This window comes from Pogona vitticeps, chromosome 6 (assembly GCF_051106095.1).
Source record: "Pogona vitticeps strain Pit_001003342236 chromosome 6, PviZW2.1, whole genome shotgun sequence".
Lineage (NCBI taxonomy): Eukaryota > Metazoa > Chordata > Lepidosauria > Squamata > Agamidae > Pogona > Pogona vitticeps.
In genome coordinates, this window is record NC_135788.1 from 117,230,467 (window position 1) to 117,302,555 (window position 72,089).

Below are 72,089 nucleotides of genomic sequence, written 5' to 3' on the forward strand. Positions count from 1 at the left end.
TATGTTGAGCAAGACCATCCATTTAAAACATGTTTTTCCAAAAAATAAAGGTTGTTAATTGGAAAGCTAAGCTCTGTGTGGTCTCCCCTCACATATTTAGTACATGGGAGTTCAACCCTTGTGAACATATATTTCTGATTTACATCCCTTAATATTCCACTAGGATAATGGAGCCCATGACCTTGTGTGGTAATGAGCATTCCAATGAAATGAAAAAGCTGGACAATCACCTGCCAGATATTGTTTGATTTGGATTCCTGCCTTGAGCAGGGTCTTGGACTTGATGGCCTTACAGGCTCCTTCCAACTACATTATTCTATGGTTCTATATCATTTATTTATTAACTAATCTGTCCATGAGGGCTGATTGCCATATACTTTTAGCATTTTCCAGTGATAAGCAATGTCTAGTCTTGGTCTTCTGAGCAAAAGGGTAGTCAAATTTTAATTCAGTGTTTATTTAACTGACTTTTTTAGCTTCTCATCTAATTGTCAGGCCACTAATCTGGGCAGCTTGCAATGGGAGCATCAGCGACATAAGCAAAAATTCAATAATAATGACAAATTCAATAATAATGACAAAAGAAAAAAACTTTTTCCCAGTGAACATTGACAATAATACGAAAGTCCTACACCCACGTTTGTATTTTTTTAAAAATCAGATGCCATGTTTATAACTTCATTCAAGAGACTGGAATTAATGGCTGTTGTGGGTTTTTCGGGCTCTTTGGCCGTGTTCTGAAGGTTGTTCTTCCAAACGTTTCTCCAGCCAATGTAGACGTCGCTGTTTCAGTAATGTATACATGCTTAAAAATACCAGCTCTTTTCAAGGAACATTTGGAACATTGTCCTGCCAGGTGATACCAAGAATGCATCAGAGAAAGTTGGAAAAGATGCAGGCATCACTGGAGTTGTGATTCTAGAGATACACCAGAGGAAGGATGTCGATTGGATATCACGCCCCAGTTGTTCAAAAAAAGAAGCTCTGACACCATGACGACACCTTGCCGATTGGCCATCACGTGAGAACATTGGTGGAAACCTGATGGTTAGCCCTCATCCATGAAATCTAACAGACTGTATGATTTCATTAGTGGTCTATAAAGATATCACCTACTCCTACATTTCTATTGTGTAATTATGACATAGATCTATTTTATTTCAATGGTTACTTTTTAAAATTATTTCTCCTTATGAGGTGATCCTTGCTATTTAACTCTGGTCTCAGGAGGAGGATGTAGCACTTTGGGAAGAAGATGCAGCCCAGCAGACCAGCAGTGGAGGCTAAGATGGAGAAGATCTCCACAGCTACCATGTATTTCCCTTTGGTGCTCAGGTAGGTGGGGACAAACGAAACCCAAACACTGCAGAACACCAGCAAGCTGAAGGTGATGAACTTGGCTTCATTAAAACTATTGGGGAGCTTCCTGGCAAGGAAAGCCACCGTAAAGCTGACGGCAGAAAGAAGTCCCAGGTAGCCCAAGACCAAATAAAACATGATGGCGGACCCTTCATTGCATTCCACTATGATCTCCCCAGTTGTGCTATGCATATCCAAATCTGAGAATGGGGGAGAGAATGCTAACCACAACATGCATATCAATACCTGAACAGAGGAGCAGGAAAAGATAATTGAGTTGGCCAGCCTTTTCCCCACCCACTTTCTCACATTGGAGCCTGGTTTGGTAGCCATGAAAGCAACTACCACAGTGACAGTTTTGGCCAAGACAGAAGAAAGAGCTATGGAGAAGATGACTCCAAAAGCCATTTGTCGTAAAAGGCAGGTCAGAGAGTTAGGCTGGCCAAGGAAGAGGAAAGAACAGAGGGAACAGAGCAGGAGGGAGACCAGGAGAGAATAGGTGAGGTCCCGATTGTTGGCTTTGACAATGGGGGTGTCTCTGTGCTTGATAGAAATTCCAAGAACCAGCATTGTAATCAAGGAAACAGAAATAGCAATGATGGCTAAAGTGATCCCTAAAGGCTCTTCATAAGACAAGAAGTTTATTGTTTTGAAGACACAATGATCTTTGTTTTCACTTGGAAACTGATCATCTGGGCAATCGGAGCATGCTTCTGCATCTGGGAAAAAAAGAAAGGTGTTTCCTTATCATTACTTGTGTCGTAACAGGCATAGTAAAGCACTTGTGTAATTAAAAATATCATAACTTCAAGACTATTTTACCCAATATCACCAAATGTGGCACAAAACAAAATTCGGTTTCCTATTCATTCTGCAGCAAATTTTATGCAGATTCAAGGCGCAAATGAAATGTAATGATTTTGGGTCTAGCTTTGGGTGTGCAGGCCATCTCCATTTCTACTACTGGCTTTCAGAAGGTTCATTGACTCAGCCATGAAAATGTCACACTCATGCAGGTAGAATTAGCTTTATTAACCCTGCTTGCTAGATGCTTGGATGCCCTTAAACACACCTGGGCTATAAAGTGGGACCAAAATCATTGTAGGGCTGAACATCTTATCAGAAAATACATATTTCTGCGTAGGTTGCCTTCTGCCTCCTAGAAAACCATTTTTGAGTTTTGGGGACCTCTACTTGTAATCTCAGGACACAGCAGGCAGACATTGATTTCAATAGAAAAACTTTGGATTTCTGAAGCTTTTAAAAATGCTAACAAAAGTAATATACTTCTCTTTTTGTTTTTGTTCTTTAGTTCTTAGACAAGGCAAAGACTGACAGACTTACTGTAACTGCTACAAACAAATGCTCACCAATAAAGAATCATTTTTAGCTATAGATCCTAGTGATCATCTAACCATAATAATAAGCAATTTGCTTTATTAACCCTGCTTGATGGAAGGTCGGACACCAACTGACACACCTATTTCATTGGAAATCTTCCCTTCTGGGCATGGATTGCAACTGTAGCAGCAAAATTTCTTGTCTTCAATCTTTGTTTTCCAGTAGCCAGGATCACAAGGGTCACAGCAGGCAGAGATTGGAAGTGTCTGTCCATAAAGTTGAAGAGTTTGGGATGAGAAAAGTTAGGATCAGGAAAATGTTTCTTAACAGATGTACACAAAGCAACAGTCTTCAAAGGAGTAGCCATGTCATCTGTACGAGCATAGGAACACAAAACCTAAACTTAAAGCAAATAAACAGACATTTGCCACTCCACCCCAGAAGAATGATGCAAGATACAAAGTGTTAGGGTAAACCAGGGCCACGCTTTATTAATTCCAACAACAAAAAGGGCTTGCCGTAGTGCAGAACGAACATAACTGGGTCTCACTAGACCCTTTTCAGCACTGGGAGGTTGGATAAGCTATAACCTTACCTGTCCTCCCACTGGGACTCACCGATCCATCTTCATTCTGCAATATTTGCTAGCAAGACCAGTCCAATAAACACCATTCAGCAGCCCCACGTATTGACCAGTGTGAGACAGGTTAAAAATTCCTCACGGCTATAAGCCAATCAAAAAAGGGACGTGGCAGTGCTGCAGGTCAAACCACAGAAGCCTTTGTGTGCTGCAGGGTCAGAAGACCAAGCAGTCATCAGATCGAATCCACACAATGGAGTGAGCTCGTGTCGCTTTGTCCCAGCTCCTTGCCAACCTAGCAGTTCGAAAGCATGCAAATGAGAGTAGATAAATAGGTACCACCTCGGTGGAAAAGTAAAACGGTGTTCCCTAGTCACGCTGGCCATGTGACAATGGAAACTGTCTTCGGACAAGCGCTGGCTCTACGGCCTGAAAATGGGATGAGCACCGCCCCCTAGAGTCAGACATGACTGGACTAAATGTCAAGGGGAACCTTTACCTATAAGCCAATCAAGCAGCGAGTCAAAAATTCCTATCCGGCTCCTGAAGGCAATCAGAGGAACTCACACTGGTTACATTTGCAAGCCTCGAAAGAGGCCAAAATGGGGGGGAGAGCACTCCTTTAAATGAGTGCTCACTCCCTCTCCCTTCTGGTCAATTTGCAAGACCTAGCTGTCTCCCGTTATTCTAGAGGGTGAGGCAAAGAGTCTCTGCCTGAAGAAACGTGCTGTCTGGCAGAGCGGCCATTTGATCGTTAGGATGCGCAACTCCCGTAACGACTACTAATTTAATTTTGCTTGTGTTTTGTCTGCCTTGAAAGAAACACCAACCACCTTGTAGATATGTACATGCTGAGCCTGGTGCATGCAGAAAACCTACTGTAGCATCCCATTGTATAGCTGACACATTCCTGAAGATCGCAGACAGCCCTTGTGCCATCCATTTTGTCTTTCATAGACTTTGTCACTGTACAAAAAGTGTGAGAACAACAAGGAAAAAAGATGTGCAAAGTGGTGCCTCTGTCACTCAAAAAAAGAACCATTCCCAAACAGATAACACAGGTGGCTTTTTCTTCTGTATCTGAAGAAGACCTGGTCCTTTTTCACCACATTGCACTTTGACCGAAACTATCAAATGGATTGAAACACCAAAACGGACAAAGATATTTGCTCATTAACATTACATTAGCTTTAACATTACATTACGTTACATTAGCTCTAACACCATGTTAGAGAATGCAATCAGGACATTAAGAATGATTTTGCAAAGAAATAGGTTTGACCCCAGAATCAGCTAGCCTGACAGTGGAGCGTCCAAACACTGAAGAATCCACACCTGGTTAAAGGTTGTGCTCCATTCAATTCCATCCTCTTGAAGGAACACTTTCCCCCCATCGGCAGCACTGGGATCCACTCTTCCAATTTTTACTTTCTTCATAGAATTGTTCGGGAATAACATTATGCTCATGATATCGAATCCACCGACCAATTCCCCATGACTATCGAAAGACACTGTTTCTCCCACGGAATTGTTAATGGAAGTGGCTCGAAGAAAAGGATGAAGCTAGTGCGGTGAAGAAAAAGTAAAATAATATGAATAATAACCCAGAGGGCTTTTAGAGAACTGATTTTTTAAAACATAAGAAACTTTATTGAAAGACTTGGAAATCAAGCATTTCTCAAGCAAGCACCTGTTGAAATAAGATTTTGTGCCATCTTAGGGGAGAATGGAATTAATCTTCAGTTTTGCTCATAAAGGAACTGTGATACTGCTTTATACTTCCTCTCTGGATTGTGTTGAAGTATATGGTGCTCTTCTTATTACTAATCTTAATATGAAGATTATGTATCCAAATGTGAACAATGATGTCATTGTGGACCCTGATATGTTTGATTTTGGAAGCAAACCGGAACATAGCATGGTTAATACTTAAATAGGAATTCATCAGGGAATATGATGGATTGACCAATAAGTCTATGGAAGAATCTTCCCTAAACACTGGATGGCTGCTGCCAAGGACTGTGGACAACACTACATTAAATATAGCAATGGTATGACTCTGGAGATGTGGTGGTGCTGTGGGTTAAAATGCAGATTCCTCTGTGCTGCAAGGTCAGAAGACCAGCAGTCGTAAGATCAAATCCACATGACAGAGTGAGCTCCCGTTGGTTGTCCCAGCTCCTGCCAAGGTAGAAGTTTGAAAACATGCAAGTACAAGTAGATAAATAGGTACTACCTTGTTACCTGTGAAGGTAACGGCATTCCGTGTCTAGTCGCACTGGCCACGTGACCACGGAAACTGTCTTAGGACAAATGCTGGCTCTACGGCTTGGAAATGGGAATGAGCACTGCACCTGAGAGTCGTAGATGACTGGACTTAATGTTAAGGGGAACCTTTACCTTACCTTGACTCAGCATGAGACAACTTCCCGTTTTCCTATATTGTATCTCCACTTTAAATTTTCTCACTACTGTCTTTCATTGTTTCATATACAGGTAGGACTGTGACAATACAATCATGTTATGCCACAGAAGTTACCTGCCAAGGTTGAAGATTTTGACATTCACGTTTTTTAACACCCAATATTGTATTGCATTTGGCCCTAGACAAGTGCAGGGCGTGTGCCACAGTGTAGACAGCATTGTAGATGCTATAGCTGAGGCCACTCATGCTCATTTCAAAAACAGTTGTAGGGAGATTGTCTAGCTTCTCCTCTCCGGTGCACCATTTATTAGCTTCTGTTGGTTCATGGAGACCTAGAAATGAACACTCAAATGCTTGTTCCCAGAAGTCTCTGAGGAAAGCATCATTTTCTATATGGGTAGGTTTTATACTCTGAAGATGCTCCTGGAAACCTGAAGGTTCATGTGGGTGAATTGCAAAGGCGATGCTGTTTTTGAAAATTTCATAGCTTACTCTCCTTGTAAGTCCTGTAGCTATAAGGTCGATCTGGGCAATCATAACCCACAACTTTCCAAGATACACACTCTGCATCTCCAGAGGAACCATTAAATTCTGAAATGCAATTATCCACATAATGGCCATTGCATCCCCATATATAACAAATACTTTGGTTCTGTCATCCACGGGAGGCACATAAAAGTTATCATTCTTGCTATCAATTAAACGACCATGGTGTGGGAGTCTTTGTGTGAAGGATGAACACAATCCCTTGTCAGACAGCAATGGCTCCAGGACCTTCAAGAAATTATCTCCACTGTAATCATCAGGAGCGAAAAGGCCAATCCAGGTCCATCCAAAATGCTTCAGCAAATGGATTATGCCCATATACTGTTGGGATTCATTGGGGACCATGCGGTAGAAGGAAAGCATCTGTATTTTGTCATACTCCTCTGGTGAAAATGATCCATATGCAAGCTGTAGGAAAACATACACCAATTTTAGATTAGAATTGTGTGGAAACCAGCTCATCATCTCTACCTCTCCCCTATCAGTTTTACTCCAAACATTCTGTGTCCATTTTTCATTTCTTTTGGTACAATGAATATCAGTCAAAGCTTAGGCATCAATCAATGACATTCTCACCTCTGTTAGAACAACCAGATGACTTGGTATCTGAGAAAGAGGCAGTTTGACTCTAACATCAAGCTTGACCCCGTGGCAAAAAGCCTCCTCCCCACTGCTCACTTCTTACCTGTGGAATCTTGTAAGATTGTAGAAGTTCTGCAATGTGGACGGAGATATCAGAGCTCAGTCCCCCAATAACGGCCTTCAGGTTTTTTTCTGTGCCACATTCGTAGTTGGGGAGGAATTGGTGTGATTTGGAAAGCAAATCTAGAACAGTCCGATAGGCCATCAACTCTAAGTAGTAGGTATCATAGATGCGAAATCCAAGGGTGATGTTGGGCAAGAGCTGAGGGTCCTCATTGACTTTCTTTATAGCATATGCCAGTGTCAGGACGCGCTGGTAGAACTTGGTCACCATGCTGCAAAAAGAATTTTTTGAGCTTTCACAGATAGAATCTACAAGGCAGATTTCTCGTAACGCTGGTTTACTCTGTCTTTGTACATAAACAAAGCTACATTTTCAAATGACCCTTTATAAAATAAATACACAACAACCATCATCATTATTATACTTTGCTTGGATTCCTGCCTTAATCAGAAGGTTGGACTCCACTGCCTACAGACCCCTTTCACCCTCGCTGTTCTACAATTCTGATCACTGTCATCTCATCACTTCTTTTTGCATTGTTCTTCTAAATGAGACACATCTCATTAATTTTAATAATAAGGAAAAGCTTCAAAAGTGGGAAGAGACAGAGAAGGACTAGAAAGCAAAGCAGTGTGTAAGAGAAAAGCAGCATTATAAAATAAAAGAAGTGACACACATTGAATATCCAGTAAAAAAAATTGTTTCATAATCTGAACAGTCTCTGCTGAATACAACACACTGCTGCTTGTTTTCTCACGTATGACTTTTGATGCCCAAACAGTTCTCAAATCTGAACCTGAAATCTTGTTAAACCAAAACACTTGTTTTGTAACAATCAGACTTTTTTTGTGATGCAGACAGAAAATGGATATTATGAAGTCGGGATTAATTGACAGCTTGATATACAAAATCTGGGAAATAATTCATCTAAAGAGAAAGAATTTATTAGTGATGTTTTAGTGGATCTTCCTTCCTTCCTTCCTTCCTTCCTTCCTTCCTATTCTAGTTGTATGTTTTTTCCTGCTTTGATCTAATCTTCTCCCTCATCTTTATTCTCAAAGTATATGTATTGTGTACCCTCTTAGTGAGGCAACTTTATTTTTTTTCCTCACTCAAAAAGTCAGATATCCCTTCAATTATATTTCATGTCAAGAAAATATGCTATATTTATTATAAATAAGGAGAGGCAAAGACAGCTTCCCTTTCTAAGACAAAATGAAGAGAATGTTACCTCTCTTACTATAAAAAGAAGATGCACAGCCATACTGTAAACAAAAGAAAGAAAATTTTCAAAAGACTATGAAATAAATATTTTGATTTGGGTATACAGGACACTTCCTTGTCTCTTGGAAATTCTATTCCATGCATTTTAAATTTCTTTGATTTTTCAACTGCAAATGCTCTACAATGATGAGTTCCTTACATTGGAAAATCAAGGCCCAAATCTTCAGCGGAAGGCTGATTTTTGAAGGAGGGTTCGTTGAACATACAAATAATATGAGAGACAATCCCACCAATGAGGAGGGACCCTGGCTGATACCACTCATGTGGGACAGGAATGGGGAGAGATGGATATGTAGGACATTTTGGGTGAAGTCTTTTGAGGGTTAGCAGCAGAAAGAAAGCATGGAGCCAAATGAGTCTCATCACTATAATGCTCTTCAGATCAGTTTCTTCAGCATACACCTGGCTGGCAACACTCAAAATCACAAAAATAAGTCTTGGATATTACTCTCCTTTGGACAAACCTATCAGCCCAAATTTTTAGACCACGTGGACAAAGTTAAGGAAGCATTCTTCGAGGAATAACAAACACACTTGGATTTAAAATCTATGTCACAGAGCAAAATTGGGGGTGAGGGGCTTCCAGATGCAAACGGGCAGAGCCCTGCCTCACTTTTACCCCCTCCCCGGCTCTGAATGGCAGAAGATGAGGTTTTTATAATGGCTTTCTGACTTCACTGCTGATTGTTTTCTGGAAGATCTGCAAAACTGCTGGAGCTTTGGCCTACTGAACTAATTATACGGTGATATGATAATTATAGGGAGAGAGAATTATCTCTGCAGAGTTGTGGTTAGAGATGGAGACCAGGTGTGTTGTTGTGTACTCATTGGTGTATAAGCAGGTGGGAGACATGTTCCAAGATGACCAGACTTTAAAAACATTTTGCGAATTTGGTCCCTTGGGAATAGTTAAAGGTAAAGGTTCCCCTTGACAATTTTTGTCCAGTCGTGTTTGACTCTAGGGAGCGGTGCTCATCCCCGTTTCCAAGCCATAGAGCCAGCGTTTTGTCCAAAGACATTCTTCCGTGGTCACATGGCCAGTGTGACTTAGACACGGAATGCCGTTACCTTCCCACTGAGGTGGTCCCTATTTATCTAGTTGCATTTGCATGCTTTTGAACTGCTAGGTTGGTGGGAGCTGCGACAAGCGACGGGCGCTCACTCCGTCACGTGGATTCGATCTTACAGCTGAAGATCTACAGACTTCCACCACAGAGGCTTCTGCGGTTTAACCCGCAGCGCCACCACATCCCGTGGGAATAGTTAGGCGTACGGAAAACACAGAGAGCTTGGAAAGAAACAGTCCTGAGAATTAGTTTGTGTTTCACTCATGAAAAAAGAAGCCAAGTTCTGGAATTACCCACATTTTGTGTCTCTTTCTGAATAGTCATGAAGAGAGATGAACACAAAATACAAGTTCAGAGGGCACCCACTCAGAGGTGGCGCTTGGAGAAGACATGGTTGGGAACCACCAAAGACTTTTTTTGTCCAAAGGACAAACTGGCTTGAACCACCCAATAATAATTAAAAATATATTTTGTCCAAACTTTCCCAAACTTGGCACAGTGCAAAAGAACTGTTTGCTACAACTGTGCCAAATTTAGTGCTGATCTGAGTTTCAGACTTAAAATTTTTTTGTTTGGACTCCTCTCATTGTTAGAATTGCCCTGTAGAATGTTGATTTGGTCTGCTGCACAATACCATACAATACCATAGATGCACTCTTGTGCAACTGTAATATACCTACCTTGCATAGCACATTATCTAGTGTTGACTGTTGTCCTTCTCTACTAGCAGGTGAATAAACACTGTGATCAAAGACCTAGCCATGAAACTTTTAAAAACTTATGTGGACTTCACATGCTTATCTTTTTAGCAAACTAAGTTGATTTAAATACCAAAAAAATAAAAATAAAAAATACAAGCCATGTACATACAAAAAATATAAATCACTGTCATCTAAAGGAGAATTGGAATCTTTTGCTTCCCAGAAGTAACTGTAACCTTAATATATCAAGAGTTTTTCTTCCAAAGAAAAGTTTTTTATGCTCTTTTTACTAGCCAAATTTTTTAACCAAGGATAAATCAAACATGAGCAGTACAATCTTCTTATGTCAAAATCCACATGCCCCAAAGCAGAAGTAATATAAATTTATCTTTTATTTTATTTGGTGTACACTTTAATGGACTTCCCTTTCAGGGACTAAGGCCTTATTTCAATCGATGTCAGTGGGAGCTTCATGTTCAATTTCCACAGTGCCTCCAACATAGCTTTGTTCTGAGGAAATGTGCAAAATTTAAAAGGTCTGTCTGAGCTGCAGATATTTGGACCCCACTTACCTCTCACTCAAGGCCTATTGTGGTGTAGTGAACAAAGGGTCACAGTAAAAACCAGGAAAGACATGGGTGCAAATCCCTGCACATCCATGGAAACTCACTGAAGGAAGTGGGTGGACAAAATATAAACCACTCCTTGAACAACTGAATCACCTTGAAAATTCTATGATGGAAGCTAGAAACTGGAAGTGACTTAATTGACTGCAAGGTAGCTAATGGGGCAGAATGGCACTCCATCACATAATATATGACAATAGTTTTTCTTTGCAAGAGACAGGCATATGAAAACAGGCCTAGAGTTCAACGCTGCCAGAACACCAATGATGCAAAGTAACGCAAGTTACAAATCTTGGGGACTGTGAATGTTTCATGTGCTGTCAATGGAGATATCTCATGTTAAACAGGTCATATGTTAAAAAATGTATTTATTTTTCCTCCAGCCTTGAATTAAGAACCATCTTTCCAATTTCACTACCTACCCAAGATGGACAGGCCATAGTAGAGATTTCAGACTAAACTCGATCTACCTGGAGCATGAACCGGCAAGCCACTCCAGTACCTTTGCCAAAAAAAACCACACCTCCATGGACAGAAACAAAAGGCTAAAAGATATGACGCTGGAAGATGAGCCCCTCAGATCAGAAGGCATCCAACATGCTACTGAGGAAGAGCAGAGGACAAGTACAAGCCGAAAGGATTTTATTGTCCTTATTGTTGGGCACCTAATTATGATGAAGATCACACAGAACAAGTAACAACATGGTTACATATTTTCATTCTTTCTTCTTATGAGATAATCCTTGCTATTTAACTCTGGTCTCAGCAGGATAATGTAGCACTTCGGGGAAAAGATGCAGCCCAGCAGCCCAGCAGTGGAGGCTAAGATGGAGAAGATCTCCACAGCTACCATGTATTTCCCTTTGGTGCTCAGGTAGGTGGGGACAAATGAAACCCAAACACTGCAGAACACCAGCATGCTGAAGGTGATGAACTTGGCTTCATTAAAACTATCGGGGAGCTTCCTGGCAAGGAAAGCCACAGTAAAGCTGACGGCAGAAAGAAGTCCCAGGTAGCCCAAGACCAAATAAAACATGATGGCGGACCCTTCGTTGCATTTCACTACGATCTCCCCAGTTGTGCTATGCATATCCAAATCTGAGAATGGGGGAGAGAATGCTAACCATAAGATGCATATTAGTACCTGAACAGAGGAGCAGGAAAAGACAATGGAGTTGGCCAGCCTTTTCCCCACCCACTTTCTCACATTGGAGCCTGGTTTGGTAGCTATGAAAGCAACAATCACAGTGACAGTTTTGGCCAAGACAGAAGAAACAGCTACGGAGAAGACAACTCCAAAAGTCGTTTGTCGTAAAAAGCAGGTCAGAGTGCTAGGTTGGCCAAGGAAGAGGAAAGAACAAAGGAAACAGAGCAGGAGGGAGACCAGGAGAGAATAGGTGAGGTCCCGATTGTTGGCTTTGACGATGGGGGTGTCTCGGTGTTTGATAAAAATTCCAAGAACACAAGCTGTGACCAGGAAAAAAGAAATAGCAATGCTGGCTAAAGTGATCCCTAAAGGCTCTTCGTAAGACAAGAAGGTTATTGTTTTGAAGACACAGTGGTCTTTGTTTTCACTTGGAAACTGATCATCTGGGCAATCGAAGCATGAATCTTTGTCTGAAAAAAAGAGGAAAAAAAACAATGTCTTGCAGCAGTTGAAATTGTTTCTAAATTTCTGAGTTTATATATGCAAAAGGAACCTATTTTCTAAATGTATGTTTGAAGTGGCACTTGTTGATATTATTCATTTTTTCCTATTGAACCTGTCCATTGAATTCCTCTTGAGAAGATTAATGTTTCATTCATTACCTGTATTGCTATTTGTATTCATCATCACATGTCATTCACAGAAATTGATGCATAATCACAAATGCAAGCGGCAGCTCATTGTGAAGCAACAGCAACCATTTTTTTCAGCCAGTTTGATACGGTGGTATTTATACTATTGCAAATCGGTCTATGCTGTCTGAATAGGATTCAGGATGCTTTCATTAATGCAATCAAGGTATCTACAAATGACCAAGTGCAGGCCTCAGACTCCATTGTATGTGTTCTCCAGGGATGTTAGTTGGCTTGTTGCGATTTATTCCTTCCCTTTTCTGACAATTCAACAAATTCCCAGAGCAAACCAGCCCATCCTTGAAGTATTACTACCCATATCTTTCCGGGTCCCTCTGAGGGATTATAAGGATTTTTAGTGCAAATAGGATTGATCCACTTTGGTTGGTTTCCAGCACATACGACTGCTGGGATCAGACCAAAGCACAGCTTGTCCCTTTATGTTTACCTTCAACTTTCAGAATTTCCCAATACCATGATGTGATTTACAAAAGATAGGCTAGTTACTTCAAGCTATGGAATTAACCTCTTCCTCTGATCCTCCATAGTGGGGCAGTGGAAGAAAAACTGTTTTTTAAAAAGTCTGTTTCCACAGCCCTGATGCACTCACTGTGCTACTTAGAAAAAAATGTGGGTTTATTTTTCTAAAAACTTCCTCCTAGAAGGAAGAGGAGAGAGAATTGGGCAAGTAGGTGGATTATTTACATTTCCTCATTCTAAATTTACCCAAATAGTAAATAAGACCAAATAGGTCTGCGGGGTACATATGCTATTTGGAATAGAGAGGGACACGAATCAGAAAAAATGGTGAATTGTTTTGATTTGTGATTCATCATGCTCAATGAATCGTGAAAGACAAATTTATGACTTTTTGCCGACAAATTGACGAATCAATTCATTGGTTCATTTTTGCCTTTAGAATCCTATAAAATGGCCTCCCAAGCACCTAGATGCTCCAAAATTGCAGGGAATCTTCCCCTGATTCTCTTTTACAATCCCTCCAAGTCTGGCAAAATTGCGGAAGTTTGAGTTTCAGACATCTGAGTTATATACCCACAAGGAGGACACACACAGGAAAGTTTCCTCAGGGAAACTAGAGGGAGCAGAATCACAGAAAAGCTTCTGCTGACTCTCCCCTACAATCCCTCCAATTCCGGTGAAGACTGGGTTTCAGACATCCATGTTATACACCCCAAAAGTGCCTCCCCTGGAAAGTGCCCTTTATCAACAGGCTTGGGGAAATCCACCAAACTTGTAGAGGAAAATCAGGGGAATTTTTGTGATTTTGATGTCTCTAGGTGTCTGGGAGGAACCTTCCTTGGGGGCCCTCTTATTGGGTGTATAATTCAGATATCTGAAACCCAATCTTAACCAAACTTGGAAAGATTGTAGGGGAATGTTAGGGGAAGAATCTCTGCAATTGTGGCGTCTAAAGGGGCCATATGATTACCCAACAAGTTCAAAAATAAAAAACACTAAAAATTCATTGATTTGTATTCGTTGGGACATTGATTTGTACGAATACAAATAGATGAATCAGCGATTTTTAAATAAATTTGGTGATTCATTTTTAAAATCTGTTTCCATCTCTAATTTGGACACAAGATTTTCACCAAATGGATTTCCAGACTATACCTGACCTTAAGGAATCCTATTTAGCCCACTGCAACTAAGGCTGCATGTTGTTGTTGTGTAGTCATTAAATCATGTCAGACTCTTCATGACCCCATGGACCACAGCATGCTAGGCTGTCCTGTCTTCCACCACCTCCCGGAGTTCAGTCAACTTCATGTTGGTTGCTTTGATGACACTGTCCATCCATCTCGTCTTCTGTCGTCCCCTTCTCCTCTTGCGTCCACACCTTGCCAACATCAGGGTCTTTTCCAGAGAGTTTTCTCTTCTCATGAGATGGCCAAAGTATTGCAGCCTCACCTTCAAGATCTGTCCTTCCAGTTAGCAGGGTTGATTTCCTTTAGAATTCATAGGTTTGTTCTCCTTCAAGTCCAGGGGAATCTCAAGAGTGTCCTCCAGCACCACAGTTCAAAAGCATCCATTCTTCAGGGGTCAGCCTTCTTTATGGTCCAGCTCTCACTTCCATACATCGCTACTGGAAAAACCAGAGTACTCTAGATGAGATCTAATCATAGCTTTGACTATGCGGACCTTGGTCGGCAAGGTGGTCAACACAGTCAAAGGCTTTTGCATAGTCAATGAAGCAGAAGTAGATGTTTTTCTGGAACTCTCTGGCTTTCTCCATAATCCAGTGCATGTTAGCAATTTGGTCTCTGTCTCCTTTGCCCCTTCAAAATCCAGCTTGTACTTCTGGCAGTTCTTGATCCACATACTGCTGAAGCCTACCTTGGAGGATTTTGAGCATAACCTTGCTAGCGTGTGAAATGAGTGCAGTTGTACGGTAGTAGGAGCATTCTTTGGCACTGCCCTTCTTTGGGATTGGATGCCCCTTAACATACCTGTTTCATTGGAGATCTTCCCTTCTGGGCATGGCTCACAGGTATAGCAGCAAAACTTCTTCCCTTCTATCTTTCTTTTATGGTAACCAGGATCACAGTGCTCACAGCAGGCAGAGATGGGTCGCGTCTGTCCATAAAAAATCGGAAAAGTTTTGGATGAGACAGGATAGGGCACACACACACACACACACACACACACACACACACACACACACACACACACACACACACACACACACACACACACACACACACACACACACACACACACACACACACACACACAAAGCTTAGTCTATATGAGCATTGGCAGCAAAACCCAAAAAAATTATTATTAAGATGTACGAACATGGTCAAACCATCGAAATGATTGCTAGTTTTATTTTGTTCCGGTGTTGTCTACCTATAAAGAAACAGCAATCACTTTATAGATAAGCACTGATCCTGGTGCATGCATAAAACATAACACCCCCTCTTAGAGCTGGAACCTTTCTAAATATAGCAGAAAGTACTTCTGACATCCATTTTCATGACATCCACTTCATCACCAAACAGAAAGTGATAAAACAACTGCAACAGAGAGTGATAAAATAACAATTCTTCTCAAACAGATGAAATGAAAGTCCTGTTGGGTGTCAGTAAGGAAGTTTTGTCTGGCACACAGTTATCTTTATCTGAAGAAAACCTGCTCCTTGTTCAAGAAGAGCTTGAAACCAACCTGCATGCTTCAGCTGCTTCGGTCTAAGAGCCTTACCTGGCCTCTACACCAGTGGTCCTCAAGCTTGGGCCTCCATATGTTCTTGGACTACAACTCCCAGAAGCCTTCACCACCACCTCTGCTGGCCAGGATTTCTGGGAGTTGAAGTCCAAGAACATGTGGAGGCCCAAGGTTGGGGACCACTGCTCTACACCATCCGCCATGTGACTTTGAGACACTAAAAACAGCACATACGTTTGGAATTGCCCACAAGAACCTGATGCACAGCTTCGAATGAGATGATTTCTCATCAAAAGCTCACTGTTTCTTTTGTTTGTTTGCTTATATATTCTTAATGGCCGATTAAAGGTATCACCTATTTCCTGCATTTGTATTATTTCCACAACCATGCGGCTTTATCCGAATTTTTCCTTGTCCTTGTTTGCCACATTGTATTTTGACAGAATTAACAAATTAATTCAGACACCGTGATGACCAAAGGTATCCACTCAATGTAACACCTGCTTTTAATTTTGAACACAATAGCTAGCAGATGCCATGTGATATGAAACCATCAAAACACTTGCTTTCTTGCTTGCAAGAAAATAAGTTTGGCCCCGGAATCAGCTAGCTTGGCAGTGGCATTTCCTCCTCAAATACCAAAAAACTCACACCTGGTTAAAGGTTGCGCTCCATTGAATTAAATCCTCTTGAATGATCACTTTTTCCCCATCAGCAGCATTGGGGTCCACCTTCCCAAATTTTATTTTACTCATAGAATTGTTTGGGAATACCATCATGTTCACGATATCAAATCCGCCGACCAATTCCCTATGGCTATCAAAAGACACTGTTTCTCCCACGGAATTGTTAAAGGAAGTGGCTCGAAGAAAGGGATGAAGCTAGTGGGGGTGAGAAAAGAAAAAGAGAATAAAAATGGAAAACGTATCTGGATTGAAGTCTTGATGTGAAAGCTTTCAGGAGCATACCACTCTATGAAGTCAGTGGGGACTTCAACCCACCAAAAGTTAACCTGAAATATTTGTGAATATTTTAAGTATTTTCTTTCTGCGTCTTCAAGACATTGTCACACATGGAAAACAATGACAATTGACCATCCTGTCACTTAAACATGGAACACAGACGAAACCTCATAAGCATCCATACCACTCTCTTAAGCTCCCAACACAAATTGTTCACACGCCATTTACAAGATGGGCATTTGAATCACACTAGTAGATGGTATATAAGATGGATGGATGGATGGATGGATGGATGGATGGATGGATGGATGGATGGATGGATGGATGGATGGATGGATGGATGGATGGATGGATGGATGGATGGATGGATGGATGGATGGATGGAATTACTTTTTGCAACCAGACTTCTGATAGTGGAACTACAGTTGCATGATCACTTTTCCAGCCCACATTTAGATAACAAGATACCGGCCATTTTATTGTACAGGAATGGCATTTACCTTCATTTCTTCAATTCCCGGTTAGCTTTCTTGCCTTCTGTGGCAATATTATGACTACATTTTGGGCTTCCTTTTGTAGCTCAGGAATTGTGGTATGGGAGCAGAAATGCCATGTTTTGAATAAAATAAGAGCTTTTAATTTTTAATAATGACAACTGGGGAACTTGATAGATGGGCATAACATTACAGCTGGTGTGAAAAATGTAGGGTTGGAAAAATGCACTAGCTTGGCTTTGGCCTCTCTACATTTTATACACTTCAGGTTCACTCCAAATCAAATACACAGTTGATCAATTCTGAGAAAGTCTTTAAAACATGAGACTGAACAAACTGAAAACCTGGTGAAACTGAAACCGACAGTTTCATCTACTGAGGGCTTGTTAGTCTTCTACACGTAACACTTGTAGTTGTGAAGCACTGTGTGCCCCACCATGTATGAGCTGAATTAGTGCTGCTACTTCTTTTGGAAAAGGCTCCTGGTGTTTAAGATGCCTATCACAGGTGGGTGAAACATGATTTAATGAATTTTAGTAGAATGGAAGACCTGCATTGGAGGACAATGGTTAAACATTCTTCAAGCAAGCAACCTATTGAAATAAGATTGCCTTCCTTCGAAGGAAAGACTAAATTAGATCTTCAGTTTTGCCTATAAAAGGACTGTGATGATACTTTAAACTTCCACTCTGTTCCCTTCTACATTACACAGTCTTGATGATGCTACTAATTTCAATGTTAATTTTGTTTCCAGTACTACACAGTTTCTCAACACCCATGTCCCATTGTTTTATAGGAACATTTGAATATAACCATATCATGCCACAAATATAATCATATCCTATACCTCCTGAACACTCATACAGCCCTAAAATCCAATTTTTGTTTGGTTTTGGAAGTGAAGTTCAGTGTGGCATGGGGAAAACTCAGAAAGGAATCCACCAGGCAAAAAGAAGAATTGTCAAACAAGGTTAGGAAACAACCCTCTCTAAGGCACTGAATAGCATGGACCATACTAGGTCAATTAGAGGAATCATCTTACAACTGCAGGAGGCACAGTGGGGAATAGAACTCCCAACCTCTGGCCCTACAGATACCTAAACCACAGAGCTATCCAGCTTGTAAGAATGGCTTCTTACAAGACAGATTCATGTCTTTCTGAAGGTTTACCCAGCTTAAATCTCTCCGACTTTGTGTTGAATATACAGACAGGATTCTGGACATAAAATCATATCAGTCTACAAATGGTACCTGCCAAGGTAGGGGGTTCTGACATCCATATCTTCTGACATTCATCGTTGTCCTACATTTAGCCCTAGACAAGTGCAGGGCGTGTGCCACAGTGTAGACAGCATTGTAGATGCTATAGCTGTGGCCACTCATGCTCTTTTCAAAAACAGTTGCAGGGAGATTGTCTACCTTCTCCTTCCCAGTGCATCGTTCATCAGCCTCCATTAAATCCTGGAGATCCGGAAGGGAACACTCAAAGACCTGCTCCCAGAAGCCTCTGAGGAAATCACCCCTTTGTATAGGGTCAGGTGTTATACTATCCACGTATTCCTGGAACTCTGGAGGTTCATGTGAGTGAACTGCAAATACTATGGTATCTTTCAATATTTCATGACTCAACCTCCTTGTAACACCTGTAGTTATTATGTCAAACTGGGCAGTCACCACCCACAGCTTTCCAAGATAAGCCGCTTCCTCCTCCTGAGGAACCATTAAATTGTGAAATGTGATTATCCACATGACAGCCATAGCGTCGCCAGACATCACGAACACTTTGGTTTTATCCATTGTGGCAGGAAGATTAAATTTATCACTCTGTCTATCAATGAGACGGCCATGGCGAGGGAGTCTTTGCGTGAAGGATGAACACAGTCCATTCTCAGACAGCATTGGCTCCAGGGCCTTCAAGAAATTATCTCCGCTGTCATCATCGGGAGCAAAAAGACCCACCCAGGTCCATCCAAAGTGCTTCAGCAAATGGATTATTCCCATATACTGTTGCGATTCATTGGGAACCATGTGGTAGAAAGGAAGCACCTGTATTTTGCCATCCTTCTCCGATGAAAACGAACCATATGCAAGCTAGAAGAACACAGATAATTTAGATTAGAATAGCATGTTCATCGAAGCTACCAGAATGAATTTGACACAACTCTGAGAGGCAGTGGAAGAGAGGAGGTCCTGGCGTGCTCTGGTCCATGGGGTCACGAAGAGTCGGACAGGACTAAACGACTAAACGAAACAAGCATGTTCTTGTACAATGACTATATAACAAAATCCTTCTGCTCTTTAAACATAGTTCAAAGACTTGTTTGTAAGCTTGAAAGGAAAACATTTACTGGAAACAAGAATGATAGGGGACTGGAAACCAAGCACTATGAGGAAAGGCTGAAAGTCCTGGACATATTTAGCCTTGAGAAAAGAAGACCAAGGAGAGATAGGATAGCACTTTTCAAATCCTTGAAAGGCAATCATACAGAGAAGGGGCAGGTTCTGTTCTTGATCATCCCGCAGTATCCAGAGATTTAAAAATGGGCTCAAGATGCAGGAAGCCAGATTTCAGCTAAATATTAGGAAAAACTTCTTAACTATTAGAACAGTATGACAATGGAACCAATGACCTCGGGAGGTGGTGAGCACTCCAACACTGGAGGCAGTCAAGAGAAAATTGGACAACCATCTGTTAGATTTGCTTTGATTAGGATCCCTGAATTAAGCAGGGGGTTGAACTTGATGGCCATAGAAGTCCCTTTCTACACAACAATTCTATGATTTTATGGGGGGGGAAACCGCTGTTTATCACCCCTTCTTTTGCCCTGTATTTCTTCTTCCATAATTTCCAGAAATCATTTCCAGAAAACATCAGACAAAGTTTAGGATTCAGTCAATCACATCTCTTCCTCCTTTAAAACAGACAACCCACCCACTGTCTGAGAAAGAAATCACTTGAGTCTAATATCAAGCTTGACCCCATGGCACAAAAATCTTCCCCCACTGCTCATTTCTTACCTGTGGAATCTTATAGGATTCTAGAAGTTCTGCAATGTGGAAGGAGATATCAGAGCCCAGTCCCCCGATAATGGCCTTCAGTTTTTTTCCTGACCCACATTTGTAGTTGGGGAAGAATCGGTGTGATTTGAAAATCAAATCTAGGACCGTCCGATAGGCCATCAGCTCATAATAATAGGTGTCGTAGATGTGGAATCCAAGGGTGACATTGGGCAGGATCTCAGGATTTTCGTTGACACTCTTCACAGCGTATGCCAGGGTCAAGATGTGCTGGTAGAACTTGGTCACTGTGCTGCAAACAGAATCAGATAAACTTTCACAGATGAAAACCACAAGGCACATATTGGCTTTCTCAGGATCCCAGTCAGCTCTAAATTTATACATAGGCTCCTCTACCCTTTTTCAAAACATGCAACCATTATAATCATCATTGCCATCAGCCTCTTTTTTATGTCTGGAAAAGGAGACATATTATGAATGTGAAGAATAAGAAGGAGGTTTAAAAGTCGTAAGAGCCAGAGGAGGACCGGTAAATCAAAGGAGAGAAAGGGGCCATGTTAATAGGAGAAGAGACATACGTAGAAAATCCATAAAAATATAAAATATCCCCCAATCTAAACACTCCATGGCTATGTACAACACACTTGTTCTCCCACATATTACCTTTGATGTCTGAATATCATGCTGTTCTACAAAACAAAACCCAAAATTTTGTTAAATCGAAACATTTGTTTTGCAGCATAGATATATATTTCTTTTCTGAGGCTGAAGGAAAATGAGATTTAAATGTTTTATTTTATCAAACTCAGAAAGAATTCACCTAAAAGGATTCATGCAAAAGGAAGAGTTTAGTGCTGATAGCTTAGTGGGTTTTCCTTCCTTCCTTCCTTCCTTCCTTCCTTCCTTCCTTCCTTCCTTCCTTCCTTCCTTCCTTCCTTCCTTCCTGTTCACATCAAGAATTTTTTTCTATAAACAAGATGGGGGGAAAAAACCTCAACAATTTCTAACATAAGAAAACTCTTGAAGAGGGATGAACAACTATACTGTAAGCAAAGAAAGAGCATTTTAAAAGGCTCTTTAAAAAGTGTATGGACACAAGCTCATCAGATACATTTCTGCCGCTTGGAAGTTCTATTCCCTGTAGTTTATTAGATTTTTTCCCAAATACAAACGCTCTACAAAAGCAATGGTGAGTTCCTTACACTGCAAAATCAAGGCCCAAATCTTCAGCAGAAGGCTGGTTTTTGAAGGAGGGTTCATGAAACATACAAATAATATGAGAGACAATCCCACCGATGAGGAGAGACCCTGGCTGATACCACTCATGTGGGACAGGAATGGGGAGAGACGGATATGCAGGACACTTCAGGTGAATTCTTTTGAGGGTTAACACCAGAAAGAAAGCATGGAGCCAAATGATTCTCATCACTTTAATGCTCTTCAGAGCAATTTCTCCAGCATACACCTGACTGGCATCAATGAAATTGTGGAAATCAATCTTGGGTAACAGCCTGCTGTGACAATACTGACAAGACAGTCTATCTGCCCCAACCTCTAGACAACACAAACAAACTTAAGAAAGCATGCTTTGAGGAATAACAGGCGCACATGGATTTAAAACCTATTTCACAGGCTAAAAGTGGAGTGAGGTGGGGGGGTCTGTTAAATTCAAATGGACAGAGCCCTGCCTGGCTTTCATTCCTTCCCCACCTCTGAAGGGCAGAGGATAAGGATTTTATAATGGCTTTCTGACTTCACTGCTGATTGTTTTCTGGAGGATCTTCTGCAAAGTTGTGGGAGCTTTCGTCCACTGAGCTAATTACACAGTGATACCATAATTATAGGGAGAGAGAAGTGTCTCTGCAGAGTTGCAGCCGTGGTTACAGATGGGACCAAATCTCTTGTTGTTCCAAGGTGACCGGACTTCAAAAATACAAGGACTAGCATTTGTCCCTTTGGGTATAGCCAAGTGTACGGGAAAACATCATTGAACTAGAACTTGAAGTCATACTTGGTGTCCTGTTGTAGACTGTATCCTAGGACAAAACAGGACATGTCAGTGAACTAGATTCCAACATGGGCAATATTCCTTAAACCTCTTGCCCTTCTCATTGTAGACATCAATGATGCAGCATTGTGTGCTGCGTTTGTTATGCCGTGATAAAAGAGAGTAGAGAATCTTCTTCCTCATAGGTCTTATGGTTATGAATCCAAATACAGTTAGTACAACTTGGAGGGCATTTTTAATATATTTTTCCTATAGACATCCACTAATAGCAAGGACAGACAAGAGGGCCTTCTTAAATGAAGAGTGCAAAGAAATACAGTAGAGGAAAACAATAGAAAGGGAAAAAACAGAGATCTGTTCAAGAAAATTGGAGACATCAAAGGAAACTTTTGTGCAAAGATGAACATGATAAAGGACAAAAATAGGAGGGACCTCACAGAAGCAGAAGACATCAAGGTGGCAAGAATACATAGAGGAATTATATTAGAAAGATTTGGATGTCCCGGACAACCCAGATAGTATGGTTGCTGACCTTGAGCCAGACATCCTGGAGAGCAAAGTCAAGTGGGCCCTAGAAAGCATGGCTAACAACAAGGCCAGTGGAGGTGATGGCATTCCAGTGGAGCTATTTAAAATCTTAAAAGAGGATGCTGTTAAGGTGCTACACTCAATATGCCAGCAAGTTTAGAAAACTCAGCAGTGGCCAGAGAATGCTCCAAGCTATGGTTTTTCCAGTAGTGATGTATGGAAGTGAGAGCTGGACCATAAAGAAAGCTGACCACCGAAGAACTGATGCTTTTGAATTGTGGTGCTGGAGGAAATTCTTGAGAGTGCCCTGGACTGCAAGGAGATCAAACCTATCCATTCTGAAGGAAATCAACCCTGAGTGTTCACTGGAAGGACAGATCCTGAAGCTGAGGCTCCAGTACTTTGGCCATCTCATGAGAAGAGAAGACTCCCTGGAAAAGACTCTGACATTGGGAAAGTGTGAGGGCAAGAGGAGAAGGGGATGACAGAGGATGAGATGGTTGGACAGTGTCATCGAAGCGACTGTGACAAACCCAGACCTACTGGGATATGTCACACGTTCACTAAGCTGCCACCAACCATTCCCTGTAAGAAGTCACACAGACCAGGGATGGATTTTTAAACAATAAAAAGAATAAGGTTTATTTTAAATACACACAGGGTAAATAAAACAATCAGGTGAATAGGATAAAGTAACGTGGCTTAGTTTCACTCATACATACATACAGTTTGGTTCACACAGAACCTTAACTTAAAGCACAGACCCTGAACCTATCAGTTCTGGCTAACCAACAGACACCTGAACCTATCAGGTTGGTACTCTGACACACAGTAGTACCCTGTCTGACACACAGACTCCCACAACAGCTTCTTCTTCCCAGCTGCTGCTTCGTCACAACCCAGTGTCTCTCAGTGTCTCCTACAGTGTGTGTGTCTTCACCACACAGGCATCACATATTTATACAGTACAGCCCCTCCTCCTGATGTCCCGCCTTCCACTCCCCATAGGATGGAACTTTCCCTCCAAACCCATGACAGACAGGTAACATCAGTGCTGTATGTAACAGCGACCAACATGAATTGGACCCAACTCCAGGAGGCAGTGGAAGATAGGAGAGCCTGGCGTGCTCTGGTCCATGGGGTCACAAAGAGTCGGACACGACTTAATGACTAAACAAGAACAACAATTGTTTTCTAAAAAGTTGATACCTTGTGACCAGATGTGTTGTCAAGTCTTTGGGTTTGAGTCACAAATCTGAGCCTTCCCCCCCTCCCAGGAAAACCAGAGGGCTGGGTGAGATCAGTGATGTGAGTTGAGTCCAAATCATTGGGGGGAGAAAACAGAAACTGAACTCCAGTTACTGATGCGACTCAAGTCCAGCTTGACAGTGAGTCCTGTGACCTATTTGGTGAAATGTTAATTTTAATCAGAATAGATCCTTTGAATTAGTAAGATTTGAATGAGTGATGGTTTGCCATTATGATGGGTCTAAGGTAGCAATCTAGGATTATCAGCTGGATTCCGACCTCTGTTTCAGCTATTCATTTATCTAAATTCATTATCCATTCTCTCTGTGACATATTCATTCATTCATTCATTCATTCATTCATTCATTCATTCATTCATTCATTCATTCATTCATTCATTCATTCATTCAACTTGTATGCCTCCCACACTCTGCAAGAGTCTCCATATGATGTCAGAAAAGGCATACCAAGTAAAATCTGTCTGTGCCTTCATAACCCATTAGTTTTACAGAAAATACACATGGGAATAAATATGGGGGAGGGTATTTAGTTCAGTAAAAAGGTCCAAAGCCATACACAGGGAATGGTTTATGAAGTCTGTAAAAAAGAAACAATAATTATACAAGTCAGTTATCTGTTCCTCTCCTGTGGAATCCACCATGTGTCAATAAATACCCTACGTTGGCTCTTGTTTGCATCCATGGAAAAATCTATCATGAACATTCCATAATAAATTAAGTCTGAATCAAGCTATGCCAATCAAATTTCAAGTTCAGCAATTCAGCCTTTTATCTCTTACTGGCACCTGAATAAACATTGACTTAGACATTGACTCAGCATCCAACATTGACTCAGCATTGACTGAGCATCCAACAATGGCTTCAGTTGGTCTACTCTAAGTTGAGATCGGTACAGGGAGAGTTTTAAAATTGAGGGAAAGTGTCAAAGATACGACCATGGTGATTACCATTAAAGAAATAACACCAAAATGATTTTTGGAGAGTTTTTGTGATTTGAAAGTCTGATTATAATAGTTTTATTAATTGCCATTTTGGAATTCAGCACATCAAAACACATAATAAAAACCATATTTCTTCCATTTATAAGACTCTCCCATGTATAACACTCCCCTAATTTTTACCCCTTTTCCCTTTCAAGGAAAAATACGGTAGCATATTTTATCCCTGAAGGAGATGACTTTTTTAAAAATGGTAGACTGGTGTTTATTGTTGTTTTAACTACATAACTAAGAGTACATCAATGTCTGAAGTTTTTAGTGAGGAATAGATTCAGAGTCGATCTGCTGTATTAATTTCTCGAGGGGTATAATGAAGTTTCAACTACGATGTTTCATTTCAAACTGAAAGTTTATTAAAAAAAACCCACTTGAAATAAAATAGATATGGCCTTATTCCAGTATTTGTTGTGAATTCTTGAATAGACCCACTACAGTCTGCATGCAGAAATCCAATTTCTGCTATCTTCACTCTGCTGGAGACCTTGATGCATGTAGCATAATTTTTTTGGCACAAATTATTGAGATCCTACATGCATTTGGGAACTCCATGTCTTCTGACACAAGAGGGCAGCAATGGTTTAAAAACACAACATTCCGTTGACCCCCAGCATGAATCAGCATGAGAGTCTGTGGTTTCAGCTGGGACACAAACTGTTTTCACAAACCGTTACATGCAAGCTGGTAATATATCTAGTATTTCCACAATTTTGGGATTGAAACTTACCAAAAAACAAAAAACAAAACCTACACGGGGTTTGCTGAGAGGAAGACACTTTCTTGTTTTAAAAAATGTTAACAAAACATCATTTTAGACAATCCATCACATTACAAACAGATAATACAAATAACTGAAAGAAGATCTGCTGGTTAGCTCAATGGCTTAGACATCTGGCTGTGGAACCAGATGTTGGGAGTTCAATTCCCCACTTTGTTTCCTTGACAGAGGTGGGAATCAATGGTTCATAGGGTCTCTTCTAGCTCTGCAGTTCCATGACGATGATAACTTGCACAATCTGTAAGAAATGTTTCTGCAACTGGAACTGGAGTAGTGTTTGATGAAGGACAATGTTCTCCCTCTGGAAAACAGAGGTGGAGTTAGAACAGTTTCCCTTAAGCGAATGTTTCTCCTCTTAAACTAATCTACTTAAGATGTATTTGTGAAGGCTTTCATGGTTGGGATCTCATGGTTGTTGTGGGTTCTTCGGGCTCTTTGGCCGTGTTCTGAAGATTGTTCTTCCTAACATTTCGCCGGTCTCTGTGACTGTCATCCTCAGAGTACAGCACTCTGTGCTCTGGTGTAGTTTGCTTGGGAGTGGAGTATTTAGGGTTCAAAGCCATTGGGATTTGCTTTGAGACATCCAGTTTCCAAGATCTTCACCCTGCTGGAGACCTTTATGCTTTAAGCATGGTGTTCAGAACATGCTGGAGATCCTTCATACATTTGCAATCTTTGTATCTCCTGGCAGGAGGGGGCAGCAGTGCCTTAAGAACACAACAATATCCTGACCCTCAGAAGGATTCAGGGTGATGGTTTGTGGTTTCAGATGCTACTCTGACAGTTTTCAGAAATGATTTCATACAAACTCACAATATGGTTGTTGTGGGTTTTTCGGGCTCTTTGGCCGTGTTCTGAAGGTTGTTCTTCCTAACGTTTCGCCGGTCTCTGTGGCCGGCATCTTCAGAGGACATCACTCTGTGCTCTGGTGTAGTTGGCTTTGGGAGTGCACTCCCAACCATTAGATCCCAGCCATGAAAGCCTTCATGAATAAACTCACAATATATTTGTCACTTCTACAATCCATGGGGATTGAGACTCACCCCAAAGTTTTCTACAAGGATTTTGCTGAGAGTGGAAGATTCTGCTTTTTGGATACATACAGAAATCAAGGCAACAAAAGAAACAACTGCTAGATTTTTCAGTGGCTCAGGCATCTGCCTGAGAAACGTTTCTATAGGGGGAAGTGGAGAGGTGCTTGATGGGGACAATGTGCTTCCATTGGAAAAACAGTGGTGGAGTTACATCTATTCCCCTTTCTGTGATGTTTCTCCTCTTCACTTAGACTAACATCCTCTTGTTTGGCATACTGGGTTACACCAGAGCATGTCCATTGGATCAGTGACAATTAGAGGTGTTGGTTTCCTCCGTACATTTCACTGATTGTAATGGACCTACTCTAGCCACTGAGTTCTCAATTTCTGGTGGATTACTTTCCATTTGTATGATAAAAGAAAGACAAGATGCTGTATGATCGTGTCACACTTTTCATTCTGCATATGAATCCTGCATAAATTGCCTATAGAGGAGAACACAAACATAGATTCTCTCTGTGCATTTTCCCTCATAGGAGCACCAGAAATACATGAAGGTATGATCAGAGCCAATTCCTTTTGGCTATCAAGTTTGTCGTTATACAAGAAGAATGGATTCAGCTGTGTATTAATTAACGAGGAGATTTGTATTCTGAAGGCCATGTTTGCTTTCAGCCACAGAAAGTTCAAAACTTAGTCAGTGCTTTTATTATGACGTGTATGTAAATTTCCCACCACAGCATCCTCTTTAAATCACTCAGATGAACACCCTCGCCAAGAAAACACTGTAGCATAGAGAATTCTGAGGAAGCAGAAATGATTGTGTTGCTTCATTTACTTTTCTATTATGCTGTTTTCAGGGGTAAATACAGCTCCTTTCGAATTCAAAGTTTTCCCGCTAAAGTCTATACGTTTGTGTGCATCCAATGTGCTTACAATGCCTCTTCTTCCAGGTGCCCGGTCGGAGGTTCTGCTGGTTGAGTCTGGAGGAGATGTAAAAAGGCCTGGAGATTCCCTCCGCCTCTCCTGTCGAGCCTCAGGATTCACCTTCAGCAGCTATGCAATGGGCTGGATTCGTCAAGCTCCTGGAAAAGGCTTAGAATGGGTGGCGTACATTGACAGAAGCTCTACTCCCATTTACTACTCAGATGCTGTAAAAGGGAGGTTCACCATTTCCAGGGATAATTCCAACAGCCAGCTGTATTTGCAAATGAACAGCATCAAATCTGAGGACACCGCGGTGTATTACTGTGCAGGATACACAGTGAGAGGAAGTGAATCAGGAGTCGATCAGAAACCCTGTTTTGATCATAGACATCAGCAGGTTTCATACAAGCCAGACTGAATAAGCCTTTGTAGATCTCTGAACTTCCAGCAACTCACAAATTTTTTGCAAGGGCTTCGCTGAGAGTGGAAGGTACTACTTCTGGTGCACATACAGAAATCAAGGCAACAAAAGAAACAACTGCTGGATTGCTCAGTGGCTTAGAAATCTGGCTTTGGAGACAGCGTTTGAGAGATCAATTCCCCGCTGTGTCAACATCACGGCGGCAGGACTTGATAAACTATGGGATCCTTTTCATATCTGTAGATCAAAGATGATGCTGGAGGTGATAACTAGCACAGTCTGCAAGAAATGTTTCTATAGCTGGAAGTGAAGAAGTGCTTGATGAGGAAAATGTTCTTCCATTGGGAAACAGTGGTGGAGTTAAAACTCCTTCCCTCTCTCCAATGTCTCTCCTCTTAGCTTAAACTCATATCCTGTTGCTTAGCATACTGGGTACACCAGAGCATATCCATTGGATCAGTGACAATTAGAGGTGTTGGTTTCCTCCGTACGTGTCGTTGATTGTAGTGGACCTATTCTAGCCACTGAGTTCTCGATTTCTGCTGGATTACTTTCCATTTGTATAATAAAAGAAAGGCAGGCTGCCGTATGATCGTGTTACACTTTTCATTTTGCATATGAATCCTACATAAATTGCCTACAGAGCAGAAGACAAACATAGATTCTCTCTGTGCATGAACCCTCATAGTAGCACCAGAAATACATGAATGTATGATCAAAGTCAATTCCTTTCGGCTATCAAGTTCATCGTTATACAAGAAGAATGGATTCAGGTGTATATTAATTAACGAGGAGACTTTGGAAGATCATGTTTGCTTTCAGCCACAGAAAGCTCAAAACTCAGCCAGTGCTTTTATCTTGACCTGTATGCAAATGTCCCACCCCAGCTTCCTCTTTAAGTCAGTCCGATGAACACCCTCTCCCAGGTACAGTAGCCCTTAGAATTGGAACCACTTTTTCCCCAACTAACTGAAAGGGCCTGAGGAAGCAGAAATGATTGTCTTGCTTCATTTACTTTTCTGTTCTGCTGTTTTCAGAGGTAAATATCTCCTTTCGAATTCAAAGGTTTCCCAGTACAGTCTTTGTGTGCATCCAATGTGCTTACAATGCCTCTTCTTCTAGGTGCCCAGTCGAAGGTTGTGCTGGTGGAGTCTGGAGGAGATGTAAAAAGGCCTGGAGATTCCCTCCGTCTCTCCTGTCAAGCCTCCGGATTCACCTTCAGCAGCTACGGCATGCACTGGATTCGTCAAGCTCCCGGAAAAGGCTTAGAATGGGCGGCGTACATTAGCACAAGCTCTAGTCCCATTTACTACTCAGATGCTGTAAAAGGGAGATTCACCATTTCTAGAGATGATTCAAACAGCCAGCTGCATTTGCAAATGAACAGCCTGAAGTCTGAGGACACCGGAGTGTATTACTGTGCAAGAGACACAGTGAAAGGAAGTGAATCAGGAGTCAATCAAAAACCCTCTTTTGATCATAGCCAGCAGCTGGACCTCTCAGCAGCTTTCGACACCATCGACCATGGCTGTATTTGAATCAATGTAGTTTGTTGTACATTAAAAAAATATCCCCTGAAAATAATCCCTAATGTGTTTTTGGAGCAAAATTAATATAGGACCCTGTCTTATTTTCTGAGAAACACAGTTCCTGGCCAATGATCTGCCTCCTCACTCTTACTCCCTTCAATTTCCCACCCCTTCAATTTCCCACACTTCCTGCTTTAATTTTAATTTAATTATTTTTTAAAATTATTTTAAGGAAAGGGTGGAGGGGGTGGAGGAGTAGGGGGGAGAGCTCAGAGACTCCCTTACAGCAACTGTACCCCCTTATTACTCCTCACCTCCCAGCTCATCATCCCCTGCAACTCTCTGTACCAATGCCCTAGGGCACGCTTGTGCAACCTTGGCCCTCCAGATGTTCTTGGACTTCAACTCCCAGAAGCCTTCAGCACCACCTCTGCTGGCCAGGATTTCTGGGAGTTGAAGGCCAAGAACATCTGGAGGGCCAAGGTTGGACAAGCCTGCCCTAGGGCCTTGAAGGCAAATTATTATTTTAATATTACTTTTATTTTATTTATTTTAAAGAGCTCTGGCAATGCTGCCAAGGCACAGCTAAAACTAAGATCCCCCAATACCTTGGGGCACGGCTCAAATCCCAGCAGGGATCCTCCAGAGCTGCTCCAGCCACGAAGGGTGAAAGTGAAAGTGGTTGGCTCCAAGGAAGCAGTACAGTGGGGTCTCGAATTACGAACTTAATCCGTATTGGAAGGCAGTTCTCAGGTCGAAAAGTTCTTAAGTCAAATCTGCATTTCCCATAGGAATGCATTGAAAACCATTTAATCCGTATCTGCTCTTTTCGTCCATAGAAATTAATGGGAAGCTGCTATTCCGCCTTCTGCCACTAGAGGGGGATATTTTTTCTTTTTTTCTTTTAACCTAAAATGACTTAGCTTTTAAAAAAAGGAAAAAAAGAGTTCGTAACTCGAATCTAAGTTCGTAAGTCGAGTCCATATATTCCTATGAGAGTGGTTCGTAAGTCGAAACGTTCGTATGTCGAGCCGTTCGTAAGTCGAGACCCCACTGTCCTCCTCTTCACTTTGCAAGTAGAAAAGAGAATAGAGCAGGCACGGCCAGGCAGACTTAAAGGGTTGCCTTTAGCCCTGCCTGACTGACATCCTCTGACTTTCCCTGCTGACATTTCTACCAGATGGGCAGGCAAAGAAGTCCCACCCCAGCAGCTCTGCCCTGTGCCGACGGAGTCTTGTGTCTCCCGACACAAGGGGGCAGCAATGGCTTAAAAACACAACTATCTGTTCACCCTCAGTAGGCTTTAGTGGATTGTGGTTTTCAATGTTGGACAGTTTTGTAAAACGGTTTCATGAAGACATAATATTTGACACCTCCACCACCCATGGGCATTGGGCTAAGTCATCTGGCTGTGGAACCAGAGGTTGGGAGTTCAGTTCCACCCTCTTCCTTGACAGGGGCAGGACTCCAAGATCTATAGGGTCCCTTCTAGCTCTGCAGGTCCAAGATGATGAGGATGGTGATAACCTGCACAATCTTAAAGAAATGTTTCCATAGCTAGAAGCTGCAGGGTGCTTGACAAAGGACTATGTTCTTCCACGGGGAAGTAGCAGTTGAGTTAAATCCACTCCCTTCTCTCTGATGTTTCTCTGCTTCACTTAATCCAACGTTTTCTGGCGGACTTCACATCCTGCTTCCTGACTCCTTCCATCACATAATGCTGGCTAAAATCCTGTTGTTTGGTTTACTGAATTGCCCCAGAACATGTCTGTTGGAGCATTGAGGATTTGTGATTCGAGTTCACTCCATCTGTTCTATTGAATCTACTGGGCGTACTCTAGATGCAGCTAGAGAGAGGCGCTCAACATGATTTGGGTCTTCAGTGCAGTTCAGTGGATTGGGCCCACGGGGGTTGCCTGGGCACCCTAGATTTCCCCTCCCCACCTCCTCCCACAGGTGTCCCATCAGAAGCATGTCACAGGCTTCCCTACCCCATTTCCTCCTTTAAGTGGGTACCCACAAGAGTAAGGAGGATGTGGAATCAGGGGCTCCTCCAAACCTTCTGTACGCCCAATCCACCAAAACACACCAAAGCCCCAAAGCGTGTTGAATGCCCATTCCTAGTTATGACTTACTTTAGGATAGTTGAAACTGGAAGAGGCGCACTTGAATCAATGGAACTTATAAAGGAGTTGACTCGTAAAATGCCAACTGATTCAATGGGCCTGCTCTTGTGTGACTTACCACAGTAAGCACCAGGATTTCAGCCACTTAATGCTCTATTAATTTCCATTTGTATGATTAAATATACTGTACATAATTATCTGTACATACAGAAAAAGGAAGGCTGCTTTAGGATCGTACTGGTCTTTTAATTCTGTATGTGAATCATGCTTAAATTGCCTATAGACAAGAACACGCACATGGATTCTGCCTAGATTTTTAATAGAAACACATGAAGGACTCATCAAGATCAATTCCTTTTGTCTTTCAAGTTCCTGTACATACAAAAAGAATTCATTACATTCTATATTAGTAAACAAGGGGATTCAGATTCTAAAGATCATGCATGCCTTCGGCCACAGAAACATCAAAAGCTCAGCTACTGCTTTTATCTTGACTTGCATGCAAATTTTCCAGCCAGGCTTCCTCTTTTAATTAGTCAGATGAACACCCTCTCCCAGGTACACGCGCTTCAAGACTTGGAACCACATTTCCGTCAACTAGATCAAAGCATCTGAGGGAAGAGAAATGATTCTCTTGCTTCATTTGGTTTTCTGTTCTGCTGTTTTCAGAGGTAAAAATGTCTCCTTTTAGATTCAAAGCTTTCCCACTGCAGTCCATGTGCTTGTGTACATCAAGTGTGCTTACAATGCCTCTTCTTCCAGGTGCCCAATCAGAGATTCTGCTGGTGGAGTCTGGAGGAGATGTAAAAAGGCCTGGAGATTCCCACCAGCTTTCCTGTCAAGCCTCCGGATTCACCTTCAGCGATTATTCAATGAGCTGGATCCGTCAAGCTCCTGGAAAAGGCTTAGAATGGGTGGCGTACATAAGCTCTAGCTCTGGTACCATTTACTACTCTAATACAGTAAAAGGGAGATTCACCATTTCCAGAGATAATTCAAACAGCCTGCTGTATTTGCAAATGAACCGCCTGAAGACTGAGGACACCGGAGTGTATTACTGTGCAAGAGACACAGTGAGAGGAAGTGAATCGGGAGTCAATCAAAAACCCTGTTTTGATCATAGTCATCAGCCGCTTTCATACAAGCCAGATTGAATAAGCTTTTATAGAACTTGGAACCTCTAGCAATTCATAACTATAGATAGATAGATAGATGGATAGATGGATAGATGGATAGATGGATGGATAGATAGATGGATAGATAGATAGATAGATAGATAGATAGATAGATAGATAGATAGATAGATAGATAGATAGATAGATAGATAGATAGATAGATAGATAGATAGATAGATAGATAGATAGATAGATAACATAATATATCTAGAATCTTTTTTATTCTTAATGTTTTAACTGCGTGACAAATATTCCATGCATGTCCCATGCTTTGAGCAGGAGGACTTGGTCTTTGGTTTCAGATTCCTTCCTTTGGGAGGGCACACTTCAATGCCATGTTCTCCTTTTAAACCCAGTACCCTATGTGTCAGGAATAGTCAGTTGAATACATTAGCTGTAATCTGATATCAACATTAGAAAATGAAGCCATTGGGTTTTGCATGGAGACATCCAGTCTCCAGAATCTTTCCTCTGCTCAAGATCTTTATGTATTAAGCATGATCTCTGGTAGAACATACTGGAGGGTCTTCAAGCATTTGAAGTCCCTGATTCTCCTGACACAAGGTGGTAGCAATGGTTTAAGAACACAACATTCTGTTGACACAGAGAAGGGTACCGGGTGATGGTTTGTGGTTTCAGATGTGACTCTGACAGTTTCCACAAATGGTCTCATGCTGCCTCGTAAAGTATTTGTCACTTCCACAATTCATGGGAATTGAGACTCACCAAGAATTTTTTTTGCAAGGGCTTTCCTGAGAGTCGAAGATGGCCGTTAATGAAAAATGTGGACAAATCATGGCTAGATGAAAGAAGATCTGCTGGTTAGCTCAATGGCTTAGACATCTGGCTGTGGAACCAGATGTTGGGAGTTCAATTCCCCACTTTGTCTCCTTGACAGAGGCTGGAATCAATCATCCATAGGGTCTCTTCTAGCTCTGCAATTCCCAGATGTTGATATCTTGCACAATCTGTAAGAAATGTTTCTGCAGCTGGAACTGGAGTAGTGATTTATGAAGTACTATGTTCTCCCTCTGGGAAACTGTGGTCGAGTTAGAATAGTTTCCCTTAATCTAATGTTTCTCCTCTTAACTTCAACTAATTTCCTTCAGGTGACTTCACATTCTTCTCCTTTCTCCTTCCTTCACATACCACTGGCTAAAATCCTGTTGCTCAGTGTACCACATTACACCCAAGCATGTCCATTGGATCAGTGAAGATTTGGGGGCTTCGGTTTCCTACATCAGAACTCTATTTCTTCTTGGGCTGCATCAGCATTATGGTTGCCCTCAAAGGGCCGGTTGTATCTGTAAGACTGTATAAATGTATCTACTCTTTATCATATTAAATATAATCCTTCTCATTTAATTATCACTTTCTGACTCTTCGGTGCTTGAAATTAGAAGTCCTGCTGGGTGGGTGACGAGCATCCTTGTGGTGCATTATGGGTGACAGAGTAAGCGCCTGCATATTGCATACTGCACAGCAGCAGGCATTGAGTTTGACACATATGTCCTACATGTATCTCAATGATGCCAATGGGCCTGCGCTAGGTGTCACTAAGGATGGACACTCACCATGCTTTGGTGTGGTTTGGTGGACCAGGCCCACAGTTGCCATGTGGGGCCCTCAGATTCCACACCTCTCCTCTTTCTACATGCACCCCATCCGAAGCAGTCCCATGGGTTTCCTCGCCCCACCTCCTATCATAGTTCGGTGCCTGTGGGAATAGGCAGGGTGCCGAATCCAGGGTGCCCATCCAAGACAGAACTGCACCGAAGTGCCAAGGTAGCTACCTCTGTCTTGTTACAACTTATTTTAAGATAGTAAGTTGCAACTAGAACTGGCCCATTTAAATCAATGGAACATCCAAAGGAGTTGACTCACAAATGCCCACTGATTCAATGGGCTTCTGTTTACCACACCAAACATTGGGATTTCAGCCACTGAAAGATTGACCGCATGGGGACTGAGACTCACCCCAAAGTTTTCTGCAAGGGCTTTGCTGAGAGCAGAAGGTACTACTTCTGGTGCACATATCAAGGCAAGAAAAAAAAAACAGAACTGCTGCATTGTTCAGTGGCTTAGGAATCTGGCTTTGGAGACAGAGTTTGAGAGATCAATTCCCCACTGTGTCAACAGGGCCAGGACTTGATAAACTATGGGATCCTTTTCATATCTGTAGATCAAAGATGATGCCGGAGGTGATAACTAGCAGAATCTGCAAGAAATGTTTCTATAGCTGGAAGTGCTTGATGAGGAAAATGTTCTTCCATTGGGAAACAGTGGTGGAGTTCAATCTCCTTCCTTCTCTCCAATGTCTCTCCTCTTAGCTTTAACTCACATCCTGTGGCTTAGCATACTGGGTACACCAGAGCATATCCATTGGATCAGTGAGAAGAATAGGTGTTGGTTTCCTCCGTTTGTGTCATTGATTGTAGTGGACCTATTCTAGCAACTGAGTTCTCGATTTCTGCTGGATTACTTTCCATTTGTATAATAAAAGAAAGGCAGGGTGCTGTGTGATCCTGTTACACTTTTCATTTTGCATATGAATCCTACATGAATTGCCTATAGAGCAGAACATTAACGTAGACTCTGTCTCTGCATTTTCCCTCATAGTAGCACCAGAAATACATGAATGTATAATCAGAGTCAATTCCTTTTGGCTATCAAGTTCACTGTTATACAAGAAGAATGGATTCCTCTGTGTATTAATTATCGAGGAGACTTCGGAAGACCGTGTTTGCTTTCAGCCACAGAAAGGTCAAAACTCACCTAGTGCTTTTATCTTGACCTGTATGCAAATTTCCCACCCCAGCTTCCTCTTTAAGTCTGTCAGATGAACACCCTCTCCGAGATACAGAGTAGCCCAGAGAACTGGAACCACTTTTCTCTCAACTAACTCAAAGCATCTGAGGCAGCAGAAATGATTGTCTTGCTTCATTTACTTTTCTGTTCTGCTGTTTTCAGAGGTAAAAATGTCTCATTTCGAATTCAAAGGTTTCCCACTACAGTCTATACGTTTGTTCGCATCCAATGTGCTTACAATCCCTCTTCTTCTAGGTGCCCAGTCAGAGGTTCTACTGGTGGAGTCTGGAGGAGATGTAAAAAGGCCTGGAGATTCCCACCAGCTTTCCTGTCAAGGCTCCGGATTCACCTTCAGCAGCTATGATATGAACTGGATTCGTCAAGCTCCCGGAAAAGGCTTAGAATGGGTGGCGTACATTAGCACAAGCTCTGGCTCCATTTACTACTCAGATGCTGTAAAAGGGAGATTCACCATTTCCAGAGATAATTCCAACAGCCTGCTGTATTTGCAAATGAACCGCCTGAAGTCTGAGGACACCGGAGTGTATTACTGTGCAAGAGACACAGTGAGAGGAAGTGAATCAGGAGTCAATCAAAAACCCTCTTTTGATCATGGCCAGCAGCAGCTTTCCTTCTTTCAATACATTTGCTCACAAGAGCAGCAATAGCATTTTACAACTTTTGCTAGATTGAGGAGATATCAGAGATGCTAACAGATGAGTTTTGGGTTCCAGATTACTTTCTTTCAGAAGAATATCTGTTCCATTATAATATTTATTTATTATTGATCTAAAACCTTTTCATCCTGCCTTTCTCCCCAAAAGGATACAAGACGTCAAAGGAATATAGCCCTTCGGTTTTGCATGCAGAAATCCAGATTCCAGGATCTTCACACTTCCGGAAACCTCTATGCTTTAAGAATAATGTTTGGCAGAACATCCTTTTGGGAACCTTGTGCTTCTTGACACATGGTGGGGGAAGTACTGGCTAAAGAACACAACATCCGCTTGATCCCCAGAAGGATTCAGGCTGATGGTTTGTGGTTTCAGATGTGACAATTTTCCAAAACAGTTTCCAAAACAGGCGGCGTATTCCAGAGTACCCATGTGACACCTGTGGGCCTGATCTACTGAGTGGCACTAAACTGGAGTAAATGCCACTCTCTAGTTATTACCTAGGCCATGATTGCACTGATCAAAGATCTGGGTTCTGAAACATATTGACATTCAAATGAACTGACTTTTGAAAGAGTGTTTCCATTACGCAAATGGAAACCCTGATTTCTTTTTCAGGGAAGTGTGTTTTATCAGTGGAACGCAAACTGAAATACTCTTCTCTCTGAGTGTTGTTTAAAACGGGAAGAGTACACCTTCCATTACATCATTCCATTTTAAACTGAGTCCCACAAACCCACCCTGTGTTTGAGAAAAGATCTCTTAAATCAGACAGATCCCAGCATGAGGGAAGAAAACCTTCAGTAGCGATAGCTGTTATCATAGATCCCACCAAAGGATTTCCCACCAAAATGGAGGTTGCGTGTGGGAACTCTTCTATTATTCCTATTGTTTTAACTGTGAGAAAGAGGACTTGGTTTTGGGTTCTAGATTCCTTTCTTTCTGGAGGACAAATCTTCAACAATTTCTTTTCATTTTAAACTGAGTTCCCCACCCACCCCAGCCTTTGTTTCAGCAGTACTCAGTTGAATTAAAAAGATGTAATCTGATTCCAACATTAGAGAATAAATCTATTGGATTTTCTATGGAGAAATCCAGTTTCCAGTATCTGCACCCTGCTGGAATACCTTTATGCATTAAGTAAGAGCTTGTTGGAGATCCTTCATGCATTTGGAAACCGTGTGTCTCCCGACACAAGGGGGCAGCAATGGCTTGAAAACACAACTACTGTATCTTATAACCCTCAGAAGGATTTAGTGGGTTGCGGTTTTCAGTGTCATTCTGACAGTTTTGGAAAACGGTTTCATGCACACATAATATCTGACACCTCCACAACCCATGGGCATTGGGCTAAGTTATCTGGCTGTGGAGCCAGAGGTTGGAGTTCAGTTCCACCCTGTTCCTCCTTGATAGAGGCAGGACTCCAGGATCTATAGGGTCCTTACTAGCTCTGCAGATCCAAGATTATGCCGATGGTGATAACCTGCACACTCTGAAGGAAATGTTTCCGTAGCTAGAAGCTGCACGGTGCCTGACAAAAGACTATGTTCTTCCACGGGGAAGAAGGGGTGGAGTTAAATCCACTCCCTTCTCTCTGATGTTTCTCTTCTTCAATTACGCTATCATTTTCTGGCTGACATCATCTACTGCCTCCTTCCTTCACATAATGTTGGCTAAAATCTTGTTTTTTGGATGACTGAATTGCCCCAGAGCATGTCTTTCTGTTGGATCACTGAGGATTTGAGGTTTGAGTTTACTCTGTTTGTTCTATTGACTCTACTGGGCCTACTCTAGATCCAACTAGAGTGAGGTGCTCAACATACTTTGGCAGTTCAGTGCAGTTCAGTGGATTGGGCCCACAGGGGTTGCCTGGGCACCTTAGATTCCTCACCTAACCTCACACTCCTCCCACAGGTGCCCCATCAGATGCAAGCCACAGGCTTCCCTACTCCATTTTGTCCTTTGAGTGGGTATCCACAGAAGAAAGTATGTGGAATCAGGTGCTCCCTCAAACCATCTGTGGGCCCAATCCACCAAACCACACAAAGTCCCAATGAGTGTTGAATGCCCATGACTGATTTTGACTTATTTTAAAATACCAGTTAGTTGAAACTGGAAGAGGCACACTTGAATCAATGGAACTTATAAAGGAGTTGACTCACAAAATGCCAAATGATTCAATGGGTCTACTCCTGTGTGACTTAACACATTAAGGCCCAGGTTTTCAGCCACTGAATGCTCTATTAATTTCTATTTGAATGATTAAAAGAATCATTAAAAATGCATAATTATCTGAAAAAGGAAGGCTCTTTTAGGATCGTGTTGATCTTTTAATTGTGTCTTTTGTCTTTGAAAGTCCTGTTTATACAAAAGGAATTCATCACATTCTGTGTTAGTAAACAAAGTGATTCAGATTCTAAAGATCATGCATGCCTTCGGACACAGAAACATCAAAAGCTCAGCTACTGCTTTTATCTTGACTTGCATGCAAATTTTCCAGCCCAGCTTCCTCTTTAAATCAGTCAGATGAACACCCTCTCCCAGGTACACTCACTTCAAGACTTGGAACTGCATTTCCTTCAACTAGATCAAAGCACCTGAGGGAAGAGAGATGATTCTCTTGCTTCATTTGGTTTTCTGTTCTGCTGTTTTCAAAGGTAAAAATGTCTCCTTTCACCTTCAAAGCTTTCCCACTGCAGTCCATGTGCTTGTGTACATCAATCAAGTGTGCTCACAATGCCTCTTCTTCCAGGTGCCCAATCGGAGATTCTGCTGGTGGAGTCTGGAGGAGATGTAAAAAGGCCTGGAGATTCCCTCCGTCTTTCCTGTCAAGGCTCCGGATACACCTTCAGCGATTATGCAATGAACTGGATTCGCCAAGCTCCTGGAAAAGGCTTAGAATGGGTGGCGTACATAAACTATAACTCTGCTACCATTTACTACTCTAATACAGTAAAAGGGAGGTTCACCATTTCCAGAGATAATTCCAACAGCCGGCTGAATTTGCAAATGAACCGCCTGAAGTCTGAGGACACCGGAGTGTATTACTGTGCAAGAGACACAGTGAGAGGAAGTGAATCAGGAGTCAATCAAAAACCCTCTTATCACATCAGCAGCAGCTTTCATACTAGCCACAAAAAATAAGCCGAGTCTCACTTCTTAACTGGGTGTCATTTACAGCTTATGCCACACACACACACACACACACACACACACACACACACACACACACATTTACATACCATTTTCCTGTCAAAGTAGAACTACGCTGTTTTCTGTATATTTCTACAGTTCCCTTTTTCAATACATTTTACTCACAAGAGCAGCGATACCATTTGACAGCTTTTCGTAGTGAGAGAAGATATCAGAGATGCCACCAGATGGGTTTTGAGGTCCAGATAGCTTGGTTCCCCAGAAGAACATGTGTTCCTTTACATTAATCATTTCTCTATTCTTTATCTAAACCAATATCTAAACCCTTTTTATCCTGCCTCTCTCCCCAAAGGACCCAAGGCGGCTAATTACATCTTTTCATTTTGAACCGAGTCCCCCACACCCAACCTTTGTTTCAGAAGGAATCAGTTGAACAGAAGAGATGCCACCTATTCCCAGGATTAGGGAATCAAGCCTTTATGTTTTGCATGCAGAAATCCAGTTTCCAGGATCTTCACACTTCCAGAAACCTTGGCAGAACACATTGGATATCCTTCATGGATTTGAAAACTATTGGCCTCCTGACACATGGGGGCAGTATTGGTTAAAGAACACAACATCCTGTTAATCCTCAGAAGGGGTTCAGGGTGATGGTTTGCAGTTTCAGATGAGACTCTGACAATTGTCCAAGAAAGTTTCACATACACTAATAAAGTATTTTACATTCCCACTATCCATGTGAATTGATCACCACCAAAAAAAAACCTTTCTGCTAGGACTTTGCTGAGAGTGGAAGATAATCCTTCAGGCAAAGATGGAGAAAGCATAACAATAAAAGAAACAACCTCTGGATAGCTCAGCGGCTTAAGCATCTGGTTCTGGAGCCAGAGGGTGGGAGTTCAATTCCCCACTCTGCCTTCTTGATGGGTCATGACTTGGTGATTCCACAGGATGTCTTCTGCAATTCCAAGATGATGATTTTGATTATCACAATCTGCCAGAAATGTTTCAACAGCTGGAAGTGGAGAAGTGCTTGATAAAAGACTATATTCTTCCACTCGAAAGTAATGGTGAGGGTAAATCCCTTCCCCATGTCTGATGTTTCTCTTCTTCACTTAAATTTCTTTTAATTAATTAAAAGGAGAGTTACAAATAACAGAAATATATCCAAAACACTCAGTAGTGACTACACACAATACACAACAAACATTTCCCACCCATGCCGCCTTCACCCTCAGGACTAGGTGACCAAGAATAGCACTTTATACCACTTTTCATCCCATTCCTCTCCAAATATACATTGACTCTTTTGCTGGCAAAGAGTGTTTCCCCTTTGAAAAGACATAGTCAAAGTATAAACTCCACACATCTTTGAAATCCTTAGACTTTATCATTCCTCTTCTTATTTTCATTTATAATGTTAACTTCTGATTATTTGCTAAACCCCACATTTCTTTATACTAATCTTCAAGATTAATTTGCAAATGAATTCTGCATAAATTCCCTACAGAGCAGAACATAAACATAGTTTCTGTCTGTGCATGGACTCTGGTGGTAACACCAGAAATACATGAAGATATGATCGGAGTCAATTCCTTCTGGCTATCAGGTTCCTCATTATACAAGAACAATGGGTTCAGTTGTGTATTAATTAACGAGATTTGTATTCAGAAGACCATGTTTGCTTTCCACCACAGAAAGCTCAAAACTCATCCAGTGCTTTTATCTTGACCTGTATGCAAATGTCCCACCCCAGCTTCCTCTTTAAGTCAGTCCGATGAACACCCTCTCCCAGGTACAGGAGCCCTTAGAATTGGAACCGCTTTTCCCTCAACCAACTCAAAGGGTCTGAGGAAGCAGAAATGATTGTTTTGCTTCATTTACTTTTCTGTTCTGCTGTTTTCAGAGGTAAATACATCTCCTTTCGAATTCAAAGGTTTCCCAGTACAGTCTTTGTGTGCGTCCAATGTGCTTACAATGCCTCTTCTTCTAGGTGCCCAATCGGAGATTGTGCTGGTGGAGTCTGGAGGAGATGTAAAAAGGCCGGGAGATTCCATCCATCTTTCCTGCCAAGGCTCCGGATTCACCTTCAGCAGCTATCATATGAGCTGGATTCGCCAAGCTCCCGGAAAAGGCTTAGAATGGGTGGCGTTCATTAGCACAAGCTCTGGCTCCATTTACTACTCAGATGCTGTAAAAGGGAGGTTCACCATTTCCAGAGATAATTCCAACAGCCTGCTGTATTTGCAAATGAACCGCCTGAAGTCTGAGGACACCGGAGTGTATTACTGTGCAAGAGACACAGTGAGAGGAAGTGAATCAGGAATCAAGCAAAAACCCTATTTTGATCATAGCCAGCAGCAGTTTTCCGACTTTCAATACTTTTTGCTCACAAGAGCAGCAATAGCATTTTCGAATTTTTGCTAGAGAGAGAAGATATCAGGGATCCTAACAGATGGGTTTTGGGGTTCCAGATTTCTTTCTTTCAGAAGAATATGTGTTCCATTTTGTCCCACTTCGTTTTTCTTTTTCCAATTTAGGCACGCGAGCCCAAAAAGGTTCGCCACCAAGGATCTAGGTCATGATTGCACTGATCAAAGAACTGGGTTCTGAAACACATTTGCATTCAAATGAATTGACTTTCAAAAGAGTGTCTCCACTATACAGTTGGAAACCCTGATTTCTTTTTCTGGGAAGTGTGTTTTATCAGTGGAACGTAAGCTGAAATAGGGTTGTTTAAAATACACTGAGTCACGCAAGCCCACCCTGTGTTTGAAAAGTGAACTCTTAAATAAGATAGGTGTCACCTGATCCCAACATTAGGAGAGAAAACTTTCAGTACCAATAGCTGTTATCATCGATGCCACCAAAGGGACTGATTTAAGGATGTCACACCAAAATGAGGGTCCCATGTGGGAACTCTTTTATTATTCCTATTGTTTTAACTATGAGAAAGAGGACTTGGTTTTGGGTTCTAGATTCCTTTCTTTCTGGAGGACAAATCTTCAACAATTTCTTTTCATTTTAAACTGAGTTCCCCCACCCATCCCAGCCTTTCTTCCAGCAGGACTCTGTTAAATTAAAAAACTGCAACCTGATTCCAAAATTAGACAATAAATCTGTTGGATTTTCTATGGAGAGATCCAATTTCCAGTATCTGCACCCTGCTGGAATACCTTTATGCTATAAGCAAGAACTTCTTGGAGATCTTTCAAGCATTTGGAAACCTTGTGTCTCCCGACACAAGGGGGCGGCAATGGCTTAAAAACACAACCGTCTGTTGACCCTCAGAAGGATTTAGTGGATTGTGGTTTTCAATGTCATTCTGACAGTTTTGTAAAGGGGTTTCATGCAGACATAATATTTGACACCTCCACAACCCATGGGCATTGGGCTAAGTCATCTGGCTGTGGAACCAGTGGTTGGGAGTTCAGTTCCACCCTGTTCCTCCTTGATAGAGGCAGGTCTCCAAGATCTATAAGGTCCCTTCTAGCTCTGCAGGTCCAAGATTATGGTGATGGTGATAACCTGCACACTCTGAAAAATTTTCTTCCATAGCTAGAAGCTGCACGGTGCTTGACAAAGGTCTATGTTCTTCCACGGGGAAGTAGCGGTTGAGTTAAATCCACTCCCTTCTCTCTGATGTTTCTCTTCTTCACTTAATCCAACATTTTCTTGGTGACTTCACATCCTGCCTCCTGACTCCTTCCTTCACATAATGTTGGCTAAAATCTTGTTGTTTGGTTTACTGAATTGCCCCAGAGCATGTCTGTTGGATCATTGAGGATCTGAGCTTTGAGTTTACTCTATTTGGTCTATTGACTCTACCGGGGCTACTCTAGATCCAACTTGAGTGAGGTGCTCAACACACTTTGGCAGTTCAGTGCAGTTTGGTGGATTGGGTTCACAGGGGATGCGTGGGCAGCCTAGATTCCTCACCCCACCTCCCACCTCTCCCACAGATGCCCCATCAGAACCAAGCCACAGGCTTCCCTACCCCATGTTGTCCTTTGAGTGGGTACCCACAGAAGAAAGCCTGTGGAACCAGGGGCTCCCCCACACCATCTGTGGGCCCAATCCACCAAACCGCACCAAAGCCCCAAAGCGTGTTGAATACCCATTCCTAATTTTGACTTATTCAAGATAGTCGAAATTTGAACAGGCCCACTTGAATCACTGGAACTTCTGAAGCTGTTGACTCACAAAATGACAGCTTATTCAATGGGCCTACTCTTCTGTAACGTAGCACATTAAGCACCAAGGATTTCAGCCACTAAAGGCTCTATTAATTTCCATTTGTATGATTAAAAACTGCATAATTATCTGTACATACAGAAAAAAGAAGGCTGCTGTAGGATAGTCTTTTAATTCCGTAGGTGAATCATGCTTAAATTGCCTATAGACAAGAACATGCATATGGATTCTGTCTAGATTTTCCCTCTTTTTTACAGAAATGCAGGAAGGACTGATCAGAATCAATTCCTTTTGTCTCTCAAGTTCCTGTTTATACAAGAAGAATTCATCACATTCTGTGTTGGTAAAGAAGGCAATTCAGATTCTAAAGATCATGCATGCCTTTGGCCATAGAAACATCAAAAGCTCAGCTACTGCTTTTATCTTGACTTGTATGCAAATTTTTCAGCCCAGCTTCCTCTTTAAATCAGTCAGATAAACACCCTCTCCCAGGTACACTCGCTTCAAGACTTGGAACCACATTTCCTTCAACTAGATCAAACCATCTGAGGGAAGAGAGATGATTCTCTTGCTTCATTTGGTTTTCTGTTCTGCTGTTTTCAGAGGTAAAAATGTCTCCTTTCACGTTTTCCACTACAGTCCATGTACATCAAGTGTGCTTACAATGCCTTTTCTTCCAGGTGCCCAATCGGAGATTCTGCTGGTGGAGTCTGGAGGAGATGTAAAAAGGCCGGGAGATTCCCTCCATCTCTCCTGTCAAGCCTCCGGATTCACCTTCAGCAGCTATGGCATGAGCTGGATCCGTCACGCTCCAGGAAAAGGCTTAGAATGGGTGGCATACATTGGCACAAGCTCTACTCCCATTTACTACTCTAATACAGTAGTAAAAGGGAGATTCACCATTTCCAGGGATGATTCAAACAGCCTGCTGTATTTGCAAATGAACAGCCTGAAGTCTGAGGACACCGGAGTGTATTACTGTGCAAGAGACACAGTGAGAGGAAATGAATCAGGAGTCAATCAAAAACTCTCTTTTGATCATTGCCAGCAAAGAGAAATAAGGAAAAAAATACTCTTGGTCTGTGGTTTCAGATTCCGTTCTTTCTGAGGGTTCACCTTCTACTATATCTTTTCGTTTTAAAACTCAGTATTCTACCTCCACCCCATATTTTGGAAATAATGAGTTGAATAAAATGTAAAATGTAACATGATTTCAACATTAGGTATACATCCCATTTCCAAGATTTTTGTCCTTCTGGAGACCTTTAATCATTAAGCACGATGTTCGGAAAAATATGCTAGAGATTCTTCATAGATTTGGAAACCTTGTGTCTCCTGACATGAGGGGGGAGCAGTGTCAGAAGGATTCAGGTGATGGATTGCAGTTTCCGATGGGACTCTGGCAGTTTTCAGAAACGGTTTTATGCAAACTCATAATATATTTGTTGCTTCTACAATCCATAGGGATTGAAACTCACACAAAATTATTCTGCAAGGGCTTTGCTGAGAGTGGAAGATGCTACTTCTTGGACACATTCAGAAATCAAGGCAACACTGGACTAGCATTCCTGCGCTCAGGGGAGCCAAATGCCATCTGCCGTCTACAGGTCACTGTGTGGGAGACAGTGGGACTGTGGCTGAGCTGCTGTTGGCTGCCAGATTCCCTGAGGGAACTGGCTGGAGAATATGCTGGAAACAGGAGAAGTTGGGGGGTCTCTGGGGCAACCAATAGAGACTATATATGGCAGGGGAAGATATGGCATTGGGAGTAGAAACCTTACACTTATCCCCCTTTCTTAGGGTCGCCAGACGTCAGGCAAAAGGAGGACATGTCCTCCTTTTTAGCCTAATGTCCTCCGTCAGGCAGGCAAAGATAAAAACCTTTAAAATGTCAGGCTTTTCTATATTTTATGTTATAATTTTGGATGGGAGGGGGAGAGGTGGAAGGACCCCCTTCCCCCCGGCTTTCCCCACCCCCACCTGCCCTCCCACTCCCAGTATTCTGAAAAAACAAGCCTCCATTGAATTTATTTTTAATTTTTAACATAACTGTTTCTTGGTCGGTTCACTAAGAGACATTTATTGACAGCTATTGTAATCAAATTATATTGATTGTGGGTTTAATCTGGAATAATCCAAATGAAACATTCAATATGTCCTCCTTTGTCCTCCTTTTTGTCTTTCTATGTCCTCCTTTTAGTACCCGTGTATCTGGCAACCCTACCCTTTCTAGCTCTAGAAAGCAACTGCAACTGGCAGAGAACTGGGCTGCGCGGCTGATAAGTGGTGCCGCCACATGGACTCATATCATGCCAGTTCTGAAAAATTTACACTGGCTGCCGGTTGCTGCTTAGGCCCAATTCAAAGTGCTTACTTTGACGTATAAAGCCCTAAATGGCTTAGGACCTGGTTACCTAAAGCAGGGGTCTTCAACCTTGGGCCTCCAGATGTTTTTGGACTTCAACTCCCAGAAATCCTGGACAGCAGAGGTGGTAGTGAAGGTTTCTGGGAGTTGTAGTCCAAGAACATGTGGAGGCCCGAGGTTGGGGACCCCTGACCTAAAGGACCGCCTTCTTCTACATGAGCCTGCCTATAACCTAAGATGAGGCCAGGAGGCCCTTCTGAAGGTGCCATCCCTGAAAGACGTTAGGGGGGCGGCATGCTGAAATACAGCATTCTTGGCTGTTGCCCCCCTCCAACTTTGGAATGCCCTCCCTATAGAGATCCGCCTGGCTCCAACACTTTTGGCTTTTCGGTGCCAGGCAAAGGCCTTTCTGGGGTCTTATTGGGGGTCAAAATGAGGAGGACAAATCTTCAACATTTTCTTTTCATTTTAAACTGAGTTCCCAACCCATCCCAGCCTTTGTTTCAGCAGTACTCAGTTGAATGAAAAAGATGTAACCTGATTCCAACATTAGAGAATAAATCTATTGGATTTTCTAGGGAGAAATCCAATATCCAGTATCTGCACCTGCTGAAATACCTTTATGCATTAAGTAAGAACTTGTTGGAGATCCTTCATGCATTTTGAAAACCTTGTGTCTCCTGACACAAGAGGGCAGCAATGGCTTAAAAACACAACTACATCTGTTGACCCTCAGAAGGATTTAGTGGGTTGTGGTTTTCAATGTTATTCTGACAGTTTTGTTAAACGGTTTCATGCACACATAATATCTGACACCTCCACAACCCATGGGCATTGGGCTAAGTTATCTGGATGTGGAGCAAGAGGTTGGGAGTTCAATTCCACCCTGTTCCTCCTTGACAAGGGCAGGTCCAAGATGATGAGGATGGTGATAACCTGCACAATCTGAAAGAAATGTTTCCATAGCTAGAAGCTGCGCGGTGCCTGACAAAGGACTATGTTCTTCCATGGGGAAATAGCCATCCCGTTAAATCCACTTCCTTCTCTCTGGTGTTTCTCTTCTTCACTTAATCCAACATTTTCTGGGTGATGGATGTTGTGGGTTTTTCGGGATCTTTGGCCATGTTCTGAAGGTTGTTCTTCCTAACGTTTTGAGAGTCTCTGTGGCCGGCATCTTCAGAGGGCAGCACTCTGTACTCTGGTGCAGTTTGTTAGGGAGTTGAGTATTTATGGCTGTGAGATCAGCTTTTGTCCTAATTAATCTCTCCTCCTTATCACAACAATACACCCACAACAAAAACACACTGATCACCATAATCACCCATCTCCTGAAAAGGACAAAAGCTGATCTCACAGCGATAAATACTCTACTCCCTAACAAACTGCACCAGAGCACAGACTCCCGTCCTCTGAAGATGCCGGCCACAGAGAGTATGGATGTGGAATCAGGCCCCCCCTCACCATCTGTGGGCCCAATCCACCGAACCGCACGGAAGCGCCAAAGTGTGCTGAATATCCATTCCTAATTTTGATTTATTCAAGATAGTACATACTGGAACAGGTCTCCTTGAATCACTGGAACTTCTGAAGCAGTTGACTCCCAAAATGGCAACTGATTCAATGGGCCTACTCTTGTGTGACTTGCCACATTAAGCACCAGGTTTTCAGCCACTTAATGCTCTATTAATTTCCATTTGTATGATTAAAATGCATAATTATCTGTATATACAGAAAAGGGAAGGCTGCTTTAGGATCATACTGTTCTTTTAATTCTGTATGTGAATCATGCTTAAATTGCCTATAGATAACACACAAGGATTCTGTCTAGATTTTTCCTCTTTTTCCAGAAGTGCATGAAGGACTGATCAGAATCAATTCCTTTTGTCTTTCACGTCCCTGTTTATGCAAGAAGAAGTCATCACATTCCATGTTAGTAAACAAGGGAATTCAGATTCTAAAGATCATGCATGCCTTCGGCCACAGAAACATCAAAAGCTCAGCTACTGCTTTTATCTTGACTTGCATGCAAATTTTCCAGCCCCGCTTCCTCTTTAAATCAGTCAGATGAACACCCTCTCCCAAGTACATTAGCTTCCAGACTTGGAACCACATTTCCTTCAACTTTATCAAAGCATCTGAGGAAAGAGAAATGATTCTCTTGCTTCATTTGGTTTTCTGTTCTGCTGTTTTCAGAGGTAAAAATGTCTCCTTTCACCTTCAAAATTTCCCCACTTGCTTGTGTACATCAAGTGTGCTTACAATGCCTCTTTTTCCAGATGCCCAATAGGAGATTCTGCTGGTGGAGTCTGGAGGAGATGTAAAAAGGCCGGGAGATTCCATCCATCTTTCCTGTCAAGCTTCCGGATTCACCTTCAGCAGCTACGATATGAGCTGGATCCGTCAAGCTCCTGGAAAAAGCTTAGAATGGGTGGCGTACATAAGCTCTGGCTCTAGTACCATTTACTACTCTAATACAGTAGTAAAAGGGAGATTCACCATTTCCAGGGATAATTCAAACAGCCTGCTGTATTTGCAAATGAACAGCCTGAAGTCTGAGGACACCGGAGTGTATTACTGTGCAAGACACACAGTGAGAGGAAGTAAACCAGGAGTCAATCAAAAACCCTCTTTTGATCATTGCCAGCAAAGAGAAATAAAAAATAACTCTTGGTCTTTGGTTTCAGATTCCTTTCTTTCAGAGGGTTCACCTTCTGCTATATCTTTCCATTTTAAAACTCAGTACCCTACCTCCACTCCATATTTTCAAAGTAATCAGTTAAATAAAATGTAAATTGTGACTTGATTCTAATATTAGGGATATGTTGTTCGGATGAGATAATGGATTTGGAAACCTTGTGTCTCATGACAGGAGGGGGCAGCAGGATAGATAGATAGATAGATAGATAGATAGATAGATAGATAGAGAGAGAGAGAGAGAGAGAGAGAGAGAGAGAGAGAGAGAGAGAGAGAGAGAGAGAGAGAGAGAGAAGAAGCGGACCCTTGATTTACAGACGGCTTGACTTACAGACTATTTGAGTTACAGACTTCTCTGGCCGCAAAATTTAGGTTTGACTTGCAGACTGAGATTTGACTTACAGACCAGAAAAAAACCAAAATGGAACAAAAACCGCCTGTTACGGGATTAATCGGTTTTCAATGCACTGTAGGTCAATGGAGACTTGATTTACAGACTTTTTGACTTGAGAACCGCCTTCCAATATGGATTAAGTTCTCAAGTCAAAACCCCACTGTAATCAAATGGCAAAAATAGGACTGTGCCATGGAGATGTGCAATGTGTAAATAGATTGTACATGGTATAATTTGCATCTTCTACCTATTGAACCATCTATAATGGGTATTGCTGTACTTACAGTAGTACATGTAAGTATTTGTGTCTTTACAGTTATATCCTGTACATGGCTCTTGTCCTCCACATTTTTCCCTCAGAAAAATCCTGTGAGGTAGGTTTGGCTGACGGTCTGTCACATTATGCTAAAGTAGTATGCAAAGCAATTAGACTGTCCAAGAGAGAATTCCTACATTAAAGCTTTTCCTTCATTTCTCCCAAACCAATCTTTAGGGTCTTTGTTTCACCTCATGAATGACACTTGCTTTTTCTGTTGGGGCTTTTTGAGTCCTGTAAGGCCAGACAAATTCTGTAGGGTTTTCTAAGGGGAAGAACAGAAGGTCCCATGACCCTAGCAAAAATGAGAGGAAACTACCCCTCATAGTGAATCCACTTTCATGTTGCCTCCCAGTCTTTTTCAGATCTGTTTCTGGCCAAAGATGGCCAGAGATGCTGTTTTATCTTGAGTTGTATGCAAATATAGAGGGAGCCTCCTGTTTATATTAGTTTGATGCTCCCTTCCAGGCCCAGCAAGACCCAGCGCCCGCCTCTCTCTGATAACTTCCCAGTCAATATATCTCCAAGTAAAAGAAAGAAAGAAAAATGATATTTTGGCTCCACCTTGTTGTCTTCTTATCAGTCTGCAAAGGTTATTTGCCTCCTTTCAAACATAGAGCACCATTCTAACTCTGTCGTACTGTAAAGGGAGTTATTTAATCCTTCTCTCTTGCCATTTTCTTCCTCCTTCTCTCCATTTCCAGATGTCCTCTCAGAAATCCAACTGGCGGAGTCTGGAGGGGACATGAAAAGACCGGGAGAATCCCTCCGACTCTCCTGTCGAGCCTCTGGATTCACATTCAGCAGCTACTGGATGCACTGGATAAGGCAAACTCCAGGGAAAGGCCTGGAGTGGGTGGCAAATATCCGTGGCAATGGTGACAACTATTTCTATGCTGACGCAGCCAAAGGGCGCTTCACCATCTCGAGGGATAACCCTTCCAGCACTCTGTATCTGCAGATGAACCGCCTGACAACGGAGGACAGTGGCCTGTATTATTGTGCAAAAGACACAGTGAGGGGAAATGAATCTGAAGCCATGCAAAAACCTCCCTTTCTCTAGAGCAGCTCTCCACATCAGTCCAGGAACATTCAAATGTGAGGCTTGCGAGAATGCTCAATTATTCAGTACTTTAGATTTTAATCCCAAGGATATACAAGATAGCTCAGTGGTTTGGGCCTCTGCTTGTGAAGGCAGAGGTTGAAAGCGGAAATTGAAATTGTAATCGATTGAGTAATGTGTCCAATTAATTTCAAGAACAATTCAAGTTTTAGGACCTTCTCCTCCTCCTCCCTCTCCTCCTCCTATTCTTACTAGTAGGTCTTTGGGAGTAAAAATCAAACTATTTCTAATAAGAAACTGTTAGGGTGATGAACCACCAAGTTGGAGCTCACATAGTGACCTTAACAGGTCTTCCAAGGTAAAGCCGCCCAGAGTGGTAGAATATACCAGATGGGCAGGATATAAATCAAATAAATAGATAGATAGATAGATAGATAGATAGATAGATAGATAGATAGATAGATAGATAGATAGATAGATAGATAGATAGATAGATAGATAGATAGATAGATAGATAGATAGATAGATAGATAGATAGATAGATAGATAGATAGATAGATAGATAGATAGATAAATAAATAAATAAATAAATAAATAAATAAATAAGAGGCAGTTTTACCAAATCCACACCCGCATGGCTGAGGAGAAAGTCAAGATCTTGTGGGATTTCCAGATCCAAACTGATGGACACCTTGAACATAACACACCAGGCACAGTAGTCCTAGAATGAAGAAATGTCTGCATCATCATCATCATCACACCATCAGAGCTACAAAAAGCAGCACTATTAGGAACAGTGTACATACTGCCCCGATGTTTAACAGATACATAGGTTTTTGGTTAAAACTTGTATCTGTTATATAATACCAGTCAATGTTTTTTATAATTTGGACTGTGCCTGGTGTTTTTTTAACAACAACAATAACAGCATGTCATCATTCTGACTTAGGGTGATCCTATCCATCTCAACGGTTTGCCATTCCCATCTTCTGGGGTTTCGCCCGAGTCTCTGAAGCTTGCCTAAGGCTGCACAAGCTTCTTCTACAGAAGCCCAGTGTACAAGATCTTTAGCAGGGTGCATATAAATTGATGGGACTGAGTGGCACATAACAAAGCCTTGCAGAAGGATTTTTGAGGCTTCTGTTCCTAAGGTCTTTGAGCCTGTATTAATAGTGCTTTCCAATGCCATGCTGTCCGATTTATGCAAAGTCAAGAGTACTTTCACTTCCTATTTAATTGCCAAGACACTCACCCCACACAGGCTTCTTGTCACAACTCGGAGTCCTTTTGAGATCCAGTCAATCTATCAGCAATGCTGTTCCTGTTACCCATAGTTGTTGCACTGGCTGGCTTTTCTTCATGTGTGTTGGGTTTTACATTTTACTTCCATGGATGATTTGCAGTCTGATGCCAAAAAAAGTCTCTTTCTTTCTTTCTTTCTTTCTTTCTTTCTTTCTTTCTTTCTTTCTTTCTTTCTTTCTTTCTTTCTTTCTTTCTTTCTTTCCTTCTTTCTTTCTTTCTTTCTTTCTTTCTTTCTTTTTCATAATCTTCTCTTTCCTTTTCCTTATCAGGTTCTTTCTCTCAGGTGATTCTGACCCAGTCAGATCCAGTAGCCAAGAAACCTGGAGAAGCCCATAAACTGGCCTGTGCAGTGACAGGATTTGACATCAACAGCTACTATATGGCCTGGATCAGACAGAAACCGGGCAAAGGAATGGAATGGCTCGTGAGCTATCATCGTCCTGGATCAACCGATTATTATTCCTCTGAAATCCAAGGGCAATTCACAGCATCAAAGGAAGGGTCCAACTTCTACTTGCAAATGAACAGCCTGAAAGCAAAAGACACAGCGGTGTATTACTGTGCACGAGACACAGTGGGTGGAACCATACCAGGTCTTAGACAAAAACCTTCCACTGCAGTAAACGTACATAAAAGTGACCACAGATGGCAGCAAAGGACCGCAAAGCAGAAATCTCAAAGACAGAACAAATATACTTAAGACAACATTTTACCACTATCATCAGTAGAAAACCTCACTAATTTCTTGCCCCAGATCCAAGTTGTTTTGGACTGTGCTAGGGTCTTCCTGGGGATAAACCAAAATAAATTTGTACATTCATCTCTGCCTCTTATGCTTAGAGAGCGACAAAAATTATGACTGGGCTGGGGCACATCCCTTATGAGGAAAGGCTACATGGCTTCACCTGCTATGGAATTTTCCTCCTGGAATCTGTCCAATCCCCTTTTGAAGTCATCTAGGTCAGATGCCATCCTGTGGCAGGGAGTTCCTTGCCAGCGTGTCAAGAAAATATTTCTTTACATGCTGGGTCAAGAAATATTTTCTTTGGTTTCTTCTCACTCTCCCAACGCTCAATCTGAGTGGAGGTCCCCTGGTTCTAGTAGGGAGGGAAAAGAGCTTCCCTCTATCCACTTTATCCATACCCTGCATAATTTTATATGTCTCAATCATGCAGGAACTTTTTTCTCTAAACTAAAGAGCCCCACACAAACTGATGGAGTCTTATTGGTGGAGTTGCTGACCTTGAGCCAGACATCCTGGAGAGTGAAGTCAAGTGGGCCTTAGAAAGCCTGGCTAACAACAAGGCCAGTGGAGGTGATGGCATTCCAGTTGAACTATTTAAAATCTTAAAAGATGATGCTGTTAAGGTGCTAAACTCAATATGCCAGCAAGTTTGGAAAGCGCAACAGTGGCCAGAGGATTGGAAAAGATCAGTCTACATCCCAATCCCCAAGAAAGGCAGTGCCAAAGAATGCTCCAACTACCGCACAATTGCACTCATTTCGCACGCTAGCAAGGTTATGCTCAAAATCCTACAAGGTAGGCTTCAACAGTATGTGGACCGAGAACTTCCAGAAGTACAAGCTGGATTCCGAAGAGGCAGAGGAACTCGAGACCAAATTGCTAACTTGCGCTGGATTATGGAGAAAGCCAGAGAGTTCCAGAAAAATATCTACTTCTGCTTCATTGACTACGCAAAAGCCTTTGACTGTGTGGACCACAACTATGGCAAGTCCTTAAAGAAATGGGAGTGCCTGACCACCTTGTCTGTCTCCTGAGAAACCTATATGTAGGACAGGAAGCAACAGTTAGAACTGGATATGGAACAACTGACTGGTTCAAAATTGGGAAAGGAGTACGACAAGGCTGTATATTGTCCCCCGGCTTATTTAACTTATATGCAGAATACATCATGCAGAAGGCTGGACTGGAGGAATCCCAAGCCGGAATTAAGATTGCCGGAAGAAATATCAACAACTTCAGATATGCAGATGATACCACTCTGATGGCAGAAAGTGAGGAGGAATTAAAGAACCTTGTAATGAGGGTGAAAGAGGAGAGTGCAAAAAACCGCCTGAAACTCAACATCAAAAAAACTAAGATAATGGCCACTGGTCCCATCCCCTCCTGGCGAATAGAAGGGGAAGATATGGAGGCAGTGACAGATTTTACTTTCTTGGGCTCCATGATCACTGCAGATGGAGACAGCAGCCACGAAATTAAAAGACGCCTGCTTCTGGGGAGGAAAGCGATGACAAACCTTGACAGCATCTTAAAAAGCAGAGACATCACCTTGCCAACAAAAGTCCGCATAGTCAAAGCTATGGTTTTTCCTGTTGTGATGTATGGATGTGAGAGCTGGACCATAAAGAAAGCAGACCGCCGAAGAATTGATGCCTTTGAATTGTGGTGCTGGAGGAGGCTCTTGAGAGTCCCCTGGACTGCAAGGAGAACAAACCTATCAATTCTAAAGGAAATCAACCCTGAGTGCTCACTGGAAGGACAGATCCTGAAGCTGAGGCTTCAGTACTTTGGCCATCTGATGAGAAGAGAAGACTCCTTGGAAAAGACCTTGATGTTAGGAAAGTGTGACGGCAAGAGGAGAAGGGGACGACTGAGGATGAGATGGCTGGACAGTGTCTGCGAAGCAACCAACATGAAATTGACAGACCTCCGGGAGGCAGTGGAAGATAGGAGGGCCTGGCGTGCTCTGGTCCATGGGGTCACGAAGAATCGGACACGACTAAACGACTAAACAACAACAACAAAAGAGTAAAAATGATTGTCATTTCTAATTACTTTACTGCCCAATCAATTCTTAAAAGCATGTCTAAAAGTGATGGTCTTCCTCTGCCCTCAAAAGGACAAGAAGGAGGGGAGACTAAGGAGCCTCGACAGGGAGCAAATTCCACAGTGTGGGAGCAGCTTCTCAGAAGGCCCTCTCTCAGGTTTCTACCAGCATGCCAGTGAAGGCAGTGACTCATTTCAGTCATAACAGGGAGCAAAGCTCCTTTCCAATGCTCCTCTGTCTTTTCCATAAGGCACACATGGTTTCATGCACAAGGGAGGTTCAGCTGCTTATTCCGGATTGAAGGAAACTCAGGCATATTCCTAGTAGTAAAGAGAAGGTGGACACTTTTCGTTGCCCAGACAAGGTCTTAGAGGACACAGCTCTGCCGTAGAACCTGAAGAGCAGGTCATATCCATTTGGCAATGATGCAGCAACTGCTAGATCTTGGTGGCTTATGTGTCTTCATAGGGGGATGCAGTTTTGTGTGATCTAGTCCTTTACATTATGCACTAAAATGTCTCGGATGACCCCTAAAAGACATTCAGCTTCTTACCTTCTAAAGGCAGTTACAGAAGGCAGAAGAGAGAACAAGGAGGTCCTTGAGAGCTCCTTATCAGCCACACCAAATATGACTGAGATCTGCAATGGGGCACAACCTATGCACATCACAGTTTGACAAGGTAGAATCCAAGGGGAAGACAGATCAATGATAGGAAGCTGAGACCCATTAGATGGCAGTGATAGGTAAACAACAATAATTGCTGGTGGTCATCATGAGTGAAATAGAATGGGGATCTGAGACTGTTGGTTTGTGGTTTCAAAAGAGATGCTCAACAATTCCCTGAGTGCATTCATTTTTGCAGATCGTTGTCATTGATGACAATGAAGTGGAAATGTGGCCCTGGTCTGGTTCTCCTCCTATCCTTTCTATTTCCTCCACCACCCGATTATTTTCAGCATCCTGTTGCCTTTTTCCTTTTCTGCCTTGTCTATTCCAGCACTACCAGGTTGGCCTGTTGCCTTCACTCACCGTGGTCTTCAAGAACAGAACAGTGTTTTATACAATCTGCCCTGGGACTCTCAGGCTAATCTGTTGCCCTCAAGGTCCATTCACGATGCTGCCTTATAAGTAGTGTAGGAGGAAAAAATTCTCAAGACTCTCTACCCTTGCCATTTATTCTCCAGTCCATTTCGTCCATGACCTTGTCTTCATCTTTTCTCATGGCCTTGAGGTAGACACCCTAAAAGAGATGACATTCAGCAGGCTTTAAAATATGGAGTCCATGCAAATCACCCTGATTGATCCACCTATTTAAAGGCATGCCTGTTTAGCCACTTACACCTTTGCAACACTGAGCCCACCAAGTCACTCCATAGAGCCATTAAAACAGTTGGAGACATGGTCCTTTGGTTGACCCTTCTTCCGTTCTTTGCTATGCTCTCAGGTAATATCTCTCACAAGAAAAAGCCAGCACTTTAGGGCTTTTCTTTATTATCTTATAATTATCTTATAATATTTGACTTATCTTTCATTTCAGGCTGCCATTCTGAAGTTCAACTGGTGGAGACAGGAGGAGGTGTTGTGTCACCAGGAGAATCCCTTCGCCTCTCCTGTAAAGCTTCTGGATTCACTTTTAGTAGCTACTACATGAGCTGGATCCGACAGGCTGCCGGGAAAGGGCTAGAATGGGTGGCCACAATAACTCACACTGCAAGTAGCCAGTGGTATAACTCCAAGGTTCAGGGAAGATTCACCGTCTCCAGAGACAACGCCCAGAGTCTGTTATCCTTGCAGATGACAAGCTTGAAGGCTGAAGACTCCGCAGTGTATTACTGTGCAAGAGACACAGTGGCAACTTCTGCTTCCAGGCTTGTACAAAAACCTCCATATCCTGTCCAATCCCTCCACACACACTCACAACAATTTGCTTCAAATAGAAGCAAAAAAGGATAGAGGTTTTAAAGAACAGAGAAAAGAAATCAGAAAGTATGAGGAGAAAAATACATACTGTAGGAGGTTGTGAACCCGACATCACAATATTGAAATGGGATGGTATGACTTGCAAAGCTGTTTCATTTGGAATGAACTGAAACATTACATTTGAATAATCAGATCATTTTACCTTATTTAATAATGTGTACAAGAGTGCCTGCACAGTCTCTGCCTCCAATGGTAACATACATGTTGATTGAGTTTACTTGCTAGATTAGAAAGCAGTAAAATTTATTGCAACTCCTAATAACTATCCCAACCAATCAGTTCTTGTAAGCATGTCTATTCCAGATTGAAGATAATTCATCAGTATTTCCACAAGTAAAGAAAGAAAGCAACCACCTCTGGTGGCCTAGACAAGGTTTTTGAGGACATAACTGTGCCATAGACCCTGAAGAGCATATTTTATCCACTTGGCTATGACGCAGCAACTGCCATATCTTGGTGGTTTCTACGTCCTGAAAGAGAGATGCATTTTGTGTCATCTAGTCCTTTGCCTTTGACACTAAAATGCCTCAGATAACCCCTAAAAGACCTTCAACTGCTCACCTGGTACAGGTGGTTACAGAAGGCAGAAGAGAGATCAGGGAGGTACTCTGGAGCTCCTTATGAGCCATAGGAAACATGGCTGAGATCTGCAATGGGGCACAACGTATGCATGCCAATGTTTGGCTAAGAGGGATGGAAGGAGACCGTGGGTCAATGTTTGGGAGCTGGGGCCCACTAGATGGCAGTGAGAGGTAAACAATAGCAATTGCTGGTGGTCATGAATGAAACAGAATGGGGATCTGAGACTGGTGGCTTATGTTTTCAAAAGAGATATTATTCCCGGAGTGCATTCATTTTTGCAGGTCCCCTGAGAATATGGACTCTTGGGCTTTTTTCAAAGTCATTTTTAAAGGCAGCGGCTACAGCAACCGTCTTCCTTGCAACTTATGCTTGCGATGAAATAGCAACATTTCAATAACTACGTCTGCACTCAAATAATATATTTTTTTATATTGAGTTCCCTAGCAGATCATGTTGAGCAGAGCCTCTTTGAAATACAGTAACATACAGTGGACCCTCAACTTACAGACGGCTCGACTTACAGACTTTTTGAGTTACAGACTTCTCTGGCTGCAAAATTTAGATTCGACTTGCAGCCAGAGAATCGACTTACAGACCAGAAAAAAACCAAAATGGAATAAAAATAGAATAAAAACCACTGGTTATGGGATTAATCGGTTTTCAGTGCATTGTAGGTCAATGGAGATTCAACTTACAGACTTTTCGACTTGCAGCCACCATTCCAATATGGATTAATTCCTTAAGTAGAGGGTCCACTGTATAAGATGAAGAAATCATAAAATACTGATGTTGAGGGAATTCACTGTCTAGTGGGATCCTCACCTTCGTTTTATTCACATACAAAGAATCTCCCCAGCTTCTCCTCTCCCCCCTCCAAGAAAACTAATAATAATTTTTACGCGTTTGGGGGTAGTTTTCATCTCCCAGGGTGTGATTCATCTGTATAAGTTCAGACTTCATGAAGCTTAAGGAGGTCCAACATTTCTGCAGATATCCCATCATAAACATTCCTGTGAGAAATTTTAAAAGTTTTCTCTGGGTCTTGGATGCCTCACAGAGGAAACACAACTTCTCCATTTCCACAGAAATAATAGCCCAGATGGCAGATGGTGTACTCTTCATGTTGTGTCTGACCCTTTCCCTAGGAAACCAGGGTCTAAAAGAGAGGAATTGAAGCAGCCTTTAAAACATGTAAAAGGTAAAGATAAAGGTTCCCCTTGACAATTTTTGTCCAGTCGTGTTCGACTCTAGGGGGCGGTGCTCATCCCTGTTTCCAAGCCATAGAGCCAGCATTTGTCCGAAGACAATCTTCCGTGGTCACATGGCCAGTGCGACTTAGACACGGAACGCTGTTACCTTCCCACCGAGGTGGTCCCTATTTATCTACTTGCATTTGCATGCTTTCAAACTGCTAGGTTGGCGGGAGCTGGGACAAGCGACAGGCGCTCACTCCGTCACGTGGATTCAATCTTACGACTGCTTGGTCTTCTGACCCTGCAGCACAGGCTTCTGCGGTTTAGCCCACAGCGCCACCACATCCCCTTTTAAAACATGGGGTCCATGCAAATCAGTCTGGCTGGTCCATCTCTTTAAAGGCTGCCACGTTTAATCACCTAGAACATTGTGATCTTGAGCCTGTCAAAGAAACTCCTTGTACCCACTGAAGCAGTCATAGATATGGGTCCTTGGGTGAAACTTCTCCTGCTCCTTTGGAGTTTTTTAGGTAATTTTTCGCCATGAGGAAAACCAGGGATTTGTGTGCTTTTCTCCTTCATTGTCCTCATCACCCATTTGGTCTTTTCTTAACAGGCTGCCACTCAGAGGTTCAACTGGTGGAGACAGGAGGAGGTGTCGTGGCACCAGGAGGATCCCTTCGCCTCTCCTGTAAAGCTTCTGGATTCGCTTTTAGTAGCTACTGGATGAACTGGGTCCGACAGGCTGCTGGGAAAAGGCCAGAATGGGTGGCCAGAATAACTAACACTGCAAGTAGCCAGTGGTATAACTCCAAGGTTCAGGGAAGATTCACCGTCTCCAGGGACAACGCCCAGAGTCTGTTATCTCTGCAGATGACAAGCTTGAAGGCTGAAGATTCTGCCGTGTATTACTGTGCAAGGGACACAGTGACAACTTCTGCTTCCTGGCTTGTACAATAACCTCCGCCTCCTGTCCAATCCCCCCCAGTCCAATTTGCTGTACTGTTTGAATAGAAGCGAAGAAGGAGAACGTTTTTTGGAACAGAGAGAAGGAATCAGAAAGTATGAGGAGAAAAATCCATAGGAGGTTGTGAACCCGACACCACAATATTGAAATAGGATGTTATGATTTGATTCATTTGGAATGAACTGAAGTGTTACTCCTGAATAATCAGATTATTTTACTTTATTTAATAATGTGTACTAGAGTGTCTTGCGTAGCCTTTGCCTCAGATGGAAACATACATGTTCATTAAGTTTAATGGCTCGATTCCAATGTAAAAAAGATTCACTAATAACTATCCTACCCAATCAGTTCTTATAAGCATAAGGTAACCCCTAAAAGACCTTCAGCTTCTCACCAGGTATAAGTGTTTAAAGATGGGGAAAGGGAGAACAAGGAGGTACCCTGGAGCTCTTTATGAGCCACAGGAAATATGGCTTAGATCTGCAAAGGGGCACAACCTATGCATACCACAGTTTGATAAAGTAGGATACAAGGAGATCATAGATCAATGATAGGAAGCTGAGACCCACAAGAGGGCAGTGATAGGTAAACAACAGTAATTGCTGGTGGTCATCATAAGTGAAAGAGAATGAAGATCTGAGACTGTCGGCTTGTGGTTTCAAACGAGATCTTCACGACTCCCAGAGTGCCTTCGTTTTTGAAGGTCCCCTGAGAATATGGACTTTTTGCAAAGTCATTTCTAAATGCAGCCGCCACCTTTCCCCCAACCGTTCCAACAAAGAGAGTAAACACAACAGCTTGCAAACAGTAGCCTTATGTCTTTCTTCCTCTATATTCACTAGGCATTATGACAATGATATGGAAATTTGGCCCTGGTCTGGTTCTTCTCCTTCCCTTTCTAGTATTTCCCTCCCCTATTCTTTTCAGCAAGATGTTACTCTTTTTCCTTCTCTGCCTCCTCTATTCCAGCACTGTAGGATTGATCTGTTGTCTTCACTCAGCGTGGTCTTCAAGAACATAACTGTGTGTTATACAATCTGCCCTGCGACTTTCAGGCTAATCTGTTGCCCTCAGGATCCATTCACGATGCTGCCTTATAAGTAGTGTAGGAGGAAAAAATTCTCAAGATTCTCTACCCTTGCAATTTATTCTCCAGTTCATTTCGTCCATAACCTTGACTTCATCTTTTCTTGTGGCCTTGAGGTAGACACCCTAAAAGAGATGACATTCAGCAGGCTTTAAAATATGGAGTCCATGCAAATCACCCTGACTGATCCACCGATTTAAAGGCATGCCTGTTTAGCCACTTACACCTTTGCAACACTGAGCCCACCAAGTCACTCCGTAGAGCCGTTAAAACAGTTGGCGACATGGTCCTTTGGTTGACGCTCCTTCCGTTCTTTGCCATGCTCTCGGGTAAGATTTCTCACAAGAAAAACCCAGCACGTTTGAGCTTTTTCTTCATTTTTATCTTATAATATTCAACTTATATTTCATTTCAGGCTGCCATTCTGAGGTTCATCTGGTGGTGATGGGAGCTGTAAAGCTTCTGGATTCACTTTTAGTAGCTACTACATGAGCTGGGTCCGACAGTCCGCTCAGAAAGGACTGGAGTGGATGGGAGAAATAAACCCCAGTAGTGGTAGCACATATTATAACTCCAAGGTTCAAGGAAGATTCACCATCTCCAGACACAATGCCCAGAATCTGTTATATCTGCAGATGAATAACCTGAAGCCTGAAGACTCGGGGGTGTATTATTGTGGAGGACACACAGAGACAACTTCTGCTTCCAGGCTTGTACAAAAGCTGAGCTCCCCATGACTGTGCAGAGTGAAGGCAATCAGAAAACCCTAAGTTTATGTACTGTTGAAATGGAGGTAATTCGTTTCGTTCATTTAGTCGTTTAGTCATGTCCGACTCTTCGTGACCCCATGGACCAGAGCACGCCAGGCCCTCCTATCTTCCACCGCCTCCCGGAGTTGTGTCAAATTCATGTTGGTTCCTTCGCAGACACTGTCCAGCCATCTCGTCCTCGGTCGTCCCCTTTTCCTCTTACCCTCACACTTTCCCAACATCAAGGTCTTTTCCAGGGAGTCTTCTCTTCTCATGAGATGGCCAAAGTATTGGAGCCTCAGCTTCAGGATCTGTCCCTCCGGGGAGCACTCAGGGTTGATTTCCTTTAGAATTGATAGGTTTGTTCTCTTTGCAGTCCAGGGAACTCTCAAGAGTCTCCTCCAGCACCACAATTCAAAGGAGGTAATAGAGGTAATAGAGAGGACAAAGTTGTCAGGAAGGCCAAAATGAAGTCAAATGGCGTGAGAAGAACTCTGGGCAGGAAACTAACAACGGAAGACTATTTTCTCTAAATGGCGTTGCATTTTTATTTTTTACTTTCTATTTAAAATATTTTTACAGGTGGCATATGACTCCAGAAAAATTGTCGAAGATTTATACAGATGTATCAAATGTCTGTTGGAAATGTGAAGCACATGTGGGAAGCTATTATCATATGTGGAGGGCTTGTAGAGTAGCGAAACAATATTGGATAGGAGTGCATACTGTGTTACAACAAATATTGCTTTGTAAGGTTCCATTAACTGTTTCTATTGAGTATGATACCAGATAATATACATAAAGCAGAGAAATGTATAGTTTTATAAACATGCAGCCAGAATTCTCTATGCCAAAAATTGGAAAAGTCCGTGGGTACCGAAACAAGAGGATCTTATTGAGAAGATAAGGGAAACAGCAGAAATGGACATTCTATCAGAAGTGATGAAGGACTGTCCTATACAAAAGGCAACTGAAAGATGGGACTTGTTCTACAAATGGTTAGAGTCACCAGATAGTGCTTGAATAACATAGAACAAAACGTGAACTAAAATCTGGAAGGCAGAAAATAGTAGAAAAAAATGGAGTTTGAATTTTGATATTGCAATATGAATAGAAGAGATGTTTCTATATTTTTGTTTCTCCTCCCCCCCTCAACCCCAACCCTTTTTCCCCCTCATACCCCGTCTTACCTTCTGTATCCCACACCCTAACCGAAGTGATCAAAACAATAAAAAACCCCACCACCCACACAGGCCCTACTGGTTCCTCCAGAAAGGAAGATGGGATGTTCTACCGACATAACACATCTTCCTGGAACTCACCGAATCTCTTTCCCTCACACTTCCCACAGTTGTGACCTATTAAGTGTGACATCAACTATCAATGACACACTTTAAAATATTTACTTACTCAAATGACACTCTAAGAGTAAGAATGAGATGAGCAAAAACTCACCCGCTTCCGATTGCCTGCCAATCAGGGAAGCAGGCCCAAAATTCCCATTCCAGCCCCGAAACTACTGTCATTCTTACTTTTACAGGGTGGGTATAAGGGTTGCTCGGCCGATTGAAGAGAAAGGCAAACGTTTTAATGAGTTCTATATGCAAAAGTACTTTGCTGCACTCCTATGGAATATGGCAACATATATGCTGATGAAATCCAACTGCTTGGGTACAAAATATTAAGAGCAACATTCACTCTCCAATGGATTTCCCATCTCCATGACATCTACAGGCAAACGAATCCCTCTCAGTGTCATCCTATCCCAAACATTGGGAATGTGCAATGTGCAACGGATCGTATGTGTGACTATGAAGTGCAATTTTTGCAACAGAAACCATTGGCTATGACTTATGTTATTGTGAATAAGGAAGGTCATCCTTTACTTGGGTTTCCCAGATTCAGAAGGCTCAGAGCAGGCCACATTTTTAGCCAAGGAAGGACGACAGGTCAATGATTTGAGGGCATGATCAAGAGGGCATCATCGTTTAGTCGTTTAGTCATGTCCGACTCTTTGTGACCCCATGGACCAGAGCACGCCAGGCTCTCCTATCTTCCACTGCCTCCCGGAGTTGTGTCAAATTCATTCTGGTAGCTTCGTTGACATTGTCCAACCATCTCATCCTCTATCCCCTTCTCCTCTTGCCTTCACACTTTCCTAACATCAAGGTCTTTTCCAGGGAGTCTTCTCTTCTCATGAGATGGCCCAAGGATTGGAGCCTCAGCCCCACAAGAGGGCAGTGGTGTTTAAACAACAGAAAATGCTGCTAGGGGGTGGAAGGTGTATTGGAGACTGGTGGTTTGTGGTTTCAGCAGTGAAACTGATGATTCTCTAAGCGGCTTCTTTACTTTGTATAAGCCCCTTGAGAATTTGGCTCCCTGTGCGTTTTGCAGAGTCATTCCTAATGGCATCAGGAACAACTGCCTCTTTCAAATGTGCCAACACAGAGTGGGAACATTACTTCTTACACTGAATCGCCGTAGTCACTAAGGTGACAGCCATGCCATATAATCCCTCCCTATTCCTTCTATCCTTGAAACAAACTCTAGGACAGGGATTATTTGCGTTGTGCCACAAAAAAAGCTTGCCTGCGCCATCTGACCCAGGAAAGAAGACTGAGGAGAGATAGAATAGCACTTTTCAAATACTTAAAGGCAGTCATACAGAGGAAGGGCAGGATCTGTTCTCAGTCATTCCAGGGTGCAGGACACATAATAATGGGCCAAAGCTAGATGATCCCAGATTTAGGCTGAGTATCAGGAAAAACTTCTTAACTGTTAGAGCAGTACGACAATAGAAGCAATGGCCCTGGGAGGCGGTGAGCGCTCCAATGCTGGAGGCATTCAAAAGAAAATCGGACAGCCATCTGTCGAATCCGCTTTGACGTAGATTCCTGCATTGAGCAGAGGGTTGGACTTAATGACCTTACGAGCCTCTTCCCATTCAGTTAATTTATGATTCAATAAACATGGATTTCATGGTTTTCATTTCTAAGGAACCTTCTTTAGACTGAAAAAGGGAGAAAAAAGAGAAAGAGATCAGAGCAGAATCTAGCTGATCAACATACATGTCTTCCTCTTTCTCCGACTTCAAGGGAAATACAACATGAATGCCTAAAATTAGTTGACTTTGAAAGGCTAGCCTCTGTGTTGCTGCGCTGGAATGAAGAATCTTTTTGCAGTCTCCTGCTTGGTCTCAGTGGCTCTTGTTGAAGTTCAACAAAGACCAGTGTTTCCCAACTTATTCCATCTTGAAAACCCCTTTAGTACATGTCCCCATTCCCTTCAAGTCCTTTCTTCTTGGTAGGGGAACCCTGTAGGAACAGAGAATTCCCATGACTTTCCACCATTTCTACACAAAATCCAGTACAGGGGAAAAAAAATACTCTTCATAAGTTCTGATCCTCTGGCTTAAAAACTAGATCCATGCATCCTTTATAATATGGAGTCCATGCAAATCACGATGACTTTCCCCCCTTTTTAAAATGGCTGCCATATGCAGCCACTTAGAACCTTCCTCCATTGAACCAGTCAGGTGAATCCCTGGAGCCATGAACCCACGTGGAGAAATGATCCTTTGGTTGAAACTTCTGTTGTTCTTCACAGTTATTTCAGGTAATTTCCTCCCGTGAGGAAAATTAGAGGCTGTTGTGCTTTGCTTCAGGAATGAACCCTGATACTCTCTCTATTTCTCTTTCTTTTACAGAATGCCATCCAAAACCTCAACTTATAGAGACAGGAGGAGGTGTTGTGGCACCTGGAGGCTCTCTCCGCCTCTCTTGTAAAGCCTCTGGGTTCACCTTTACTAATTACACCATGCATTGGGTTCGTCAGGCTGCTGGAAAAGGACTGGAGTGGGTTGCACAAGTAAGTAAACCCACAGGAAGCAGCCAGTGGTATAATTCCAAGGTTCAGGGAAGATTCAACATCTCCAGAGACAACACCCAGAGTTCGGTGTATCTACAGATGGCAAGTTTGAAGTCTGAAGACTCTGCCGTGTATTATTGTGCGAGGAGCACAGTTGCAACTTCTGCTTTCAGGCTCGTACAAAAACCTCAGTCCTCTGTGGAGAGTGAAAGCAAGAAATCAACCCTCATTTTCTGTACTGCTGAAATGGGATAGGCAGAGAGGATAATGCTGTCAGGGACAAACGAGACATTGTAAAAGGAGGGAAACAAAGCACAATCTCTTTCTCTAAATGACATACAATGCTGCCTCACTAGACGATGATAATCCGTTCCAGGAAAATCGCTGTTCAGCAAAAACATCGTAAAGCGAAATTAAAAAGCCGCTGTTTAGCAAAATCATTGTCTAGCGAAAAGCATTTCCCTATTGGAATGCATTGAGACCTGTTTAATGTGTTCCAATGGGGAAGAATCGTCGTTGTCTAGAGATCGGCCATAGGAAAACTGCTTTGCGAACTGCCGATCAGCTGTTCAAATCGCTGTCTTGTGAAGCTTAGGTCCTGAAAACACCCGTTTTGCGAGCATGCTGTCAAAATCATCGTCTAGCGAAAATCGGTTTGCGAAGCAGGGACCAAACATTGTCCAGCGAAATTTCCCCATAGGAATCACTGTTTTGCGAATCGCTGTAGCGATTGCAAAAAGTCAATGTCTAGCGAAAAAACTGTCATGCAGGGTAACTGTCTAGTGAGGCACCACTGTAGTAGGACTTGAGAACTGGATAAGTTCGGAACAAATGAACATACACTCTTTCCCGCCATCCACTTTTTGCGTCCTCACATAATTCCACAGAGATAGAGTCACTGCTAAACACAATGCAAATATCTAGTGAAGATATCCAAATGAAATTTGGAATTGACAGATGTGCCTCTCTGTTTATACATTGTGGCAAGATGCGAAAACTAGGTGGAATAGAATTTAAAAGATGGCAATATAAAATCACTATCAAGTGATGAAAATTATAAATACTGTACCTTGGAATACTAGAATCAGATAACATCATGCACACAAAAGTTAAATATAAGCATATTAATCCCATCAACTCCTATCCCCACAACAAATGAAGACAAAACATAATCCAAATCGAACAAGACTGTCTCTGGAACTCCCTGCCACTGGAGGCCAGCCTGGCCTCATCTTGGCTGTCCTTCCACAAGCAGGTGAAGACCTTTCTCTTCAGGCAAACTTTCCCTGAGTGACAGGCTGCCTGAGTCAGGTTTTTTAAATGGATTGTTAGGACCGAAGGTGGCTTACATCATTAAAAAGGCAATATTTTAACCACAGTAATTATGAAACTATTTAAAAAGAAATGAACAAATATTACATTAAAATGTAAATCAAATCAACACTAAACACAGATTTAAAAGCAACAGAGCACAACAATTCATTAAAAAAACATACACCCTGTCAGACAACTTGTTACTAAGGGAAAGCCTGCCTAAAGAGAAAAGTATTCTCTCTCTCTCTCTCTCTCTCTCTCTCTCTCTCTCGCACACACACACACACACACACACACACAGAGACACACACAGACACACACTTTGCATTTATGCATAAGAAGTTTGAAGAGAAAGCTACTCTCTTTTTTCCCTTTAATTTTTCTTACATAGATTTTGCATTCGAGCAAAATGCATACTACAATTTTTGGCAAAATTTTGCATTCCCCCCTTCTGCATTTGTGTGCATGAAATCTGGAGGCATGATAGGCCAAGAGGTAAGAGACAAACCCACCAAGATTAAGACTAATAGCTTTAAGGATTTGTGTACTAGGCAGCTTTATAATTTGCTTTTGCAAAAATAGAAATAGTTTGTAGGAGGATCTGTGACCCATTATTCTTTTGTTGTTATATTTACTTTCTTTCACTCTACAACTGCAAGCAGCCATAATACATGGTCAGGTTTGCATAAATCAGGCTGCTTTGAGTTGGAACTTGTTATACAATTACTTTGTAAAAAGACCTTTGTACTAAGCCACAATCAGAAAATGGAAGGAAAAACCCCTTTTTTGTAGTTCTACCTCAGCAACTAGAATTCAGAGGCCTGCTACCCTTGATTCTTCTACAGTGGGATCTCTACTTAAGAACGTCCCTACTTAAGAACAATCCAACTTAAGAACAGCTCCATTTGCTAAATTTTGCTTCTACTTGAGAACAGAAATCCAAGATAAGAACAGGAAAAAAACCTTTCCTGCTCTTTTTTTAACCTTAGGTCATCTTAGGTTAAAAAATAATTCTCCCCCTAGTGGTAGAGTACGTATTAACCAGCTTTGCATTAGTTCCTATGGGAACTAATGCTTCAATGTACGAACGCACCTCTACATAACAAAAAAACAGCCAGAATGGATTAATTGGTTTTCAGTCCATTCCTATGGGAAATTTTGCTTCAACTTAAGAACGTTTCAACTTAAGAACACCATTCCAAAACAGATTAAGTTCTTAAGTAGAGGTTCCACTGTAGTTTCTATGGACGGAAAAGAGCAGATACGGATTAAATGGTTTTCAATGCATTCCTATGGGAAATGCAGATTCAACATAAGAACTTTTCAACTTGAGAACCACCTTCCAATATGGATTAAGTTCTTAAGTAGAGACCCCACTGTATTAGCATAGATAACCCTCAGAACTGGTAGCCACAAAGTGCCATTGTCTAATTATTGAGATGCAAATATATAAGAGTTAAATTATATAATTGCAAAACCCCTTGTTGGCCTCAAGAGTTATCCAGTCTGCATGTTTGACACATTTGCACCACAAGCATGTAACCCTGCCCTGCTTCACAAATGCACACAAACAGCCAATTTGTGTAATGCAATCCAGTCTGGCAGTTGAGTCATGGCAACTGGATTTCTTTCTTGTTAGGTTGAAACATCTCGCTACTCAGAGTTGGAAGGAAATCCCTGATATAGCCTTCATGTTGGCTTCACTTCCCCCTGGTCTGTATAGGCTCGTTAGAAGGACAAAGGACTGGGGGGTGAGGGATAATCCCACTGCTGCAGTCCTTCTCCACCCATTCACCTGCCAAAAAAGAAGTCCAGTTGCCATGACCCGACTTCCAGATGACCACCACCTGCATGACTGAGAATCTTCACAGATATATGCAATCCAGAGGTGAGCATACACAAGAAGAAGGCATTAAAATATTTCTGCCCTGCAGACACTCTCCACACTGTCCCTCTGTGCTCACATTGGGTTGAGAGTGTCATTGTGAGTTGAGATATCAGTCTGGATTTGAGGTGACACAAGTGAGGCTATGGTTTCCTGTACATCTACAGAAAAAGGTGAAGAGGAAGAAATAGGCTTTTCCCACCATAACTCCATACCTGAGAGTGGCTATCCAACTCCCTTTCATACCAGCCTATCTTTTGAGGAACATGATGATTACAGAGAAAGACACCTATTTGGGATTGCCATTAGAAATATTTCCAGCATTTCACACAATGGGGAAACATCTTACTGCACACTGAAACAGAGAGATATACAAAAAAGACCCATATCACAAATATACAAATCATGTAAGGTAAAGGTAAAGGTTCCCCTTGACATCTAGTCCAGTGGTGTCTGACTCTAGTCTAGGGCACAGTGCTCATCCCCATTTCCAAGCTGTAGAGCCAGCGTTTGCCCATAGACAGTTTCCGTGGTCACGTGGCCAGCGCGACTAGACATGGAACGCTGTGACCTTCTCACTGAGGTGGTACCTATTTATCTATTCGCATGTTTACATGCTTTTGAACGGCTAGGTTGGCAGGAGCTGGGACAAGCAACGGGAGCTCCCTCCACCGTGTGGATTTGATCTTACGATGGCTGGTCTTCTGACCTTGCAGCACAGAGGCTTCTGCAGTATAAACCGCAGCGCCACCACATCCCACTTCATGTAGGGGATGAAATAACATTTTCCATTGTGCAGTGAGATACAGAAAGTCAGTAGATGGACCATAGATGAAAACTTGCAGAATAAATAATCTGAGATAACCACATTCAGCTGCCAATAATTCACATGCAAATTGGAGCTCCACCTTTTTGGAGAGAACATGGCAGTGTAGAATATCTATGTATGTTGTTATTCATATGTAGGGTATTCATCCTTATCTCACATTGTCTGATGGATTTATGCAAAGTTAAGAGAACCTTCACTTCCTACTTAAACCCACAGAGCTCCCCACCTCCTCAAAACACCTTCCCACAGCACTTCAACTCCCACTGTGATCCTGCACATCACTCCAGTATGGTGCCTGTGTCGCTGATGCTCGTTTTCCTGGCTGCCTATTCTTCAGGTGTGCTGGGATTTTGCATTCTACTTTTCTCTACATTTGGATCATTAAAATAATCCTTTCTACCATGTGTCCTTGTTGACAACAATTCTATATCTTCCTCTCTTTTTCTTTTGATGTCCAGGTGTCATCTCACAGGTGGTGCTGACCCAGTCAGGTCCAGTCTTGAAAAAGCCTGGAGAATCTCTCAAGCTGACCTGTGCCACCAGTGGGTTTACTCTCAGCAGCACCTGGATGAACTGGGTTAGACAAAAACCTGGAAAAGGACTGGAATGGCTTGTGTACTATCTTGGCACTTCTTCTGGACATAGTTATTATACTCCTGCAATCCAAGGCCGATTCACAGCCTCTAAGGACAGCTCCAACCTCTATCTGCAAATGAACAACCTGAAAGAGGAAGACACGGCGGTCTATTACTGTGCATAGGACACAGTGAGAGAGATCCCAGCAGAGCTGAGACAAAAACTTTTACAATACAGTACCACATTTAGAGAACAGTGACCAGAGGGGGCGCCAGAAACCCATGAATCAGGAGCTCATAAGGCAGAATAATAAAGAACGGTCAAACAAAAATTCAAAATGATTTATTACAATGTGGCCAAGCCACAGTCTTATATGGATTGTTCCAGAATCGTCCTCTTCTGAACTTCCAAACTGCCAGTATAGTTCAGAGGGAGTTTCCACCTTCTTTGATCTTAGACACAATCTTCTTATTTTCCCCAAAGACCTGTTTGTTTGCATCTATGAATTTCACCAAGAGAGAAATCCAGCAGGTGAGCATTTCCATGTTCACCCTACAACACAACAATCAAACTCCAAACCTCTGGCTCTAAAGCCAGAAGTCTAAACCACTGAACTATCCATGGTATCTTCCTAAGAGCCTGGCAGGCTTATAAAGGGATATGCAGATTAGAGATAGCTTGTGCCCAAGATGTCAGTCTGGATTTGAGGGGAGAGAACATGATTTTTGGTCCATAAACAGAAAAAGACTGTTGAAATACAGCCTTCATATTTGAATAGAACAGCCATGGCTTTGAATTTGGATGAGAAATGGTTAACTAATGAAAGAAGGAGTCAGGTTCCTGGATTTCCCCTTGCTTGGTGTCATTTTGTGAATGGTATCAAGCTCATGAAGGTATCCTGTAGAGCAGTTTGACTAGTGCCATGGGTATTGTAAACATTCAGGCTGCCCTTTGCTATGCAAAGCTTTCCCTCTGTTTTCCCTTGCTCCAGACAAGTACGAAATTGTGCAGCCATTTTGGGCCATTTCCTGGCTTTGAATCATGGGGCCAGAAGCACAATATTCCACTTTCAGAAGCAAAGGTTTTTTGAAGAACTGAATTAGACCATAGTGATTATGAGTAACAATATTTTGATTTCCCATGTAGATGCTACAGATATCTAGTTGGAATCATCTGGCCCTGCAATGATGAGACCCAACAAAAACCTCTGTAAAGTGACAGAGTTCTGGACATGGACATGTCAGCCATCTGGGAAAGGTCTGAAATAGGTTGCAAAAATCAAGTGTCCATACTCACAGCAAAGAGGTTGCTATTTCTTTGAGGAGCCATACTTCCATCCCTTCAGGCACCTCTAGTGAGTTCTCTCCCAACGTGCAGTTGCTGACTGTGTTGTGTATTTCTTTACTCACAACACCTCAGGGAGACACTGTGTTACAAGAGGAAGCTGCCCCTCAGAATGGTAAAGAAGGTACGTATGTACCTTCTTCAAACCAATTGTCTTCTTTTATAGCCAGTTATGGAAACACCTGAAGAATTGCAGAAAAGAGCTTGTGCTTTTGCAACATTTGAGGTCAGCAACTATTGCATGAGGTGGATCAGACAAAAACAGGGCAAAGGACTGGAATTGTTCGCTAGCCATCATCACTCCAGGGATACCAGCTGTAATTCTTCACCAATGGAAAGACAATTAAGAGCTTCCTAGGACACTCACAACTTCTCTTCGAAAACAAACAGCCTGAATGCACAGGGCACAGCAGGGTATTTCTGTGCCAGAGACACAGGGGGTGAAATCCTACTACATAGTATTAAGTCGATCCTTTATCCTTCATACATTTTGTTTTTTTCTTTCTTTTCAGAATGCCACTCAGAGGTGCAGATGGTGGAGACTGGAACGGATGTTGTGCCCCCCAGAGGTTCCCTTTGCCTCACATGCAAAGCTTCAGGATTCACTTTTAGTAGCTATAACATGAACTGGATCCAGCAGGCTGTAGGGAAAGGCCTGGAGTGGGTGGCAAGAATAAGGCATGATGGTGTTTTCCAGTGGTATAATTCCAAGGTTTAAGGAAGATTCACCATCTCCAGAGACAAAGAGGCAGTCCCGAAACAAGAAAAACCAGGGAGCAGGACAGGGGACAGATTAGATTTGTCTTCAGTGTGGAAGGGATGGTCACTCTCGAATGGGCCTCCTCAGCCACACTAGACGCTGTTCCAAATCCTCCATACAGAGCACGTCACCATAGTCTTTCGAGACTGAAGGATGCCTAACTAAAGGATGGACAAAACATGGCTTTATAGATTCTCTACGTGTGTTGTTTAGTATGCATACTTATCCTTCTTTGTTTGAGAGATTTATGCAAAGCTAAGGAGACCTTGACTTC

At 42.3% G+C, this 72,089-nt stretch overlaps 1 protein-coding gene and 1 long non-coding RNA gene across 2 annotated transcripts; both read right to left on the reverse strand.

The window, feature by feature from the left end:
* Positions 1-873: 873 nt before the first annotated feature.
* On the reverse strand, positions 874-11,291 carry LOC110070918 (vomeronasal type-2 receptor 26-like). The gene is made up of 6 exons (XM_078378804.1): positions 6,937-11,291; positions 5,820-6,659; positions 4,616-4,843; positions 2,840-2,966; positions 1,312-1,559; positions 874-918 (listed from the first exon to the last, which is right to left on the reverse strand). The coding sequence occupies exons 1-6, from the start codon at positions 7,225-7,227 to the stop codon at positions 874-876; spliced, it is 1,779 nt and encodes a 592-aa protein (XP_078234930.1). The 5' UTR covers positions 7,228-11,291.
* A 5,860-nt stretch (positions 11,292-17,151) lies between these two features.
* LOC144583746 (uncharacterized) lies at positions 17,152-52,811 on the reverse strand. Its single transcript, XR_013537663.1, has 2 exons — positions 51,840-52,811; positions 17,152-20,429 (listed from the first exon to the last, which is right to left on the reverse strand). It is a non-coding gene; the product is annotated as an uncharacterized LOC144583746 (long non-coding RNA).
* Between the last annotated feature and the right edge of the window lie 19,278 nt (positions 52,812-72,089).

What these genes read in the sequence shown, in the direction of transcription:
- LOC110070918 (XM_078378804.1), bottom strand. Translation starts at nt 7,227, where the DNA reads ATGGTGACCAAGTTCTACCAGCGCGTCCTGACACTGGCATATGCTATA. An exon ending in GGAGCACAACCTTTAACCAG is followed by an intron (nt 2,967 to 4,615) that starts GTGTGGATTCTT and finishes CTTTATGGACAG; the next exon opens with ACACTTCCAATCTCTGCCTG. An exon ending in GAAGATTTCCAATGAAATAG is followed by an intron (nt 1,560 to 2,839) that starts GTGTGTCAGTTG and finishes CCCCATTCTCAG; the next exon opens with ATTTGGATATGCATAGCACA.